At 39.4% G+C, this 72089-nt stretch overlaps 2 protein-coding genes and 1 long non-coding RNA gene across 3 annotated transcripts; 1 reads left to right on the forward strand and 2 right to left on the reverse strand.

The window, feature by feature from the left end:
- The first annotated feature begins 17855 nt into the window (after window positions 1–17855).
- LOC141604280 (peptidyl-prolyl cis-trans isomerase CYP22) lies at window positions 17856–21695 on the forward strand. The gene is made up of 7 exons (XM_074422957.1): window positions 17856–18111; window positions 18526–18549; window positions 18692–18779; window positions 19136–19228; window positions 20649–20681; window positions 20888–20944; window positions 21223–21695. The coding sequence occupies exons 1-7, from the start codon at window positions 17948–17950 to the stop codon at window positions 21331–21333; spliced, it is 570 nt and encodes a 189-aa protein (XP_074279058.1). The 5' UTR covers window positions 17856–17947; the 3' UTR covers window positions 21334–21695.
- A 2033-nt stretch (window positions 21696–23728) lies between these two features.
- On the reverse strand, window positions 23729–24385 carry LOC141644689 (uncharacterized). The gene has a single exon (XM_074453964.1). The coding sequence runs from the start codon at window positions 24383–24385 to the stop codon at window positions 23729–23731; it is 657 nt and encodes a 218-aa protein (XP_074310065.1).
- Window positions 24386–46048: 21663 nt separating this feature from the next.
- Window positions 46049–48832, reverse strand: LOC141604296 (uncharacterized). Its single transcript, XR_012526008.1, has 3 exons — window positions 48559–48832; window positions 47612–47721; window positions 46049–46081 (listed from the first exon to the last, which is right to left on the reverse strand). It is a non-coding gene; the product is annotated as an uncharacterized LOC141604296 (long non-coding RNA).
- Window positions 48833–72089: the final 23257 nt, after the last annotated feature.

Consider the following 72089-nt stretch of genomic DNA (forward strand, 5'->3'; position numbering starts at 1 on the left):
AAAAAAGTCGATTTCAAAACTCAAAACTAATCGAAAACGTAATGAAGACCTTACTTTTTCTCTTTAATCCTTTACCTAAAAATAATTTTTCATAAAATTAACCCCTTCTTCATTTCCTCCAACCAATCCTAATTAACCACCCTCTTCATTTCCCCATCTAATTCAATTTTCCTCCACCATAGACTACTTCACAAGAAAAAAAAAATACTTTGTAACTAACAAGTACAATACCCATAATATCTAGGGGTTTAAGAAGAGAGAAGTAATGGAGTTTCAAAAGGATGTAAGATAAAGATAAATGATATGGAGAAGATGATTAGAGTTGAAAGTAAGAAGGTGAAGATGAGTAACAAAGAAGATGATGAAGAACAACAATAGAGATTGATAATAATTATATGTATGAGTTGCAAATTGTGCTATAGTTCTTGAAGAGGAAGTAGACTAGGATTACAAGTTTTGTGGTGGTAATTGAGAGATAGATGGTGGGAAAAATAGGTGAGTAAGGAGGGTGGTTATGGGGTTGGGTAATGGGAGGGAGATTTGGAGGAGAAAGAAAGGTTGAGGAGTGAGTTAGTGAATTAACAATGGTATTATAAGATCTTAACTGTAATTATAAGTTTTAAAACAATTTTTATTTATGCTTTTTCTGTTAATTTTAGCGGAATCTTGACTATTTTTAACTAATTAAATCAATTGGTATTTGTTAACAAACAAAATATGAATTTTAGGTACCATTGGGCAAAAATAAAAGGTTAGTCGACTTTGGCTAATGGCGCTGAAATTAAATGTTAGGTCTTTCGACAAAAAAAACCCTAATTTTTATGGGTAGAATAGAAGACAGAATTTATAGTTTGCAAACGTATGGAATTTGGCGCGTTAGAGTCGACTTTCCTTAAAAAACTTTCCTTAAAACTTTTTAACCGACATATGTTTGAAGGAAGTACCTCACCAATGTCCCAATAGGAATAAGAGTAATGATGGGCTAAGTATAATAAAATCTGGGTTTTTAGCCGGCACATGTTTTGTGTTTGGGCATGATTCAATGAATGGAACTAGGACAATTATGGCCCAAATCGAAATGGGTTTTTCAATAACCCAGTATCCGATCCATTATTTAAAAACCCATATACAAATTCATTATTGGAAAACCTGAACCAAATTCAAATTCAGTTCATTCATACCCGAACCCAATCCAATCAATCAATCAATCAATCATTAATACATATATATAAAGCAGAAATTTTTCGAGCGATATTAGAGAGTCCAACTTTTTCAGAATTCCTAACAAGAGTAGATTTCAAACAAATTTAATAAAATTCTCCTAATAAAAAGTAGATTTCTTAATATTTTAATAAAGTTATCCTAATATAAGTAGATTAAATTTATTTTAATAAGATTATTCTAATATAAATAGGTGATGCTCAAAATACATAATGTAACTAATTATATGGTATATTAATTATAATATAAACATTATTCATATTCTATATCGAGTTAATTAGATTTTACTCCCTTTTAAAATTCACATTTTTAAAATTACTCCCTCTTGAATTTTTTTGCTAAAATTACTCCCACGTTGCATTTTTTGCTAAAATTATTTCAAAACTCCAATTTAAGTGACCTATTTCGTCTGTTTTTGAACTTATAATATAAAGCAGAAACTTTTCAAGCGATATTAGAGAGTCCACTTTTTTTAGAATTCCTAACAAGAGTAGATTTCAAACAAATTTAATAAAATTCTCCTAATAAAAGTAGAATTCTTAATATTTTAATAAAGTTATCCTAATATGTAGATTAAATTTATTTTAATAAGATTATTCTAATATAAGTAGGTGATGCTCAAAATACACAATGTAACTTAATATATGGTATATTAATTATAATATAAACATTATTCATATTCTATATCGAGTTAATTAGATTTTACTCCCTTTTGAAATTCACATTTTTAAAATTACTCCCTCTTGAATTTTTTTGCTAAAATTACTCCCACGTTGCATTTTTTCCTAAAATTATTTCAAAACTCCAATTTAAGTGACCTATTTCGTCTGTTTTTGACCTTATTCCGTTTGTGCGTTAGCCAATTTATACTTTGAAAGGTATAACTATGTAGACAAATGGAGGGAGAGAACAAAGAAAATAAGTCACTGAAATTGAAATTTTGAAGCAATTTTAGGAAAAAAATGTAACTTAAGGGAGTAATTTTAGCAAAAGATTTCAAAAGGGAGTAATTTTTAAAATTTGGATTTTAAAAGGGAGTAAAATATAATTAACTCTACTAATCTTAAATTCCATTTGTCATACTAACTGAAAAGTTCACTGAAACCTAAAAATGTAGCTTAAAAGGTAACTGAAAATTAAGAGATGATAATTTAATTGATTAAGCCAGAAATGTTTGGCAAACTAACCGAAAGGTAGCTGTTTTTTTGGTAAAAGGACGTAATAAGTTCTCTATATTTAATATTATAAGTTGAATGAATAAAAAAACAGGTAACTTATTTCTCACATGCTACTCTTATTTTGGTAAATAATTTATCTATCAAATATTTACAAAAATATTAAGATAAATGAAATTTTGCTCAAATGCTAATTTCTTTGAAATAAAGCCTAAATATGAGATTTTTCATGATCTACCGACCTTCCTCATATCTAATTAATTACTCCTTTATATTTTTTTTTTGCCAATGTTTACTTATTTTTGCCCCTATTGTTAGTAGTTGATCACAAGTTCCATTTTTAATTTTATAACCTCCATTATAGCTATTGGTTCAAAATAAATATTAGCAACTAGGCATTGTACCACAAGGTACATATATACTCCAAAATCATGAGAAACATAATAAATAAGTAATTGGTTCAAAATAAATGTTAGCTTTCTACATAAGAATGAAAATTATTATTAGCTCTACAATAAGATAAAAAAGCAAATTAATTTAATCAAAAGGAAAAATTTATCACAGTGTCCAACTATATCGCATTTGTCTTGGATGTAGCGAATATAAATAAAATTTTAGACTCAAACTGAATTTTAAATCGTGCCAACCATGGGTGTTATATATGGGTAAAATAATATCAGAATTATTTGAGAAAGTTATAGAATAGACGAGTATATGACATTTAAATGGAACGAAACTATTTTAAGATCTCCCAAAGTTGAAGCGGTTATGGTTTTGAAAATTTACTTGCGACAAGTAGGGGCATGTAATTTTTCTATTAAATACGGGTATGAGAAGGCCTACACTCGTCATGTGTTATCCGCCATTTGGCATTCTTACTTTTAGGCATCGCTTTTATTTTCATTATGCGAGATTTGGTCGGGTATTTTAGTTGGTGTGGACTTTGGGAGTAAGATTCATTATCTTTTAGGAATTTCACACTAAATGTATTTCATCCTCTTCGCAATGATCTTCTGTATTGCTTCTACACAATTGTTATTGCGGACGTTTGATCATGATTTTTGACATATTAATAGTCAGTTATAAAAGTTTGACCTCTAAGGAGCAAGGTGGAAGAGTTTAAGAAGGGGAAAGAGTATACATCATGATGAATTTTGTTAATATAACTCATAATAGTATGCTCTACCAAGTGTGGTATGCCCTTTTTACGTTGTAGAGGAACATTATTAGGCCGTATTAGGCCCGTCTTATTAGATGAGTCCATTTGTATTAGGGTTTTCTCTAATCCCGCTTATGATTTGTATTTAACGTGATTCATTCACTGCTTAATAATAACAATACATTTTCCCTATTCTCTATAGCTTAACATGGTATCAGGTTCTTGGTTCGATTCGAAACCCTAAAAAAAAAAAAAACAGAACACACACGCTTCCGCCTCTCCTCGTCTTCTCCAAATCGCCTCCTTCAAATGGCGCAACCAGAAGGCGGGAAGTCCACCTCCATTGATATCATGTCTCCTTTTTATCTTGGCAGTCATGATATCCCTAGCCTCGTACTTACGGATATTAAACTCGGACCCGATAATTACGAGGAATGGAGTCGTTCCATGAAGATGTCTCTCAAGTCACGCCGGAAATTCGGTTTCTGCGATGGCTCTGTTGATAAGCCGACAGATACCACCCTCCTAGCCAGTGGGAAGTTATACATTGCACCGTTGTCCAGTGGATTATGCGCACCATCGATCCCTCGATCAAGCACGGTATTTCCTATTTCGAAGATGCTCAGTCTCTCTGGGACGATTTAGCTGAGCGGTTCTCCACTGTCGACGGCTCCAAAATTCATGCTCTAAAATCCGAACTCCATGACTATAAGCAAGCGAAAGGTATGTCCGTGACCACCTATTTTGGTAATTTAAAGGTTTTATGGGATGCCCTAGCAAATCACGAACCCTCTTTCGCTTGTAAATGTGGACGATGTACTTGTGGTATTGCCAAAGATGTTCTTGCACGACAAGACACCGAGCGACTTCACAAGTTTCTGATGGGTCTTGACCGTTCTGTTTATAGCAATCTTCGTTCTCAATTGCTGTCTCTTGAAACCCTTCCCACTCTCAATCGCGCTTTTCAATTGACTCTCCAAGAAGAGCGATTGCAAGGTGGGACTGCCACTCTTGATGAACCTTCTGATTTGGCTGCATTCGCTGTTCGTTCTCCTTCGACGGCTGCTCCAAACGATTGGCGAGCTCTTCGTGATCTTGAGCGACAAGAACGTCGCAAACTCACTTGTAGTTTTTGTACCGGACCTGGGCACGATGCTACAAGTTGTTTTATTAAGACACAGAAATTTCCCGACTGGTGGGGAGACCGTCCTCGGACTGTGGAACAGGTGCGTGCTCGTGCCCGTAGTACCACGGGGTCCTCTGCATCGACCTCGGCTCGCGTAAATGCTGCTATCGCGAGCCCTTCGTCGTCTTTACAGGATCGTCTTTCTGGTACGTTTTCTTCCACCTGGATAATTGATTCGGGTGCCTCTCACCACGTTACAGGCGATATTACATGGCTCACTGACACTTTCGCTATTTCGGCCTGTCCTATCACTCTTCCAAATGGTAGTCAGGTCTCGGCCACAATTGCAGGAACCGTGTATTTTTCGGCATCGTTAATTCTAACTAATGTTTATTATGTTCCTAGCCTTACATGCAATCTTTTATCTGTCTCCCAATTAGTTGCCGCTACGAATTATGTATTAAATTTCACTCATAGTTCATGCTATATTCAGGACCCTTCATTGAGGACGAGGATTGGAGCCGGTGAATTGCGAGACGGATTGTATTTTTTGCGTGTGGTGGGTCGGCCAGCTGCTGTTCATGCCGTTACTGCTGCAGATTCTTTTGCGCTATGGCACAAGCGTTTGGGTCATCCCTCAAATAAAGTGGTGCATTTACTTCCTCAAGTTAGCCATTTTCCCGTTGTTGATTTTCCGTGTGATGTTTGTCATGAAGCCAAACAAAGTCGTCATCAATTTCATTTAAGTGATAATAAAGCATCGGACATTTTTACATTAATTCATTGTGATTTATGGGGTCCTTATAGAACTCCGTCCTCTTGTGGGGCAAAGTATTTTTTGACTATCGTTGATGATTACTCCCGAGCTGTATGGGTTTATCTTTTGTTTGGTAAGACGGAAGTCACTACTATTTTTCAGAATTTTTTGGCTATGGTCACTACATAGTTCTCTAAAACCGTCAAGATGGTACGTTCTGATAATGGCACCGAATTCAACGCCATGGCTTATTATTTTCGAAAACACGGCATTCTGTTTCAGACCTCTTGTGTAGGTACCCCTCAACAAAATGGGCGTGTGGAGCGGAAACATCGTCACATTTTAAATGTCGCTCGCGCACTCCTATTTCAGGCTCATTTGCCCATCTCCTTTTGGGGTGAGTGTATTTTGGCTGCTGCTTATTTAATCAATCGCACACCCTCACCACTCCTCCACAATAAAACTCCGTATGAGCATTTGTTTACTAAGCCTCCGTCTTATGAGAATATCCGAATTTTTGGTTGCCACTGCTTCGTCCACAATCAGAACACTAAAGGCGACAAATTCGCTAAACGTAGCCGGAAGTGTATTTTTGTTGGCTACCCTTATAATAAGAAGGGTTGGAAGGTTTTTGACCTTGAAACGGGAAAGATTTCGGTGTCTCGTGATGTTTATTTCTATGAGAATACCTTTCCTTATGCCGTTGAAGAAGTTCCTGCATTAGTCACTAGCGACCCATCTATTAATATCCCAATTTGTGATGACGATCCCACACTCGCCCCTATCTCATCTCCCACGGACACGGGTACTGTTGGGACTGAACTTCCAAGTGATACACTTGAAGCCGCGACATCAAATGCCACTACTGAGACCGAAATATCAGCCACCACGGTCACTAATGAATTGGATCCTACTGTTTCTTCATCAACAACGGATACTGATACTAATGCGCTGGGCCGTGGACATCGCATTAAAATTCCTTCGACACGGCTTCGTGGTTTTCTCACGGGCACCGCAGCTGACCCCACCACACCACCGTCTTCGCCTGACAATTCATCGTCCTCTCCGTCCTCCTCCTCAGGTAGGCCTTATGCCTTATCTAATTACATTAATTGTGCTAAATTTTCCGCTCCACATCGACATTTCCTTGCAGCAATAACGGAAGGTATTGAACCTCCTTCTTTCCGTATTGCTATTTCTGACCCAAAATGGTGTCAAGCAATGCAAGAAGAGATCAGTGCTCTCGAGAAAAATGAAACATGGGAGCTCGTTGATTTACCAGCGGATAAAAAAGCACTTGGTTGTAGATGGGTATACAAAATAAAATATAAGTCGGATGGCTCTCTTGAACGTTATAAAGCACGTCTTGTCATTTTTGGGAATCATCAAAAAGAGGGGATTGATTATGGTGAAACGTTTGCCCCTGTGGTAAAGATGGTCACAGTACGAACTCTTCTTGCTGTTGCAGCTGTTCGCAAATGGGAACTACATCAGATGGATGTCCATAATGCTTTTTTACATGGCGATCTGTCCGAGGAGGTTTATATGCGCCTCCCACCTGGTTTTAGCAACGGTCACGAAGGCAAGGTCTGTAAATTGCGTAAATCGCTATACGGGTTACGTCAGGCACCACGATGTTGGTTCGCTAAGCTCGGTCAGGCCCTTCGTGACTATGGTTTCATTCAATCCTATTCAGATTATTCTCTTTTTAGTTTGGCTAAAGACCAGGTTTGCATCCATGTTTTGGTTTATGTTGATGATTTGGTGATTGCGAGTAATGACTCGGCTGCCATCCTTGCTTTTAAAGATTATCTCCATCACTGTTTTCATATGAAAGATTTGGGTAAGCTTAAATATTTTTTGGGACTCGAAGTGGCTCGTAATTCTGAAGGCATTTTTCTTACCCAGCGTAAGTATACTCTCGATATTATTACCGAAACTGGGTTACTTGGTGCTAAACCGGTTGCTACTCCTCTCGAACAACATCATCGATTGGGTCTCGATACTAGTGACCCCCTTTCTGACCCCGAGCCGTATCGTAGACTGGTCGGTCGCCTTGTGTATTTAGCAGTTACGCGGCCTGATCTTGCTTATGTGGTTCACACCCTTTCTCAATTTCTTCAGTCACCTCGTGCAAACCATATGGTTGCTGCCCTTCGGGTTGTCCGCTACTTAAAAGGCAACCCGGGTCAAGGGATTCTGTTACGAGTCGATACTGATTTCACGGTCACTGGATGGTGTGATTCCGACTACGCTAGTTGTCCTCTCACACGTCGATCAGTCTCGGGATGGATTGTTTTCTTTGGTGGCTCACCTGTTTCGTGGAAGACAAAGAAGCAACATACCGTTTCTCTTTCGTCTTCTGAAGCCGAGTATCGCTCAATGGCTAACATAATTTGCGAATTGAAATGGCTTGTTAGCCTTCTGTCTCATCTTGGTGTTACGGTGCCACTTCCCACTCGGCTGTTTTGCGATAATCAATCTGCCCTTCACATCGCTCATAACCCCGTCTATCACGAGCGTACGAAGCATATCGAGGTTGATTGCCACTATATTCGGGATGCTATTACAGATGGTCTTATCATCGCTTCTCATGTGGACACTCACTCTCAGTTAGCGGATATTTTTACTAAAGCCCTTGGTTCGGCGCAATTTACATATCTTCTCGGCAAACTGGGTGTTCTTAATCCCCACGCTCCAGTTTGAGGGAGGGTATTAGGCCGTATTAGGCCCGTCTTATTAGATGAGTCCATTTGTATTAGGGTTTTCTCTAATCCCGCTTATGATTTGTATTTAACGTGATTCATTCACTGCTTAATAATAACAATACATTTTCCCTATTCTCTATAGCTTAACAAACATTAACTATGTAAGAGAATTATCTAACAGGACCTGTCTTATTATCAATCGCCCTGGAAAATTCATAGTAGAAAGGAAGATACTTACGGGTTCCAAAGTCGGCAAAAGGTACTGAACCCGAGAATAGTAATAACTTCCTTAGATACAAAGATTCGTTTCGTTCTTAAGCAGAGACAATATATGTTGAGTCCATGCTACGTAGACGTGACAAACAAGTCAAATCGTGTCGGGTTCAGGTGTCACATTTAAACGGGTCACGAACTCTTCAACCCAAACCCGGCCCAATTAAATCTCGTGTCGTGTTCGTGTCGATTCGGTTACATTAATAGGTCATCAAACCTCAACCCTAATCCGTTAATTTCGTATCGTGTTTTCGTGTCATGTAATATTTGGAAAGTGTAAGTATATTTATGTGAGGATCAAGAAAATTTGGGATTAATTTAGTAAATATGTTATTCGTGTCGGGTTCGTGTGTAGAGTGCTCAACCCAAACCTAGCCCAATTAAATCTGTGTCGTGTTCGTGTCAACCCACTTACATAATATAAATGGGTCGTTAAATGTCAACCAAAACCCTTTAACCTCGTTTACCATTTATTTGCCGTCATTTTTCGAACAAATATAAAATAGTGAAATCCAAATTCGCTATTTTCACAAATTGACTTAAATTAAGATATTTTCATGTTAAGGCAAACCTAAAAATTGTTTGATTAAAAAAATACAAAATCTGAATGAAATTTAATCAAATAGAAGGCTCACTTTCTTATCATATGATTATTACTATGTGCAAGCCACTAACCCGTTTAGAAAACAAAACGGATGTCGTAAAATTGTTTAAATAAAAACGATTAAAAGTTATGAAACGACAGTTTAAAGAATAAAAGCAGTTATTTGAATCATTAAATCAACAAGAGTTATGGACAGTCATTAAATCATGTTGAAATTTACCTGCCGAAACCAATTTTTAGTAATGGCCAACTTTATGTAGTTTCAAGAACAACGTCATCCGAGAGATAAAGGTTCTACATCGATGATAGAGACCAAATGTATCAAGGCCACAAGAAGGACATTGTTTACAAAAAAGTTTTCATAATTTACCAAATTAAGATGTCGTATTATATATTTTGCATGAAGTTTTTAAGGATAAGTAGTTAAAGACTATTTCGGTAAAAAATAGATAGTGCTAAGACAATAAGAATTGTAACTCTATAATATAGTTAAATATCAAATGCCACAGCGCTTTCGTTGCTTTTTTGTTATAGGAACTAATGATTAATATGTCCTCATCTATATCAACCCCCGGATTTTATTTGCTTCCATTTATAGCATCATTTGACTTTTTGTTAAATCTAATAGTTTTCTATTACCAGACCATGGTGACGTAAAATAACGTTTTCAGAGGTGCCATAAAATATATACTACTAACTGAGATTATTATACTAACTTGGTAACCCAACTATTTTAAAAAATGAAATAAACTACTAATTGATGTTGTCACAGATAATACTACTAGGTGCTTGTGCATTCTATTTAATAGAATCAGTGATACTACGAGATGTCTATAAAGAGCAAATACTTTTAAGTGTAAATAGTCAAGAAAAAATTATGTTGTAAGAGATCTAACATTTTCTCTCAACGCACTAAATATATATAATTATGATACCAATTGTTTTTTGTAACATCGTTCAGTTTTACGTAGTTATAAAATAATTTGCAAAACTCATAAAGATAGGTCTCCGTTATTAAGGGTTGATATTGGTGAGCTCCACCATGTTTATAGAGAAAGCGTTTTGTATTTAATTAAAAACCTATTGTCCCCAGTAAAATGAAAAAGCTAGCGACATACTATAACTATGTCAATTGATGTTATACTAATCGATGACAAAACTTTTATGCTAAAAGCACTAATAATTCATCGGTTATCATTTATATCAATCGATCACGTTTTTTTGTTTTCAGCAATGACAACATAGTAGGACTTTTTTATCAACTTAAGAATATATTTTTTACAGATAATCCTAATGGGAGCTCCGTGCATCGCACGGGCTTCCAAACTAGTATCTATCTATATTATTAAAGGAAGCTTTTTTCGAGCGATTACAGAAAGTCCAACTTTTATGAACTATACCTAAAATATTTTTTAATGAAAATATATCTAGATTTTAGAGATAATAACCAAATTCTGAACTTGATAAACAATCAGTTGAGAAAAAACGTGAGACATTCAATCCGGATTTGTTTTCTCTTATAATCTCTTGCATGATGAAACTCCTTTTGTAGCAAATAAAATAATTAAAATTGTTTTCAGATATAGTTTTTTAGGAATGTCCTAGATGATGAATCCTACTAAAAGAAAACTACATTGACTATATATATACACAATTTATACACACATAATGGAGACGTACCATATTTATTCGAGTCCCCTCTTATGTTATTCTTTTATTTTATTTCTTATTTTTATTTATTAGCAATAATTTTAAATTTTATTAGGTTTTGAGATTTGATTTTGTATTCATGTTGTTTTCTTTTAGTATAATTTAAATCTATATATAGTATTAACTTTTGTATTGGGTTGTGTTTTTTCCAGGAATGAAGATAGTTTGATTACTATCTAGAAGTATTTCATGTGAACACCATCACATGATATCAGTATCAATATTCACTATGGTAATCATGTAATATGATGTATTCAATATTAATCTGTTTTTCATTGCTTCCAATCCAATGTTAACTTATAATTAATATAGATGTTATGTACATGTACTTTCTAGATAGAAATTCAAACCTCAGCCGAATCCGAAGTGGTATACTTGGTGAAGAGTGATTACGGTGACCATGGATGCTATGTTGAATATGATATAGTATGATGTAATGTTTACGTAGTTAATAATGATAGTGTGAAGCATGCTATGAAGATTTTGGTAATAGAGCAAGAGGTGGGGTGTGATTTTAATCTTTGATCTTGAAATTTTATCAACTACATATAATCCTTTCAGTGTCTGAATTTAATGGCACTTTAATCATACCTACACAACTTTAGGAAAGCCAGGTCGACTCGAACTCGGTTTGGGGAAGTCATGGATTTAAAAGCGAGAACCTGAGCCGATTTGAAAACCGGTTCAGGTACTCTACTGCTCAGCCCTATATACACGTAGCCGGCAGCCCCATGTTGGATATTCGGCAATCTTATAGAGACCTATCTTTATAGAAAGTCTGAAGTGGATCCAAAATAATGAGCCAACAGTAAATAATTGAAGTTAATATTAGCCACCTCCTCCTAGCCGTTGGTGATGAGCTCCATAGAGCCGTTGTCAATCCCACAAATATGGAGGAAATAATAGTGTAATTATCTCCTTGCCATATGTAATTATTCCCTTCTTAGTTTAGCCTTATTCCTTTTGTATAAATAGCACTAACCTCTTGTAATTATCAATTAACAATTAATGAATAATACTATAATCTTTCCCATTGCTAATTTATAATAGTTAATCATGACGATAATGAAATTCATTCACCCTAATACTGTATTGATTACTTCCCCCCGTCTCAAATAATCATATTTATATTTACCTTATTTTGTAACGGAAAGTTAAGAAAAAAATGTGGGAAGAAAGTGTAGTTGACAATAATGAAAACTCACTAATAAATTATTTTATACTATGGTACACATACAAGTATACTATGGAGTACGGCGTGTGTTTTCAAAAAAAAAAAAAAAAAAAAAAAAGGTATACTACAGAAAAATTAATATAAAGTTTACCTTTTACTTGAATTGTTATACCTAACTATGCAATTATATGTTTTTGTAGAGTGTTTATATATACATTTATGATTATTACTAAAATTGGTTTCCTTAATTAGCTACACCCGACTATGGGAGCATTTGGTTTTAACTTGATATTCGTAAGTAAATCCTCTATACATACGAAATTCATTTGCAATTAGATAATGCTAAACCTTACGTTAATGTTGGAATATAAATTCACATGTGAGTATATCACATTGTTGGAGAAAGAGAGATTATAATTTGAAGACTTTCAAGCGATATATAAATAAATAAACTGAAACAAAACTACAAGATAAAGTTTATTAGCAAAATAAACGTGATAATGGTCAATGATAATCATTAGTTGCTTAAAGAGGTCTAATATGACTAAATATCTATTTTATACTCCGTAGATTACACCAATTATTCAACCTCCAATGTTATGCTATATATATACTTCATCAATGCCTTAACCTTACTCCCAATTTAAATAGCGTTTTCTTTTCAAATTTTGCATCATTGTGAACTTATCATGTTGCTTGTGATTGTTTATTTTCAGGTTGTTGAGATGATTGTTCGTTTTAATCAATTTAATTATTATAATATAGATTATTACAGACGATCTTATAAAATGACACTTTGCACGAATAACTCATTCTCAAAGATTAGATAAACATTAACATTTAAACATAACTAAAATCATTACAACAGAATCTAACCAGTGGCCCGTGCATTGCACGGGCATTAAATCTAGTATATATATAAAAGAGGCTTTTTTCAGGCAATTCTAGAGACTCCAACTTTATAAAACTACCTAATTAATTTTTATTTAAAATAATATTATGTATAATTATCCCAATATTTATCTATAGTTAGTTATCCCCAATATTTGTGCAAATTCTATCTAATATTTGTGCAAATTCTATCTAATAGAGTTTTATAAGTTATGTACCAGTGGAAAATCATAAACTTATATGGCTATATATACCATCAAAAGATGTGTATCCGATTTCTTTAAAGCTATTAAAGTCTATTTTCATTTGAACCCCTTGTTCAATTCTTGTGTACATTTCCCTTTTGTAATTCCCACAATTTAAGAATTAAGCCACAAACAAAATTCATCATTATTTAGCTTCTCGCCATCATTAATTACTACTCCCTCCATTCAACTCCACACTACCATTATCTATTTTGTACACTATTCATAGTTAAACATTCAATTTCAATTTTCTCCCAATACATAAGTGAAAATATATTCATGTGGAATCTTGTTTTATTCGTCTTTACGAGTACATTAAAAATATCTAACTTTTATATTTTTCGCAAATACGTAGCTAACGATATTTAGCGCGTAAAAGACGCGTTGGCAAACGTGAAAAAATAAAGTGGTAGTGTGGAGTTGAATGGAGGGAGTATTACTCATCAAATAGCATTCTTAATATAAACCAAACGATTTATCTAGAATTAAACTTCCGAGAGGCGTAATAGCACAAATTAAATTAATAATTTCAATGACGAAGATGATGATTGATGAATGATAAGAGAATTACCTGTGAAAGTAGTAATTCAAGGAGTGGTGAACGACCGACGCCGGTGGTGGTGACTGGTGAACTGCAGGAGCAACGACGGCAAGAAAAGTGTTCGGGCCGGTGGTGAACTTGGTGCGATGGTGGTGGGATGGTGAAACTAACATTTTTCGTTTTTGTTCTCTGTTTGTTTTTGTTATTGAGGTTTTGGGTATTTGACTATTTACTTTCTAGACTCGTGTAGTTGTGCGTAGAGGTGTGCAAAATTTGGTCCCGACCGGAATTAAAAATTCCGCATGAGCCTTCGGTCCAACATTTTTTACGATTTTGGTTTTTGGTCCGGGACTGAATTTTTCTGGTTCACAACGATTTGAATCGGAATTATTGTAATATAATTTTTTTTTATAGAGGCTTTTTTCAAGGCACGTGGTAGTCTCCAACTTTCTTAAAACACTAGAAAAACTGGGTAAAGACACTAATGACAATAAAACCCGGAAAGACCATTTATACACCGGCCGGAAAGGCTTTTTTCAATGGTACGGTGTGGTACGGTGTGGGTAAAGGCACGTGGTAGTCGTCGTTCATTAAATTATTGTTGATGTTGATGTTTATGTTACATTAATACTGTAATTAATGATTAAGTTTATCACAATTAACAAAATAACTTGCTCTGTTATATATAGTAGATGGAGCCTATATATATAATAAAATAATGTTATAGTGTTTGGGTTGGTTTCAATTATACATTATTTATATTTATTTTGAGTTTTTTACCCATTAAAACTCATACGAAGTATTTGCATTTTTTTTTAAACCTAGAGGGTAAAATCATTAATATTAACCAACAAGACAATCAACTATCTCGGGCAACAACTACTATCGGTAAAATATTATATGGATGTTAATTAATATTTATAATTGTGAACACCGCTTAAAATGGTAAAAAAGTTCCACAACAATTAAAGGAGAATCAAATTTGAAACCCGTGCAACGCACGGGCACAAAATCTAGTATTTTTAAAAATTTAGGCTTTTAGTAAACTGGAAATTTCAATTTTGTCATATAAAATGAATATGGATTTGAATTGAGTATGGATTTGGAAAAAAATATAATAAATCATGTATGGATTTTAATTTAAATTTTGGATATGAATAAGTGATTCATTAAGTAAGTAAATTGGATTTGGATTTTGAAAAATCCGATCCAACCCGATCCATTGTCATTTCTGAATGGAGCATGCTCAGTCATGTTAGACTATGTTTATTCTCACTTTGCTTACCCATTATTAAGCGTAAAGAGTTATGATAATAGCGTTGTTTACTCTGAACTATTAGTGTGCTGCTCAAAATACTCCAAACTCTATTTTAACTACCAATATAACCAACTAATGCCCTCTTCCGCTTTTATTATAATATGTGACCGGCTACCTACTAAGCAAGTGAATAATTTTCTAACTCTCCTTTTAACCCCTCTTTCTCTTTTTATTTCTCTGTTAATGTCTTCACCCAATCCCACCATTAAAGCTCCCTCTCTTTTCTCCAATACACAACGACTCCATTATTAATGTAACTCCATCTTGCACCACTTTCTAACACCCTAACCCCACCCATATTCACAACCACCAATCGTTCATCTCACCGAAAACCGACTCATCAATCATATGTAAACTTCTCGCACAACCTCTCTCCACCCTGTACGGTTGTACCACTTCAAGTCGACCTCGCCACAACCGTCTATGCCCCCACGCACTCATCTGCGCAAATATTGTATTTTTTGGGTAAATTTTGGGTTCAAAATTTTGCCCAGATTCTACATATAAAAATGCAAAAATTGGGTTTCAAATTGATGCGACAGTGAGAGTGGCACTATTTTTGCATCAAATTGACGAGTTATGTTGATTGTAACATAAAAAGATGTAAGATTGATACTTGTTTTCTTAAGATGGTTAAAAGATCAACAAAGTTTCTCCATATTTCGTTTATCTGAGTTTTTCTACTAAACTCTTGATTTTAATTTTTCTTAAATTATTTCATAGATCTTGGGTTTTTATATGAAGCAAAACCCAGAATTTTTTTGTAGGTTTGTTCAAACCCAGATATTGATGGGAGTATTAATCAAATATGTGTTCAATTTAATGGAAATTGGAAAGTTGAGTTCTTTAGATTGTGAATATGATGTTAAATATTTGTTGAAACCCTTATATTATTGTGTTTCTTATTTTATGATTATTGCTTAAATCAATTATTAAAATGGAAGAGGGAGATATAACTGTAAAGGAAGAAGATGAACAATGGAGAAGGAAGAAAGGCGGGTTAAAGGAAGAAGATGGAGATAATAAGGAAGAAGATGAAGATTTATAAAGGAGAAAAAAAATGGAGACAATAAGGAAGAAGAAGATGTAGAAGATGACCTGCTACATTAAGTTAACAAAACAACCAATTCTATTCAAAGCGAAAGAGAGCATTAGTTGGTTATATTGGTAGTTAAAATAAAGTTCGGAGTATTTTGAGCAACATACATATAGTTTAGAGTATTTTTATCAATTAATCCTAAAATTAAACATGGTTAAGTTTTCCATGAAATCATATTTAAGGTTTTGGATGATTTATAAACCACATTTATAATTAGTAGATTCAAAACTAGAGACCTGAAATATACAATACCTTTATGGTGTGTTTGGGAACCTAGAATTGGATTTGAATTCCGGAATTGAGACAATTCAAGCGTTTGGGAGCCCCTAGAATTTGGAATTGGAATTGGACTCAATTCCCTATCAATTCCATCTTAGTTAAAATTTGGCACTCTCAAATTCCTACCATATACTAGTCATTTCAATTCCATCACTACTTGATTACGGTTTTATGTGATGCAAGTTTCATCGCAATTTTTTTTATTTATGATTTTTTTTATCGCAAATATTTTCCGTCACAAGATTTATTATTTCCTAATAAAAAACTCAAAAAAAAAAAAAATTGGTGACTTCGACCCATATGTGACCCGCCCAATTCCAGTTCCAATTCCATGAGTTCCCAAACGCCAATGAGAAATTGAAATCCGGAATCGAATTCCATGTGATCTCCAAACGAATTTTTGGAATTGGATTTGGAATTGAATTCAAACATTTTGATTTCTACAATTGAAATCATGAAAATGAAATCAATTCCGGGTATCCAAACACTACCTTAGTGTAATGTCAAATACAAGTTGAATTATGACTTTTCCTCTCCAAAACTAAATATTGAATGAGGTGCAAATGTGCAATATAAACATACGGTTAGAGGTGTTTTCGGGCTGGTCAGAGGCCGGCCCGGACTCTTCAGGTCAGGCCCTGATCAGACTCGTGAGTGAGGCGGGGTGGGCCAGGCAGGGCCGAGCAGTGGGAGATATAACCCGAGCCAAGCCCGTGTTCTTTTTAGGCGGGTCGGGCTGGCGAGCCTTACCATTTTTTTTTGCTAAATCGCGGGCTGGGCTGGAAATTTAGGACCCGGGCCAGGCCCGAGCCAAATTGCCTAAAATAACGGGCCAAGGCGGGTTGGGCCGGGCCGGGTCAACCGGTGCTGATGGCCAGCTCTACATACGGTATGGTAATTGAGAGGTTGAATAAAAACCGCGAAATTCATTGTGACGGGTCAAATACCACTCACACGGTAGATAAGACAAAAATCAAAGTGACTAGAGAGTAACAAATGACTTGTGTTCATCTAAGAGGGTGTTTGGTTCACGCGTGGGTATGAGTTTGGAATCGGGAATCATACCTGAGTGGTATCGGGTTGGAACTTGATACCTCATACCTTGTGTTTGGTTCAATTTTGGGGGTATGGGGTTAGAAATTAATCAAAGCTAAAAACTCTTCAAAATACAATATTTTTAATAATAATTTTTATACTATTAAATCATGTAGAGAAAATTTAATCAAATAAATATATAAAATGATCTTTTTACAATTGTTTTTATCACTTTTTAATATTTGTAATTTGATACCATGGGTATCAATCTCATACCCACCCCCTTCCCTGGGTATGAGAAACCCATACCTCATGGGTTTGAGGTATGAGTATCAAACTTTCATTTTTGTCAACCAAACCCATGGTATGGGTTTGGTTCATTCCAAACCCATACCTCATACCTATATTGGGTGAACCAAACACCTCCTAAGTATTTGAATTTTATTTAACCCGTCACAAACTTGTTACGGATATATCCGTCACAAATGAGAAATTGTGAATTCATTATTAAATGGAATAAGTTGACCGTGATTTTAGAGGTTTATAAATAAATAGTTGCGAAACTTGTTGGTCCCTAAAAGTAAGGGAGGAGCATCTGAGGAGTCGAAGAGCACTAGAGCCAGAAAGGAAGAATGGCAGCGAACAACAGCAGCACAGTGGTGGAATGGCATCAGAGACCCCCAAACCCTAAAAATCCAGTAGTCTTCTTCGACATCACCATGGGTTCTATCCCTGCTGGTCGTATCAAGATGGAGCTTTTCGCCGACATTGCTCCTAAAACCGCCGAAAATTTTAGGTTACCAATTATTCTCGTCTTTTCATTCTAATATAATACCTTAGTTTAGGAACTTGTTTGAAGCATTACTTTATGCAACTAACTACATTCGGAGTCGTTATGTTTCATGTTGCTGAATGTCAAATTCCTAAACCTAGGGATTTATTCGCCAATTAACGGCTTAGTAATCTCGATATTAGTAACCCATATTTATTTATTTGGAAGGAACTCTATAAACTAGAATTATTCACATACTTGGCACCAATCCATTATAACAAATTCTCATTTAAGACGGGCATGTCCGTCCCCTTTAATGTAGGTGAGGTGTTCTTTGAACCCGTTTTATTATAACCGTCTTAAGGAAGACCTACTGATTGATTATTTGGTTTTTGCAATCCAGTTGATGTTTTATATTGTTTTCTTGTTCATTTTCAGGCAGTTCTGCACTGGGGAACACAGGTATGCAATTTCAGAAAAAAAAAAAAATACTTAAAAATACTGATATGCTTCTCAATCTTTGTGTGATTTAAATTAGCTGCTCTATTGTTGTCCAAATGACTGCAATGATTCGATTCTTTTTCCACTGATTACGACTCAATAGGAAAAATGGATTGCCTGTTGGTTACAAGGGGTGTCAGTTTCATAGGGTGATCAAGGATTTTATGATTCAAGCTGGTGACTTCCTTAAGGTTGGTCCCACTTTCTATGCTCTCTATATTTGATAAACAAATTCACACCTCCTTCACAACAATAACAACATTACACCCGTGCTTTGAACATTGGTCTTACCGTAATCATGAATTGATAAGCTTCCCAAATTTGTATGTCAACTTCCTTTGCAAACGAACACATTTCATTTCCCTACTTGTAGAGTTCTAGAAAGGTTTGTTGGAATGTCGTCCACTTATCTTTGTTGATGACTGATGACATATATCCTTCAAGGATGAAGTGCCATTTGAATCACCTGTCCTTACTAGATAACTTTATAGCCTTGTTTATCTTTTTCTTTTCATTTGTATTCTGATTTTACCTATCTGATTTCCAGGGTGATGGCAGTGGATGTGTTTCCATTTATGGGACGAAGTTTGACGATGAAAATTTTGTTGCCAAGCACACTGGTCCTGGTTTGTTGTCCATGGTAACTTTCAGCGATCCTGCTTTTGTGCTTTCATTGCTTTTTGCCTTTCTGATTCATTTGTAGTGACATTTGACTCTTGATTCTTGTGATTGCATATTTTCTTGTGTGCTGATTGATAGTCTTCTAGTTATTGACTATTTTCGTTGCTGCTGGTACCGCTCTTGATTTGTTAATAATGGTACTATGTGAGTATGTGTCAGTTATGTTGGAACTCTTCTGGCATTTGTGAGTTTTGGTTTTCTCCAATCTCTTTTCTCCATCTTTACATCAATTATATGTTTTGTGTTCAATAATTGATATGTTGAAAGGATTAATTGTTGTATGTTCTTATTGGTTGAGGAATCTAGGCTGGGACCCCATTTACTGCGTTCTTAAAAAAAATAAGGATTGTGGAGGTGGGTTATACCAACATCTTTCGTGCTAAAAGTGCACTCGGCATCCAATCTTTATCTTATAACTGATATAACCTATCAGTGACTTGCACTATTGAAACCCGATGAGATATATGTCTAAGGTCCAGCTCTTATACCATATCGCCTTCATCTATGTTTTCCCTCTAGGGTATAGGTTCATTTGCACTCTCTTAGTTTTATATTTCTATGGAGTGATCACTTTGTATGTTACTCCCTTGATTCCTTTAGCGCTGTCTTAGTTGGAAAGACCTGCATATTGAGGTGCACATTAAGGTCCCTACTCTTTCACTCTGTCTTTTTTCATCAGTTATACTCCTATATGGATGCTTTACCCTTTCCTGATACTCAGAGGTGGTCAGATGATGGAATCTAAGTAACTAGTGTCAAAAATTTTAAACATAGACCAGGACCTTCTTGAGCAATCTAACATCACAGCGTTCTTTATAAGAGTTTGTATTACATGTACTCCCTCCGTCCCGGTCAATTGTTGTCCTTTGGTTTTGGCACAAAGACCAAGAAAAGAGGAGGGGGCCAATTATAAGATGACAAGTGAAAAATTGAGTGTGAAAGATTAAATTGCTCATCAAATGCAATCCTAAAATAGAAAGGACAACAATTGACTAAGATACTCCAAAATGGAATAGGAGTTATAGGACAACAAATGACCGGGACGGAGGGAGTAACATATTCTAGTATCAGATTGGATTTGGGTTTGGAATTCCTTGCCGTCCTTTCATTTGGTAAGGACCTAAGGGATTATGGTGTTATACTTGAAATTTATTTCGATCTGCCACCGCCCACCGTATCATATCTTCATGTGTTTATAAGCTTCAGCGTGAGTAGTTTTTTGTCGCCTTTTCTGGATTTTACGTGGCTTGATTTCCTTTTTTTTTGTTTTTTTTTTTGTCTACTATGTTAACTCCTATCTCTGTAAATGCAGCTTATAATTTGTTCATTTGCCTAAGACATTGATCTGCCTTAATATTTTTCTAATGCTTTGCTTGCAGGCAAATAGTGGACCAAACAGTAATGGCTGTCAGGTAATCTCTTTTACCTGTTTCTATTTGGCTGTATTCCTGATATTGCTATTTTGCCTGCAACACTAATTCAAGAAACTCAGAATTGGTTCTAGTTTTTTTCACTGATTCTTGTTTCTAAGTTTGAATGAAAAAGAAATCAGAAAGTAATTAAATATTGATCTCTGGTGCGAAGTTTAACTGACTCAGAACTCTTTCATCTATTGCAGTTCTTCATTACCTGTGCGAAATGTGATTGGCTCGACAATAAGCATGTAGTTTTCGGGGTAAGTTCTTTTTTTTCCTGAACAGGAAATGTTAGTGAAATTTACATTACCATATTTCCTTGACAGCCCTTTCGGAACTCTCATATATCATATAGGAGACCAGTTCAAATACTTCCTCCATTTTCATATGATCTACCCATTTTATTAAAATACTACACTCATATATTCACCAAACGGGTAGATCATATAAAAACGGAGGAAGTACGTGTGTATTGTGACTATTGTCTATTTAATTATATGGTTAATTAGTCCTTGATATTTAGAATGTGTCCTTTCAGAGAGTGCTTGGAGACGGGCTTTTGGTTGTGAGGAAAATCGAGAATGTAGCAACTGGACCTGATAATCGGCCAAAACTTGCATGTGCCATTGCAGAGTGCGGGGAAATGTAGACGCTGGAGTTGCTCTTTGCTGACCCTAATGAAAAAAAAAAGCTCAACCAGAATTTCCAAACGATGATGTTGAGTATAGATGCTTCATGAAGGCATTAGTTATTATATAGACTTCGGATTTTGGCACTGACCAACAAAATATGGTTTGAGTAACTAATGTCCATCCTAAAAACGAAATAGGACATACGGCGGCGTGGTTTCATAAACAATTCTCATTGCCAGAGTTCTTGGTTATGGCTTTACATGTTCTCTCTCTCTCTGTTTTCTTTTCCATTGAAATTGACAGTGGTGTAGTGGGTAGTAAACTGAGGCAAAGTGCTGGAGGTTTGATGTTCAATTCTCAAGTCTAACACTTTTTTCCTTTTTGTGGGCTGCACTATAATGGTAATTTAATTTAATTAATATTCGGGCTTATATTAAATCTTTCTTTTTATTTGTTTGTTATATTGGTATGGTAAATTTAATCATTATTTAAACTTGGTTTTTTTGTCAAACACAACCTTTAAAAAAAAATTCTTCCAAACACCATCTTTAAAAAAAAAGGTTTGTAAAACACAACCTGTAATAAATTTTTTGTTGTCAAACACGACTTTTTGGCCGAAAGACTTTTAACATTTTGTAATGAGGTAACTTTCAGGCGATGTTTGAGATAGCAAACGATATCGGTTTCAGGCGTTTTTGGACTCGTTGGAAAGGTGGAAATACAAGCTTTCCAGGGGTTATCAATACGATGGTCAAAGGCGGCCTTATGTGGGGTCTATTGTTGTGTAAAGTAAGGCTGGTCGGAGAGATTAGCGAGTGGTCGGAGATTTTTAGTGGGCCTTTTAAAGAGGTTATGATGCTTTGTTTGTTTGGTCTGAAAATTGGTATGTAGGTAGCGGGGAGTGTAAGGTAGGCCGTAGTTGTGTTGTTTTTTGTGGTTGTTTGTTGTAAGTGCTGGTTTGAGGTGAGTGAATTGACCCACAAAAAAAGAAATCCTACTTTGACATTCTTTTGAATGTTTTTTACCTTCAAATTAACTCCTCTCGAACCACCACTTGTAACCAACAACCACAAAAAACAACACAACTACGGCCTACCTTACACTCCCCGCTACCTACATACCAATTTTCAGACCAAACAAAGCATCATAACCTCTTTAAAAGACCCACTAAAAATCTCCGACCACTCGCTAATCTCTCCGACCAGCCTTACTTTACACAACAATAGACCCCACATAAGGCCACTTTTGACCATCGTGTTGATAACCCGTGGAAAGCTTGTATTTCCACCTTTCCAACGAGTCCAATAACACCTCAAACCGACATCGTTTGCTATCCTAAACATCGATGAAAAGTTGCCCCATTGCAAAATGTTAAGTCCTTCAGCCAAAAAGCCGTGTTTGGCTACAAAAAATTTATTAAAGGTTGTGTTTTACAAACTTTTTTCTTAAAGGTGGTGTTTGAAAAAAAAAATTTTTAAAGGTTGTGTTTGACAAAAAAGCCTTTAAACTTAACTGTAAATACTATTTCTATTTAAACTTTTTAACTTTGTCGTAGTCATTTTCATATAAACGATTAATTTACCATGAAAAATGTTTTTTCAAAAAATAAAGACACCTGTTACTAACATTTGACTATCTAAAATTCAGTTGTTGATTTTCGCAGTACACATTTTACTCATCGCAGTACAATATTGACAATTATACCCCTCACATTTCCCCTCCCATTTTCCCTCACTAACTTCTCTCTAAACTATTCTCTCTAATTTCACTTACCCATAATCCTCTAATTTTACCCACCATAATTAATCATGTACTTCTACTACGTTGATAAATTATATACTTCTTTCATAAATTATCTTTACAAACATGTGGTATACACAAAAACATTCTACAAACATATGTATTATATTCATAAACTTCTACGTGCTACATTGGAAAAACGACATTGAGTAAAAAAAATAGAAAAATCAATGGCATTTAGTGCATTACTACACACAAACACCGTACCACTCCACACAAACACCATTACCACCGTACCATGCTCCAACTGTGACTCTCACGTCGTCGACGGACTGCCGTCGAAGCACACCAGCCATGCCTGGCCATAAATTACCACAAACAAGCCCACCATATCGTAGTAATTATCCCTTAACTAACTTAGATATAAACCCTAATTAAAGAGGGATTTTTAATTAAAAGGAATAAAATTGTAAGAAATAGTCAATTAAATTATTAATATGAGATTAACGAATTAAATACATGCTATTCATTTGAATTATCGTTCATAATTGAAGAATTTTAAGGAGGTTGACGAAGTTAAAAGTTTTAACAACGGAGAGAAGGTGGAGAGAATTAGAGATTTTTTTTTTTTTTTTTTTTTTTTTTTTGTTGAAACCCACCAGGGTACTTTCATTAACTCGAATCAATAAGACGATCAACAACCTCGGGAAGTTTGTCGACCCAAACATCTCTACCAGTTCCTACCGGCAACACATGTGCCAACGTGTGAGCCACTACATTGTTACGCCTACTAGTAAAAGACCAAACAACAGAAGAAAAGGAATTACAAAGCCGTAGAATATCATCTAAAACAAGCGAAAACAAACTCAGTCCCATCTTGCGCTGCTTCAACGCTTCAATAACTTGCGAGCAATCACTCTCCACCACCACATGTTTGTGACCTTTGTCCACCGCTTGCTCGAGATTTTCAAGGATTGCCACCGCTTCCGCTACATGGACCTCCCAAACCTCCCTCCTGTTATGCGCCATGCCCCATAAAACCTTCCCCGAGCTGTCTCGACATACCACCCCAACACCCACACCTACACCGTCCTTCACCCCCGCATCTACATTAAGCTTCACCCACCCCGGATTTGGAGCTCGCCAGTCCTCAACACGCACTCCCCCGGCCCTCTGTTGCCCCACACCATCTCTATCCCGCACCACCAACTCACCCTCAATCTCCTCCACCACCCTCTGCACCCGCCTCACAATGTCTTCCACCACAACCCCTCCTCCATCGAAAATGACCCAGTTTCTTGCCTCCCATATCGCCCAGCAAACAACCATCATCAATCCATACTCCCTCTTCCCCAACTCACGCCAACAAACCTCCACCCAGTCACGGACAGCTCCTACCCTGGCACCCTCCTCTCCCAGCAGCCCAACCTCCTCCCACTGTGACACCCTTAAATAACCCGATAATTAAATGACACGTCTGTCGCGTACCTGTCAAAAATAAAACCTAACGGTCTCAACTAAAAATGTAGTAGAGGCAGTCGAGTATCGAATCCACAGGGAGGAATGCAACTACAGCTATCTATTTCTAATCCTATGGTAACAATTGGGTTTGATTGAATTTTTGGTTCTAAACTACGGAGTAAAAGGGAGAGAAATAAAGCAGAGAACAGTAAAGGCAATAAAACGATTTAAAACTATCAATAAGAGAGGGACATGTCGGGAATTCGGTTCACTACGGTAGTTCAACAACTTAGCGAAAAATGACTCGGACGAACTAATGCGAGACGGATATTAGAAGGTCCTTTCGGTCCACTTCCCACCCTAAAATACCACTAACTTAACTTTCGTCCTCATTAGGGTAGTCTACTGTTTATAGCAGGCCTATTTAGTCCAATCTTTCGATCCAGGATTAATTGTAGCCAGATTAATGGGTGACATAGAAGCGTGCACTCAACTAGGTCGGTAATTACGCTTATATTGCTATAGTGACAGTCTCTTTAATCAATTCGTCTAATTCATTCACTACGTCGTCATTATTCTACCGCAGATCCCCTAATCCCAACATGAAAGGAGATTAGCTACTCATGTCTATTGTTAAACTAACAGCATGTAAATTCCCAGCAGATAACATAATGAAACAAATAATAAAATGCAATGATAGAAATTAGGGCAGAAAAGAACAATAACATAAACAAGAATTAAAACAACAAAAAGGTTAATTATTATTAAGAGAGAAAGAGAATTACAATCCGAGCAATTCCGGCGTAAAGAACGAAATCCCAAAAAAATGATCCAACGTCGAAAGTAACAAAGTATTCTAATGTGAAGGAAAGTAAAGAGGATATTCAAAAAGAATAAGTAAAAGTGATGCCTAATTAACCTAGTAAACATAGGTTAAATAGGAAACAAACAATGTTTAGCGAAAATTAAACACACGGACTGAAGCAAAGCCCATGCCCGTGAAAAACCCCTCGATCGAGTGGATTAAACCACTCGATCGACCATCACCAAAGAGAAACTCCTCGATCGACCTTCGAGGTACTCGATCGAGGCTTGTCAAATGCGGCTTACTCGATCGAGTAAGGAATAGCTCGATCGAGCCTTGGGAAGCTTAGGAATCACTCGATAGACCACCAACCAGCTCGATAGACCACCTGGGTCTTCAATTCAGCTCACGCCTTCACCAAAATGCCTCGTAAAGCGTGCAACGACACTTCTAAGTGCAACATCTCACTCTGGGATAATCCCGTCTCCTCTAAATGCATGCAAAAAGGACAAAAAGAGGTATGGTTCCGCTACTTCCGCGATCATTCCTACAAAAAGGACAAAATACACCAAAGTAGCCAATTCGGGGCAAAATACTATAAAAACAGTATACAATTGCATAGAAATACGTCTTTGAAATAGGCTAAAAAGACTATACATTAGGCACGTATCAAATCTCCCCAAACCAAACCTTTACTCGCCCTCGAGTAAACTCAAAACTAAACTAATGGAACGGAAATGATAACTCAGAGCTAACTTAACTTGTCTACTTGAACCACTTTAATGCAACAGAAATCAACAGTTAAAGCTAGGCGGTCAATACGCAAACGAATTATAAGTCGTTCGAATTAAAGCCGACCTATCGACCTTGCAAGACCAACAAAACCGGACTCTCACGTGGTCACTCTTCTCTCATGAAGCAAAGGGCAAATGTTATATGTAAAAGAGGGAAGAAAAGACAGTCACTCGCCTAACTGCGACCTACATAGCATGCATGCAACAAAAATGAAAGACAACTCAAGTACTAATGCACACACTCCAACCAATAATGTCCGTCACAATCACAGAGGGTTTGCAAATAATATGGGAATAGTGAGGTTCGGGTGAGAAAAGGCAAAACAAGTTATGGAAATGTGGAGGTAAAAGCGTCAAGCTAGTTCCTAACAGGACCATAATAAACCATCCGGATCTCAAACTGACTGAAAGACTAACACAGGTGCCCTTCACTTGGCACAAAACTCACTAGACTGAAAGCACAATCTCCTCAAAAAAATATAGAATAAGAGTGGAGGAGCTAGACGGTCACAAAGTTCCCTTTTTTAAACACCGTCTGAGACAACTAACTGAAACAACCAACCCTCTTGTCGATTGTACGTCTTCAAACATCTTCTCAACTCTGACAAGAGGGTCCAACTTTTTTCACAACTTTTTTTTTCTTTATTGTACGTGAATTTCATCATGTTTTTTTTTCATTTTCTTTTTTTTTTTTTTTTTTTTTTTTTTTCTTTCTTCTTCTTTCACGTTTTTCCTGTTTTTTTCTTTTTCAAATACTTTTTTTTTTCTTCCTCCTTTCTTATCACAAACACCAACTCCAAACAGGAATTACGGACCAAACTGCAATGGAAAACGTACCACAAAAGGACAGACTAACTAGCTTGACTAGGCAAGCTTGTTTGGAATGTAGCTAATGGGTCAAAAGGGCAAGTTTTGGTCAATGTGGAGCTAAATGGGTGTAAGATGTAAAGAAAGGGGGAATTTGCAAGACCCTCCCTGCATGTGACACCAACCGCAAACCCGAATATGTGCATTTAACGAGAAATTGAATGTCATAAATGTGCAAATGAGACGAACATGCTATGCAAGGAGTACTACTCTCAAAATTCCTAATGAACTGGTCATGAATGGCACCAGTTATGGCCCTAAAAACTCAGAATTTTTAAGTAGTTTGCCAGTTTATCAGGTCAAGTCTAAACAGTCAGCTATTATTTGAACAGAAATTCGTAGACTATGCGTATGACAAAGCCAAAAACCATCAATAAAGTGCAAGGCTCAAGTGAATCGACAAGTTAAGTGCAATTTCATCACGGGAATCTACCGTGCCGACTCGACCTAAATGCAAAAATAAACGTGAAATTTTTTTTTGAATTTTACATTTTCTAATTTTTTTTGGATTTTTGAAATTTTTAAATTTTTATCAGATTTTTGATTTTTATGAAAATAAACAACAATGCATACTGAAATTAAACGTGAATGCAAAACAAATGCAGATGCAGACTCAAAAGGATGCAATACCCTCCCCAAACCAAAACGGACAACGCCCTCGTTGTCCTCCAGCATACACCAGCAGAAAAATGGGGGATGGGGGTATACAACCAATAAAATAAAAATAAAGGAGACGAAATAGAAAGAGTGAGAGAACGTACAAAACACGAACTTCCCAAACCAAATTAAAACGGGGAAGTGAGTAGACCAAAGCATTTACTACTCGTCGTCGGCACCGCCGTCTCTCAGGTACTCCGACTCAACAAAACGGTCTCCCCAAACCAGCAACAAACAAGGGGGAGACTCAGTCGTCATCTCCAGCCTGCTCCTCCGGGTTGGGTACGAACGGAGGGTCCCTCGCCTCCTCTCTGGCGGCTCTCGCTGCTGCCTGCTCTGCCCGTAACCGCACCTCTCGTGCTACCGCTGTCTCCTCCGGCTCCTCCTCTGAGTCAGAGGAAAACGGAGGGTACCCGTCCGCTGGGTATCGGTAGAAGGAAGGATGCGGCCACCCCTCTGGAATCGGTCGCCGGGCTCGGATGTGGAACTCGTAGAGCGGAAACACAGCTAAAGCCATATCCCGTCTCATCTCAGTAATGTACCTGCACATATCCGAAAGCACGGCATCACGACGCCCTTGGTCCATGACCTCGGGCGCCTCTAAGACAGGAGGGCAGACAAAATTGGCCGGAAAAACCGAACCAGAAGGAGGGTCAAGTGGAGGTGGAGTATGTGTCTGAGTGTGTGAGGGTGTAGGCTGAGGCGTGGGGGTCGGTCCAGCCTGAGCCTGGGCCTGAGTCTGAGCCTGAGAGCTAGAGGATGCTCCGGCCTCCCGCTTCCTCTTCTTAGAAGAAGAAGAGGGAGGGGTGAAGGTAAGGTGGTAGGTAGGTGGAGGTGGCCTCGCTCCCTCAGCAGCAGTAGGGAGCGGTGAAAGTGGCGGAAGGGTAGAGCACGGCAAGGTAACAGACGTGGAGCCACAGATCTTCCACGTCCTCGCACTCCCCTTCGCCTTTGGGAACCAGGTCAAGACAGCCATGGCATCCAGGTCAAGGAGAGCCACCTCATCAGGTGCAGTGAGTGAAGGGTCAGTGGGGTAAAGGTGGCGGGCAATCCTAGTAACTAGCCCGCCACAGACAACAACGGTCTTGACCCGAGTCCCAATACCGTTCCAATGCTGAGCTACCAGATAGGCAATGTTTAGAACAAACGAGGTACCGGAGTCAATATTGAGGTACCCCGCGAGAATCGCTAGCTCAGTGTTGGTCAAATTATTGGGCTCAAGGCGCCCAAAAATGGTCTCTCCTAACAGACGCAAGTAATAACGGGGCGCAGGTAAGTGAACGTGAGCTCCCTTCCGTGTCTGGAATGGAGTGTGAGAAAGAGCAGCCCAAAGTGGCTGAAGGAGCTCTCGAGGTGGGGCAGTGGGACCGTCACTAACTAGTCCCAAAACCTGCCCAAACTTGGCCAAGGTCCAGTGATGCGACTCGTTGCGGAGTCGAAAGTGAATGCAGGAACTGGAGTGGTCGGCAGTGTAAGAGTCGGTGTCAAAGAAATAGGAGCTAAAGAACTCGTACGCAAGAGTACGAATGGTGGCCTCCTGCATGGCAATCAAACCCGACATACCCGTCCCGTTCAACAAACTACAGACCTCCTCGTAAATGCCTAAGGTCTCTAAGTCAGTCCGCGCGAGGAAACGGGTGGAGGAGAGGGGGCAACGAAGTAAGGCGGCTAACCGTTTCCGGTGAGCCTCTGAAGTAAAACGTACCGTGGGCATCTTCGGTAGAGGTGTGAGAGCGCCCTCTCTCGTAACAACAGCCTCAGAAGGGCTGGAAGTGATGGCTAACTGGCTAGCCTGCTGGTGCGGTCTCGGTGGCAGCATACCAGGCTGCTGGAAACGGGGAATGCGTCCGCAGTCCAGCAAGGAGAAGGGCCCGGTGGGAGTGGTGGCTGGTGAAGCCTGAACCGAGCTCCCGGCTGAGCTAGGTGCGCCGTACACTGTCCCTGCAGCTGAGACAAGTAAAACTGGTGCTGCAGTGGTGACCAAGGCGGAGCTAGTGGTAACAGCAGGGACCACTGACTCGCTCACAGACGAGCTGGAGGACGTACTAGTAGAAGACAGAGAACTCGCGTCCATCCTGCAAATTATCAAAGGGCACGATAAGAAAGAAAGGCTGCTAACCGTGGCTAAAATGAAGCGTTAACCATGCATGATGTGACAATTTAAAGGCCCTATTAGTCGAGAAAACCGACTTCCAGCATACAAAACCAACAATTCCTCAATAATTTCGAAAGGTAGCATGTGAATGGTGATTAAATGACAAAGCAGTGACTGTAAAAGGAGTAGACATAGCATGAAAGCCACACGAGGGAGCACGTAAGACTCCTAGCAGTCGAAAATAACCACTCACAGCGCGAGATTCCTAACAATTCACAGCATATAAAGGCGATAGGGGACGGTAAAACAGATAACAGCAGCAACGAATAGTCAAGAACTGCAGTTGGACATAGCATGACAGCATAGAGACCGTCTAGCAGTCGAAAAATTCGACTTACAGGAACCCTAATCGCGGAATTTGCGCAAAATTCGAATTAAACATGTAGACATAGCGAGGTATTGCGAAGAGATCATCAACAAGCAAATTAAGGGCATATAAACACCATCAAATCGAAACAATTCGACTAAACATGGAATTTTCGAGCCCTAATTCAAAATCACCTCAAAAAGTCGAATTAAATCAAGAGAAATTGCAAAGAGTGTGATAGAAACACTTACTTGATGATGATTATCCTAAAACAAGCAATTAAACTTCAAAAACAAGCGAGCAAGGCGGATTTTTAATCGAAAACCCGCGGAACCCTAATCCCTCTTAAAAACCGTGAAAACGAACACAAAATGAGGGGAAAATAAGGGGCTATTGAAGAATTAAGTACTAGTGATAGAATGTAGGTGGTGGATTTGATGATTTTGGGCAAAAAATGGGGATTTGGGGGAAATGGGAATCGCAATTAAGGAGGGTTTAGGGGAAATTAGGAATAAAACAAATAGACATGAATAACTGAAATAAGGAGTTAAGTATAGAAAAACTCCCGTCCACTATTCATTTCACTCGATCGAGTGATTTTAAGTCACTCGATCGAGGACTTTTTGATGTCCCCTTGCTCGATCGAGTAATCAACCTCTCGATCGACCTGTTCTTTTTGGCCTTCCTCGATCGAGTAACCAGCGAGCTCGATCGAACCAACGTCCACTCGATCGAGTACAAAAGGATCGAGGACTTCCTCGTGTAGGCTTCTTTGAATTTCCGTCTTTTCTCCTTGAATTGCGTGCATCTTCCCCGGCAACGGCGCCAAAATTTGACACGTCTGTCGCGTACCTGTCAAAAATAAAACCTAACGGTCTCAACTAAAAATGTAGTAGAGGCAGTCGAGTATCGAATCCACAGGGAGGAATGCAACTACAGCTATCTATTTCTAATCCTATGGTAACAATTGGGTTTGATTGAATTTTTGGTTCTAAACTACGGAGTAAAAGGGAGAGAAATAAAGCGAGAGAACAAGAAAAAAGGCAATAAAACGATTTAAAACTATCAATAAGAGAGGGACATGTCGGGAATTCGGTTCACTACGGTAGTTCAACAACTTAGCAAAGAAATGACTCGGGCGAACTAATGCGAGACGGATATTAGAAGGTCCTTTCGGTCCACTTCCCACCCTAAAATACCACTAACTTAACTTTCGTCCTCATTAGGGTAGTCTACTGTTTATAGCAGGCCTATTTAATCCAATCTTTCGATCCAGGATTAATTGTAGCCAGATTAATGGGTGACATAGAAGCGTGCACTCAACTAGGTCGGTAATTACAGTTATATTGCTATAGTGACAGAGTCTCTTTAATCAATTCGTCTAATTCATTCACTACGTCGTCATTATTCTACCGCAGATCCCCTAATCCCAACATGAAAGGAGATTAGCTACTCATGTCTATTGTTAAACTAACAGCATGTAAATTCCCAGCAGATAACATAATGAAACAAATAATAAAATGCAATGATAGAAATTAGGGCAGAAAAGAACAATAACATAAACAAGAATTAAAACAACAAGAAGGTTAATTATTATTAAGAGAGAAAGAGAATTACAATCCGAGCAATTCCGGCGTAAAGAACGAAATCCCAGTGAAAAAATGATCCAACGTCGAAAGTAACAGTGTATTCTAATGTGAAGGAAAGTAAAGAGGATATTCAAAAAGAATAAGTAAAAGTGATGCCTAATTAACCTAGTAAACATAGGTTAAATAGGAAACAAACAATGTTTAGCGAAAATTAAACACACGGACTGAAGCAAAGCCCATGCCCGTGAAAAACCCCTCGATCGAGTGGATTAAACCACTCGATCGACCATCAGCTCAGCAGAAACTCCTCGATCGACCTTCAGGGTACTCGATCGAGGCTTGGTCAAATGCAGCTTACTCGATCGAGTAAGGAATAGCTCGATCGAGCCTTGGGAAGCTTAGGAATCACTCGATAGACCACCAACCAGCTCGATAGACCACCTGGGTCTTCAATTCAGCTCACGCCTTCACCAAAATGCCTCGTAAAGCGTGCAACGACACTTCTAAGTGCAACATCTCACTCTGGGATAATCCCGTCTCCTCTAAATGCATGCAAAAAGGACAAAAAGAGGTATGGTTCCGCTACTTCCGCGATCATTCCTACAAAAAGGACAAAATACACCAAAGTAGCCAATTCGGGGCAAAATACTATAAAAACAGTATACAATTGCATAGAAATACGTGCTGAAATAGGCTAAAAAGACTATACATTAGGCACGTATCATTAAACACGTAAATTTTACAGAAAAACTGACAGGATATGTTTGTAATTGGTTCAACTAGACAAAACCTGTAATTTTTAAAACTTTCCTAAACCAATCACAAACATTTCCAACATTCCCAAGAGGAGGGTGCCAAAACCTGCAATGCTAACGAACTAATTTACATGCCATAGCTAACGATAAGAAAATATAAAGATACAACCCAAAGAAAAAGAGGGAGACATATGTCCCTTCAAAATATATACAAAACCAAAAGTCTAAAGGTTTACTATAAAAATAGCCAAAACTAGGTCCAAGGTTCCTATTGCTCACTAGCTCGTCTGTGTACCCCAACTAAGCACCATCAACCTGTCAATCGCATTTTATACAAACACGAAAGCCACAATTCAGTGGGAAGTAACTTCGAGTCCTCCCAGCCACGAAACGTCATATTAAATGTAACATGTAATGAAACATGTAAACAACATGATAAACAATTTAATTATCAAGTATTCTAACCTATGACCCCCTAACTGACCAAAATAAACTATCATGTGAAACATATAACAAACAGTAATCCAAACTTTATCAATTGTAACCGGCTTACATCTCACCTATTACAATTCATAAAATCACCATACAAGAAAGGGCAATATATCAAAGACAGGCATAAGTTCTTAGCACGGTCAATAGTCACTCTGTAACTCGAGTCTATACCACGAGGTAGGGAAGGTAATCGAACCGGTATCTTGGCTCAGCGGTTAATATTAATAAAACATGGCCAAGGCACAACACAACCCTAGCCTAAAATCTGCGCAGACCTAGACATGCGGATACACACCACCGCACCCAAGACCCACAATTTTTCTAAAACAAAGTGAGTACCCTAAGGAGTCCACCAAAGGGTTGGCTAGTACTTAAGCTGACCACTTACTATCAAAATAAGTAACGAGGTCATGCCCCAACTTGGATATAAATCCACTAGTCAGGAACACAAAGGCTATTAAGCAGTGAACATATACTCGTCAGAGACTATAAAGACCTATCTATGACAAACACAACAACCTGCAAGAAAGTATTTAATACCAATACCATTTCTAGCAATATTAACAATATTAAAGGTTTTAGGGAATCTAGGGCCGTTTCTACAATATAAGAAGCTACTTAAACCAACTAACTACATATGTGAAATAAAAATATAATAAATGGCCTAGAACAAGAAAAAGGCCAATTATCTAATTCATTCAAAATTTTCATCCAACCGAATTTTTACCCGCAACCCCAGCCCTGCGACAGGTACGGGTTAAATTGCGGCTGACCAATCACACAATTGACTGACATCGAATCAGTCAAAGGGACCAAGGCTCAGTTTTCGGCACAATCATCAAAACATTACAATTATCGCTATAAAATTCATTTCGAGCCTATTAATTACAATTTCATTTTATAAACTATCCTAACATGTGATAACTATCAATATAAGCATAATTCATCATCAAAATTATTTTACTACTAACTTTATTTGTTTCCTAAGACTACCCACATGTTACTTTTACTAAACATATCATTAATAACCCGAAACTACAAGTGATGCATGAAAATCCGCGAAACAAGCAACGGACTGATCCGGGCCAGCCGTGGGCCAGCCGTGGGCCTGCCGGGCCTGCTGCCGCCACCCCCACTCCTCCATTTCTCCATTTTTGTTTAGTTTAACACCGTCTGAACATTAATTAATCGTTCCCAATACTAACATGTTAACTTAAACTATCAAAAGACATGTATTAGACATGCATGCAACCCATTTTAACATGTGAAAATTTACTACTCAAACAAAAATCACAAAAACATACAAAAATCAAAGAATGTGACGATTATTCGTCGAGTAGCTCGAAATATGTTACCTTAAGCTAGAAAATGAGCAATTAGCACCTTAAAAACCAAACCCTAACAAGCAACTAGCCGCTATCTTCGACAATATACGAGTCCCCAAACTCGTCCTCCAATTCTTCACCTAAATAAACAATAAAAACACAATAAATAAGTATAAATACCGAAATTATGCCAAAAATCGTCTTAAAACAACTTCAAGAAAACTGAAATTAAAATATACCAGGAGGTAGATCTCGAAAAGAGGATTCCGGAAATATAAATTATGTGAAAATCCGTCAAGAAACGAGAAAGTTATGGTGAAAATAGCTTGATTTGCTTAGTTTTATGGTGTTTTGATTTGGGAATTTTTAGAATGTAAGAGGAGATGGAGTTAGACAAGAAAATCAGAAAAAAGAGAAAGGGGAAGGGGGTGTCCGCGGGAAAGGGAGAAAGGAAAGGAGGGAGACGGGTTTTAGTCGGGATTTTACGAGTCGGTTTTGGCTCGTTTCGATAATAATTAGAACCGTTGGTCAAATGCAAATTCCGACAAGACCAAAGTTCTTAAACACGAGATTACAAGAAAATTGAATACTCATACGACCCATTTCCAAAATCGTTTGCCCACTTTTCAATAGAATTGTCATTTTTCCCCGAAATGCCCTTATTTCGAAATAAAAAGTTTTTACACGGTTTAAACTATTTTTAAACATCTCGAAACTATCAAAATAAATACTTTACCTCAAAATATAATAAAATTATATATTTCTTTGAATTATTTTTACTTTAAATACATTAATATCAAATTTTATTTGATTACTAAATTATTTTCGAAATATATTAACGGTCCGAAATTACGGGGCGTTACAATCACCCCTCCTTTTAAAAAGTTTCGTCCTCGAAACTCAGAAGGAGAAATCATAGTATACAACATCTTAATAATATAGTTATAAGAAAATACAGGTATCTTTTCAATGAAACGGTGATACTCTCGTTGATCAGACAAGAACATCCACATTCATATCAAGATATAAAAATATTTCTACACCAATAAATGAGAAAACCCATTATTGGGACGTCTCCAACAACGAGATTTAACACTCATTAATGTTAAAACCATTAAAAATCATAAAAGCATTTTCAAAATTTTAGTTTAAAGTTCTATAATAAGAATAATAATCAAAAGAGCTGTATGAATTTCATGAGGTAAGAATTGAAGTCGAACCTAAATGGGTGTCAAAGATGGAGTTTCATAAGTTACCAACATCAAACTTATGAGAGGAGTATGATGAAGTAAGGAAAGAGGTATGAGCAAAGAACGCTCATGATCAAGGAAGAAGGAAAATCAGACAACAAGGAAATGTCAGACACTTTTATCACAAACTACAACAACACCCAAAACGGTTCCAAAAACTTCCTAACAACAAAACTCATAACCACATCACTCCCAAGGGTTTCCTCAATTGCTTATGTTACCTCATCCTAATATATTTCCTGAAACAAGGTATTCCACTATAAGCGTGATCTCATCGTTCCAAATCCTCAAACATCCAGAAACAACTTCCACAAGCCTAAGGTCAAAGCTTCCAACAAAGCTATAAACTCCAAGAGAAAGTTCCTCAAATATTCCACAAGATTCTCATTTCAAAACAAGGTAGTAACATACCAACCCCAAACTCTGAAAAATCAATAGGATCTCAAGTTTTCTATCCTTTTGCTTATTAAGGATTGCCAAAAGCGGATCTACACTCAGCTACAACATCATCCCATCATCTCAAGTACTCAATGCGACCTCAAGGTCTATAAATCTATAGGGTTAACAAATTCTTCTCAACACTAAGTCTCTCTCAACTCAAGAACTCTCAAGAGTCAACTAAAATACCAAATCACATCACCAAACCATTATGGTCATTAACATCTCAAGGAATATTCTTTCAAATTTGACATCCTAAAACTTACTTACCATCAAATTCTCAAGGAATAAGGTCTTAATTGTAACAACACTTTATCACCTCAAAGTTCCTAAAACCATAAGTGAAACTATGTTCTTTAACCTAACAATTGGTGTCAACCAAACCATTACCCTTTCTAGTTATTAAAACAAGTGCTAAAACTTCCCAATAATGTAGCTTACTCTCACTCTTATACCATAGCTCAAGTAGTAATCAATATCACTCACTAAAATCAACTAATAATCCCACATTTAACATTTCTCACACGGTAACATATACCTTATCAAACCCTCATATCCAAAGTGATTATGGAAGCCAATCAAAAACCCGACTACTTAGTCAATCCTATATCCTCAAATCCACCATTCAGTTTCATCCATTTTAAGTCAAGTACTAGGCACTAGTATCCAAACATAAACAACAATGCCATGGTCCATAACCTTAGTAACCAAAGCAACTCACATTTGACACACAAAATCCACCAATCCAACGTACTCACTTTATCAAGGATCTATAGGTATAAGAACCATCAAGTATGTCTCATCACACTACCTAAGTCTTTCCAATATCAAATCCACTCAAAACCAGGAAAGCGTCAAACACAACAATCCCTTCAAAGGTCATGATGTCCAACCAAGGCCAACATTTCTCAAAAGGAATAGTATTATAAAAAGACGTTAAGGAAGGATAAGCAAGGAACAAATGACATGTTAGGAAATAAGGAGTCGAACTGTAAAGATAACGGTTGACAAAAATAAGAGGTATTCGAGTTAAGAAGATATCTCGGGCAAAAAAAAGATACGTAAACTTTGGCATAAGAACAGGGTTCAACGAACGTTAAAGAGAAGGAAAGGAGAACAAAAGCGGCATAATGAAAGGGTTACCGCTTACCAAACACTCATCAAAGCTTATGATCGATATGATAAGGTTACTTCACTAAGGTGCTCAACAAAGCCCCAAATGTCTACCAAATCATAGGACTAACAAGGACTCCACAATGGTAGTTATTCATCACTCAATTGGTGTAACACCCCCATACTCCAAGTGCCTTACCAGGACCACTCAGGTATAAGGATACTACCATCTCGGTTGCCCGAGGTACTGAATATCATAAGACAATAAAGAAACGTACTTTTAAAGTAATTATAGATTAAGTGATTACAGGTTCCAAAACCAAAACTAATAAAAGGAATTACAAGGTTCTCATACGGTCTACAGCTAAAACTATCAAAGCTACTAGACTTCGTCGACACAAATGAAGACTTCTAACTGCCACGTGATGACTCATCCCGGCTATCCCATATGCGTCATATCACACTCCGCTCAATAACTCGCTCACCACCCCGAATGGATCACCACATTTTAAAACATTTAAACGGGGTCGATACTAATCACACAATTCAATACATATATCAACAACAAGATAAACAGACACAATGAACTGTCACACACACACACACACACACACACACACCAACTCCCATCGTCTCAATATCGACCGTCCACTTTGGACCGGCCACAACAGGGGGGACCGCAGCCGTTCCCACCTAAGCCCCGCTCATCGTACGAGCGATAACCCTGTCCATTAATGTGCACATCCCCTCCCGTGGCGGGTTCCACGAAGGGCGAAACTAGGGCGTGAAGTCACTCCCGCAAGTGACCCCACTCAGCCGAGAACGCATCTCGAGAACCATCAACAACCAATCACAATCACAATCACAATCGCAATCACAATCATCATATCAAACAACTAACTACAAAGACATCACCAATATCCCATTATGGGACTAATACCGAGTAGGAAATCCTACCCGAAAGCACAACACGCAGACGGTATCTACAAATTGTATCAAAACGGCTCCTCTACGAATTCTCCTCCTATCATACATAACACATAAAGACTACACATCACAAACTACACACCAAAACCCCCAATTCCTAAATTAGGGTTTAACCAATCTTAACAAAACATTATAAAAACTATATTAAAAGCTTACCCTCGACGCAAGGAATCCAACGACACGAAAAACGACAAGAACCGACCGTCGAACTCCGGAATTGTCAAGAACGCGATTAGGAAGATGAAGTGGTCGCTTTCTCTCTTAAACGGGGTTTTAGGTTTTGTAAAAGTGATTTAAAACAATGACGACTATGTTTAAATACCTTAATCGCATAATTAACAAAACCCGAGAAAACTCCCCGTAAAACCTGACACTCGATCGAGTACCCAAGGTACTCGATCGAGTACCCTACTCGATCGAGTGCCCCACTACTCGATCGAGTGCCCAACAGGTCAGAAACTATTTAACTTCGCAACTTGCCCTTACTCGACAGAGTAAGGGCTACTCGATAGAGTACCCCAAGACATATAAATACGGAGTATTACAGTCTTCCCTCCTTAAAAGGAACTTCGTCCCCGAAGTTCAACCCATACATAAAAACAACCATACAGACTCGACCAAGACACAACAACTTAGCTAAGGACTCAAGAACTCGACCGAACATAGAACATGGACTCTTAACACCCACTCCACCAACTATGTTTACTTCCACAACATGACTCACTATATCGTATCTACCACATATATATCTCTCACGACACCAACTCCATACATAACCAACTACCATCCTCTAATGCTGCTAGCTCCATAATATCATCAACTATCAAATCCAATACCAAGACACTCATAGACATCAAACGGGATGTTACATTCTACCACCCTTAAAAGGAACTTCGTCCTCGAAGTTTACTCACACTCGTAACCTCATCATCCAACTGTCAACACTAGCGAAATATTCTCACACTCCTAAACATCACGCTACTACAAGCACGGTCATGACCTTTACTAAAATCACCCACAACACGAATAGATCTTTTATTCTACATCAAGACTCAACTTCCGAATGTATTACCATATGTACAAGCATCAAAATCTGTTTTATCGCATCCTACTCCTCTTAAGACAAATGTTACGTCCTCGTAACTCACTAATACCAAACCATATCTATATCTCATTACCCTCTCGTACCACCACCCGTCAACGATAACCGTCTATAACCCAAACAATCACCATTCTTATATCCAAGGCTCCCATACATAAACATTTCCCATTCCTCGGCTCATTCGGCAACAAGACCTAACCTATACCATAAACTCGTAGCAAATCACCATACCCACTCTCCATTATTATCGCCAAACAACATACCTCTCTACGTAAGGCACTTATCTCCCAGAAGCATAACTCACGATCCGCACTCATTACGTACACGCACCCTAGATCCTCAAGTTCTTTCTTTCATTACCGCAAAATTCATACACAACTTAACATGACACTAATTTCTCCAACACTCTACACTCACCTGTCTCAATCAAAAGATTATGAACTACCCGCCGCTTTCGTCATTACAACACATGTTCCACGAATCATTTTCCATTACCATGTCTACCGATGTCTCATCAGAAAACAAGATCAAAATTACCGTAACAACCTCTCACAACCGTGTCCCATCAACAGATTATTACTATCCCATGACAACAACGAAACATATACAACTCTATTTCAATCATACTCTACCTCATTCCCAACTTAACCTGGTAAAGAAAACATGAATAAGCAAGACAACTGTCTATCAAAGACAAAACGACACTCGCAGAGAGCAACATCAAACAAAACAACAATCTATGTATAATTGGTATGTACTTTCAAACTCGAATCATAATCATCCCGCCTACTCCACCACAACCGGTGACGGCATCACAACACCGCCACCAACAGCCACACCGTAGTGCGAAAATACCCGCATCACAGCACTATGTACCGTGCCCGGATCACCACCCGAGGCACCACAACCACACCGATAGACATCACAACTGCATACAATTCCCATAAATACTGACTTAGCATAACTTCTCAGACAAGAAAAACTTACTCAAATCCACTTTATTAAACCACCACGCAACATATCATATGGATAAACAGATAAGCATCTCATGTACATCATCTCTACCATTTCCCGGAATACACATGTGTTATCAATACACATAAAATTATAACTAGCCATGTCTAATCAATCAAATTATTACCTTTTTGGATATCATTCAATTAAATTACCGTGTCCAACATATATATTACCGAACATTCATAAAACAATTTTATAATTATCATACCATACCACTTCTTGTGAGGTCAGAACCTCACACAAACATTTACACATATCATAGACCCGTAATCACAACCAACTAGTCAATCCTGACCACGTAAGTTACCACTCGAAAAAGGTTACCTGCTGCCCGAGTTTAACTCATATGCCCCTCATAACATATTCCCCCATTCGCACAACCATCACTTCCTGCCAAATATAACCATACCTTCACTATTCAACCAATAGCGTCCGCCTCATCTAACCACATCTTATACCCTCTCACAATCATACACAACAATCAGGTCCCTACCAAATCAACCTCTTTAGAATTGCTACCTTTCTAATATACCATCACTCTTAACCACTAGTGATAACACCACAATGCCACCGCTGCTCGTATATCAAATCTCTTACACTTATATCAAAATAACATGGTTTTTCTACCATTTTTGGTTAACATTGCAAATAACGAACATCAAACCCATCCACAAAATTACCTCAACATTATTCCCAATGCTATCTTATTTGTATTGTCATCCAACTCTCCACCAAATATCTCGTATCGTGCCAATACTCCACCAACTTCTTACTCCCTTAATTCCTCGAAACTCATTACCAAACATGTTGCCCTGAAACTCCTATATAACCCTTAGCTAACATCCTCGTGATACCATCACATATTTCGATGATTTCTTATCTTTATATCACATAGCTCCGATGAACATTTTCCTCAGCTTACTTTTATCCTTCTTTTCTCTTTACACTCAATAATACCAATTAATAGTTCAACTCCTTATTCCTTCTAGCTAACTCTTTAGAAATCTGGTTACCCCTTCGTTGCTCCAAAACTTAATTCCATTATTTTCTACCGACATCATCTCACTCTTTCTTACCATGGATCTTCTCTTATTATGCTATCACTCATACTTGCCACTAATCTATACATAGAACCAACGTTTAATGTTCAAACAATTGCATCTCCCTTTTTACATCTCTAGAAATCAGAATTCATTTAATACCGTTAATTACCCAAGGAACTCACACAGTAGTTTCATCTTTTAATAAACCAAACCTCCCAAACTCACTCACTGTCTACAAATACATCTCGCGACATGTCTCCACAAAGTTCACTATATATTACTCTTCTCAACCCCTTTAAACGAACTTTCACTACATAAATCCATAACCCACACGACTCCTAACCATTTCCCTCCATAACTCTTTACACATCTCAAGCTGCCACTATCCACATTCTTACTTTCAATATTTTCATTCTCACGTTCATTATACTCACATCATCCCTTGCCTATATTCACTTATTTTTACATTACTCAACACACAATCATATCACTCATCCCGTCTCGCAAAACGTGCGCCATGCCTCAATAAACTATACCAATCTTCCTTTTTTTTTTTCCACCATCTATCATAATCACATATAACTCATGTCCTCCTCACCGAACTCATACTCATCATAGTGCCACTCTTTACATCATAAGATTGGGTAACTTACGCTTCAGGACCAACACATACGTAAAACAATGCATAAAGAAGTAATACAACTCCTTTGAATTAAACATAATATGCAACGAATGTCAAAAGACAAACATATGACCCGAAATACGCATATGACCTGCACAGACCCCACTCGATCGAGTACCAGAACCTACTCGATCGAGTTGAGGCTACTCGATCGAGTGCCCGACATGCTCGATCGAGTGCCCCGACTCCAGAACCCAAACAGACCTTCTGATCTCTGACTTACTCGACCGAGTAGCCCGGCTACTCGATCGAGTGACCCCATACTCGATCGAGTGCCCGCGGTACTCGATCGAGTGCCCAAAAACACGATTCTGGTCAAAATAACGACAAGTACCCACTCGATCGAATCAAACCCACTCGATCGAGTCATGCAGACTCGTGAATACTACCCGCATGTTATCTCACATACCCCAACGTACTATGCCTTCATTATTATTTCAACATTATGATTACAACTACGCATTCACATCTGCGCGACTCCTCATACAATTAACAAAATAATCTACTTCGTGTTATCAAGTGCCACGTTATAAACAACCATCATGCTTTTCATCCCATTCGTTATATAAAACACATATCATTGAACCTCTATTCTTCATGTTACTACTTACTAAAAGCCAAACATTACCATCTATCATGCTCATAACATCCAACTTCCAATCATGTATTACATACTATCATAAACAATTCATTCTGCGCGAATTAAATATTACGCAGCGGAAAAATTTCAACCAACAAATAAGACATAAACGCATTACTATATGCTATGTCTCAAATTATAACTCAACCATACTATAACTATCAACATAGTAATTACGGTGGGATTTATAAACTCATATATGACTCCCATCATCATTAACTTATAGCAAACACCTACGAGTTCACTATTCGTGTCACGACATTCGATCCCACATTTTCACGCATTTCTATCACGTAAACTTTCGTCACATATCTCATAGCCATCCTATAAGCTTGCTAATCATTCAAAGGACTTCAATAATCTCATCAACAATTACCCTACACGGCCCAAATTCTACCATCACACCCCTACTAACTTCTAACAAAGACTTAACCGGAGGTAGCTCCGGCACAGTTAACATATATATCACACATAGACACACGGACTCCACATTCCCATACCATGTGACTGGCTTAAGTATCATGGGGCCAAGATTTTGAAGTGAGGGCGCCTACTCACCCAAAACCTAGCATCAGCCGGGGCTCCCATTACACATACACCAGGTTCATTTTATTAGACTCCCTAGGTTCATTATGTTCATTTGTTACAGGTTCCAAAATCGTCGCTCTGATACCATTTGTAACACCCCCATACTCCAAGTGCCTTACCAGGACCACTCAGGTATAAGGATACTACCATCTCGGTTGCCCGAGGTACTGAATATCATAAGACAATAAAGAAACGTACTTTTAAAGTAATTATAGATTAAGTGATTACAGGTTCCAAAACCAAAACTAATAAAAGGAATTACAAGGTTCTCATACGGTCTACAGCTAAAACTATCAAAGCTACTAGACTTCGTCGACACAAATGAAGACTTCTAACGCCACGTGATGACTCATCCCAGCTATCCCATATCGTCATATCACACCTCGCTCAATAACGCTCACCACCCCGAATGGATCACCACAGCTTTTAAAACATTTAAACGGGGTCAGTACTAATCACACAATTCAATACATATATCAACAACAAGATAAACAGACAAATGAATCAATCACACACACACACACACACACACACACCAACTCCCATCGTCTCAATACGACGTCCACCGGACCACCGCCAGCCGATGGGGGACCGCACCGTTCCCACCTAAGCCCCGCTCATCGTTTGAGCGATAACCCCGTCCATTAATGTGCACATCCCCTCCCGTGGCGGGTTCCACGAAGGGCGAAACTAGGGCGTGAAGTCACTCCCGCAAGTGACCCCACTCAGCCGAGAACGCATCTCGAGAACCATCAACAACCAATCACAATCACAATCACAATCGCAATCACAATCATCATATCAAACAACTAACTACAAAGACATCACCAATATCCCATTATGGGACTAATACGAGTAGAAATCCTACCCGGAAAGCACAACACGCAGACGGTATCTACAATTTGTATCAAAACGGCTCCTCTACGAATTCTCCTCCTATCATACAGCACATAAAGACTACACATCACAAACTACACACCAAAACCCCCAATTCCTAAATTAGGGTTTAACCAATCTTAACAAAACATTATAAAAACTATATTAAAAGCTTACCCTCGACGCAAGGAATCCAACGACACGAAAAACGACAAGAACCGACCGTCTGAACTCCGGGAATTGTCAAGAACGCGATTAGGAAGATGAAGTGGCTGCTTTCTCTCTTAAACAGGGTTTTAGGTTTTGTAAAAGTGATTTAAAACAATGACGACTATGTTTAAATACCTTAATCGCATAATTAACAAAACCCGAGAAAACTCCCCGTAAAACCGGACACTCGATCGAGTACCCAAGGTACTCGATCGAGTTTTCTACTCGATCGAGTGCCCCACTACTCGATCGAGTGCCCAACAGGTCAGAAACTATTTAACTTCGCAACTTGCCCTTACTCGACAGAGTAAGGGCTACTCGATAGAGTACCCCAAGACATATAAATACGGAGTATTACAATTGGTTCTAAGAGCCAAAATCAAATCACCACACAAATTCATTTATTACCATTCATGTCCCAAAGTATCTCCTTTACAATTCTCGTCATTGAACTTCACATACTATGTCATCCCCAAATACCATGGCTTGCTTACTCCATCATCTCACCACTTAATACTTCTAGTCTCCGATACCATAAATTAGAATCACATCTTTGAACTCACAAACTACATCGATCAACGTTCCACCAAAATTCCCAAATTCAGATATGATTAATATGGTCAACCACGTGTTCTCAAATTTCGGCGACTATATATTAGATTTGGTTAACTCGAAAGGTTTAACAAACTAACTAATTCCAAAGTACGATACCAATCCATTAAGCAACGTCAACGTCCTATTGTATTCCCTTCAAGGCCTACTAGGATTAAGGCTACTTATCATTCCTTTAATTCTCCACAGGACACATCGAGACTCTCAAATGGAGTAGCTCAGGTTCTTTCCATCTTATGTGCTAAAGTAGTACCCATGCTCAATCATCTATAACAAACAAGCTCTCAATAGACATAAATACCAAGGTGTTTCTCAACTCACTAGGCTCTCATATCAAGCACAACTAACAAAACTGACCAAAGGATCCCAAGTTATATTCTCCTATACAACTCAAACCTTAAACAATCAATTTCTCAACTCGTTCACGCCCTCCAATGATACATTCTCTCAAAACCGGGTTCTCTTGAACAAGGGAACTATCCTGCGGAATAAAAGGATGGTATCCACATGGACTTTTGTTATAAGGAGAAAACGAACCAATGATGAATCAGGAGAAAGAATTGAAGAGTAGTTACCAAGGCGAGATAAGAGGAATTTGAAAGACGAATGAACAACGACATTGGAAGATTAAGGTAAGATACACTGAATACGGAAAGAAATATCGAGAAAGTGGAAGCATTCTTCATTTAGCATAACCAATCTTTAACGACACCAAAATTAATAACTAACAATCAACCAACCTAACAATTAGCAAATACAAACAGACTACCACATAAAATCCTAATTCTACCCATCCTACCCATCTCTCAAGTTTATTATTTAAAGGTCAAGTAATTTTTAAGTGGGGTGCACAAACGTGCGTCGGGAGCAACAAGCTCTGATACCAACTGTGACACCCTTAAATAACCCGATAATTAAACACGTAAATTCTACAGAAAAACTGACAGGATATGTTTGTAATTGGTTCAACAAGACAAAACCTGTAATTTTTAAAACTTTCCTAAACCAATCACAAACATTTCCAACATTCCCAAGAGGAGGGTGCCAAAACCTGCAATGCTAACGAACTAATTTACATGCCATAGCTAACGATAAGAAAATATAAAGATACAACCCAAAGAAAAAGAGGGAGACATATGTCCCTTCAAAATATATACAAAACCAAAAGTCTAAAGGTTTACTATAAAAATAGCCAAAACTAGGTCCAAGGTTCATTTTGCTCACTAACTCGTCTGTGTACCCCAACTAAGCACCATCAACCTGTCAATCACATTTTATACAAACACGAAAGCCACAATTCAGTGGGGAGTAACTTCGAGTCCTCCCAGCCACGAAACGTCATATTAAATGTAACATGTAATGAAACATGTAAACAACATGATAAACAATTTAATTATCAAGTATTCTAACCTATGACCCCCTAACTGACCAAAATAAACTATCATGTGAAACATATAACAAACAGTAATCCAAACTTTATCAATTGTAACCGGCTTACATCTCACCTATTACAATTCATAAAATCACCATACAAGAAAGGGCAATATATCAAAGACAGGCATAAGTTCTTAGCACGGTCAATAGTCACTCTGTAACTCGAGTCTATACCACGAGGTAGGGAAGGTAATCGAACCGGTATCTTGGCTCAGCGGTTAATATTAATAAAACATGGCCAAGGCACAACACAACCCTAGCCTAAAATCACAAGCAGACCTAGACATGCGGATACACACCACCGCACCCAAGACCCACAATTTTTCTAAAACAAAGTGAGTACCCTAAGGAGTCCACCAAAGGGTTGGCTAGTACTTAAGCTGACCACTTACTATCAAAATAAGTAACGAGGTCATGCCCCAACTTGGATATAAATCCACTAGTCAGGAACACAAAGGCTATTAAGCAGTGAACATATACTCGTCAGAGACTATAAAGACCTATCTATGACAAACACAACAACCTGCAAGAAAGTATTTAATACCAATACCATTTCTAGCAATATTAACAATATTAAAGGTTTCAGGGAATCTAGGGCCGTTTCTACAATATAAGAAGCTACTTAAACCAACTAACTACATATGTGAAATAAAAATATAATAAATGGTCTAAAACAAGAAAAAGGCCAATTATCTAATTCATTCAAAATTTCATCCAACCGAATTTTTACCCGCAACCCCAGCCCTGCGACAGGTACGGGTTAAATTGCGGCTGACCAATCACACAATTGACTCGACATCGAATCGACCAAAGGGACCAAGGCTCGATTTTGACAATCATCAAAACATTACAATTATCGCTATAAAATTCATTTCGAGCCTATTAATTACAATTTCATTTTATAAACTATCCTAACATGTGATAACTATCAATATAAGCATAATTCATCATCAAAATTATTTTACTACTAACTTTATTTGTTTCCTAAGACTACCCACATGTTACTTTTACTAAACATATCATTAATAACCCGAAACTACAAGTGATGCATGAAAATCCGCGAAACAAGCAACGGACTGATCCGGGCCAGCCGTGGGCCAGCCGTGGGCCTGCCGGGCCTGCTGCCGCCACCCCCACTCCTCCATTTCTCCATTTTTGTTTAGTTTAACATCGTCTGAACATTAATTAATCGTTCCCAATACTAACATGTTAACTTAAACTATCAAAAGACATGTATTAGACATGCATGCAACCCATTTTAACATGTGAAAATTTACTACTCAAACAAAAATCACAAAAACATACAAAAATCAAAGAATGTGACGATTATTCGTCGAGTAGCTCGAAATATGTTACCTTAAGCTAGAAAATGAGCAATTAGCACCTTAAAAACCAAACCCTAACAAGCAACTAGCCGCTATCTTCGACAATATACGAGTCCCCAAACTCGTCCTCCAATTCTTCACCTAAATAAATAATAAAAACACAATAAATAAGTATAAATACCGAAATTATGCCAAAAATCGTCTTAAAACAACTTCAAGAAAACTGAAATTAAAATATACCAGGAGGTAGATCTCGAAAAGAGGATTCCGGAAATATAAATTATGTGAAAATCCGTCAAGAAACGAGAAAGTTATGGTGAAAATAGCTTGATTTGCTTAGTTTTATGGTGTTTTGATTTGGGAATTTTTAGAATGTAAGAGGAGATGGAGTTAGACAAGAAAATCAGAAAAAAGAGAAAGGGGAAGGGGGTGTCCGCGGGAAAGGGAGAAAGGAAAGGAGGGAGACGGGTTTTAGTCGGGATTTTACGAGTCGGTTTTGGCTCGTTTCGATAATAATTAGAACCGTTGGTCAAATGCAAATTCCGACAAGACCAAAGTTCTTAAACACGAGATTACAAGAAAATTGAATACTCATACGACCCATTTCCAAAATCGTTTGCCCAATTTTCAATAGAATTGTCATTTTTCCCCGAAATGCCCTTATTTCGAAATAAAAAGTTTTTACACGGTTTAAACTATTTTTAAACATCTCGAAACTATCAAAATAAATACTTTACCTCAAAATATAATAAAATTATATTTCTTTGAATTATTTTTACTGTAAATACATTAATATCAAATTTTATTTGATTACTAAATTATTTTCGAAATATATTAACGGTCCGAAATTATGGGGCGTTACACCCACACCCCCTTTGCAACCCCACAATCACGAAAGAGATGAAGACTCGACTCAACTTGACACTGACACAACGGACACAAAACATCATCATGATCAACACGAGTGTATAAATTTACCTTTGTTGCTAATGCATCGTTGCACAATTGCTAAAAGAAAAGCTTGATCCGAGGCCACACTTGAACCTTCCACAAATTGTTCCATAACCATTTACTCATTTCCCAACTCGATGTCTCCACCGTCTCAACCTCCTCGCCCGCGAGCAGCTTGTATGCGGACCTCACTGAATACTCTCCATCCCGTTCTAACATCCAATACCACGAGTCATCCCGCCGTTTCCTTCCCAATCGGATATTAAAAATACGCTCCTTCTCGAAAGGCAGAAATAGATTTGATGTTTTTTAGTGAAGGGTAAATAAATGAAAAGGTTGGTGCAAAAAGTACTCTAATGAGTAAAAATTGTACTGTGAAAATAAATTACGTTTTTTTTTTCCATTTTGTCTTAATTTTTCATTGTCTCTAAAAAGGGCAGTGATTGAACTATATGGAAAAATAGAGGAATAATTTGATTCGATTATATACTAATAAATGCATTATAATGTTATAATATTTATGGGTTTTAGTTCAGCACGCTTAATTGTTTTTTAGTACTCAATACGAAGTATTTGATTATCGGAAACCAAATCGCGTCAAATACTAAACACCTTAAATATTATGTTTGCATTTATATTACTCAAGAAAATATAAGAGTTATAATAGGGTCTTCGTATTCCACCGGCCGCCCCTGATTATTATTCGTTTATATTCTTCTTGCCCTACGAGACTATGAGCAACTCTTAATTTGATGACGACTTGTGCATCAAAAACGAAAGACGTATGTTTTTTTGGTTTGTTGAGTAAAACGAAAGACGTAAGTGACAATTCTTACGAGAGTACTACTCTTGGACACATTGGAAAGTAAAGACGACGAACTTGACTTAAAGCAGACCTCATTTCACATTTCCACATATGCAGCCATAGTCTAACAACGTCGTCACATGCAAAATGGCCCCACGGTTATATCAATATTCCAAAAAAATTCTTATTTAAGATGAAATTATCTTCCCTAAACCTTAAGATAAGTCAAATACATATTAAATTACATGATAAATTGTTTAAAAAATGCCAAAATTTTCAATCTTCATTATCAATATATGTGATAGTTTGAATTCCGTCTTAAGTAGGACTTACTGATATTCCAATTTTCAATTGCCCTAGGGGCTACGGCTATATCAATATTCCAGTCTTACACGGTAACGGATTGCCTACACCCGCACATTACATACTCCTTAACAGGGGCGGATCTACAGGGGGTGATGGGGGTGAACCCTCACCCCCATTAATTTTGGAAAAAAAAATAGATAAAAAAAAAAAAAAATATTGCAAATCACACGACTGACAGACATACGGAGTAACCAATCGCCCAAATTACATGATTTATATACTAATTTCTACCATTAAGGACTCCTTGACCTTCAATCTTACCATTTCAGTTCTAGTGATGGCTTAACAGAAGCATTAAGTTCAACGATTTATGATATGTTGGTTTTGTGAGGTAAAAAATAAGGGGGTGATAGAAATCACCATAAAAGAAAATCAAGTTAGAAAAGAAGTAGAGATTTGGTAAGGGCTTCACAGAAAAATGTGTTCAATGAATTGAAAACTTAATAGAGAGAAAAAGGTTAAGAGAGAGGGGGAGAATTTAGATACGGAGTATGTTGGGCGGTTGGCTGCACTCAAGGAACAAGTTAGGGTTAGCATTGCAATACAATTTTATGAGTATAAATCTAATTTGGGCTCTAAAATTACAAGGCCCGGTACAAAATTAGGAAGTCAGACTTTTCCGGATGGGCTCTGATATCTGAAAATTTTTAAACTGCAAAATTTGGAAGTCGGATACTAAGAAATTAAGGAGTAACTAAAGCAATTATAGCCATAAGAAAATACTAAGTTTGTTGTTTGTAGCTTGACAGTAGAATTCACTCTGACATTGGCCTTTTGTGCATTAATAAGTAAGCAATTAGCCCCCATTTCATAAACTTTGGTATTTGTTTTTATGCTATAATTTTTTATTTTTTTTATTATTATTATTAATTTTTTTTTTTGATATACTTCCCGTGGCAACCGCAAATGGCAAAAGAGCTTTTTTCTGCGATGACATATGTGAAGAACAAATTAAGAAATAGTATGGGAGATCAATTATTGAATGATTGCTAAATCGCATTTATAGAGAAAGATACTTTTCGTCTTGTTGAAAATGACGATGTACTAGATAGTTTTCAACGCGAGAAAACTCGCCGCATTTTATTAACCCCACGCTCTTAGCATAAATTGTATTATAAATTACTCGGGTAATTATATTTTGATTTTTTGCATGCTATAAATTTTATTGAACACCCGTCACCCCCATTCCATAAATCCTAGATTCGCCACTGCTCCTTAATAGTCCTTATTAAGGAATCCGAATGCAAGTGCAAGACCAAAATTTGATTTCAGTCGAGGTAAAAAATCTTAATTGATACAATCCGGATAATTCGATCTGACCCGACAGTGATACGTTATGTACTAAGGACCCGAGCTTAACTCGTAATTCGAATTACCCAACTGAGTATGTCCGACCTGAATATTTGTTGTTGCACACAAACAAGCCAATATCCCTAAATAATAATAATCCCTAAATAATAATAACTTGATAATAACTAGTATAGATTCCGCGCAATAAATGCGCGGTATTTATAGAGTTTTTACTTTTTAGTTTATTACTTATTCATTCTAAATTTATATTTTAATATTTTAATATTCCAGCTCATTGTATTTTGATATGAGAAAAAATTAAACTGCAAAACTAATAAAAAATTTGAGTATATGTTATTTATCACAAAGTTAATGATTGCATTTTATAACTTTTCTTAAATTATCTTAATGAATGTTTTTCACGAAGTTAATAATATTAGTTTATTTTATTATTTTATAGTGTGTAAGTATGCATCAAGTCATTTTTTAAAGAAAAATTAGCAATTTCATATTTTATAATTTTGTACCCCTTTAATTTTATTTTGATTAAAACATTATAATTATAATTTAGAATTTAATGAAAAAATCATGTTTTAAACAAAACATAGTTTAATGGGAAAATCACATTTCTTTCCTTAATTAAATAGATGGAGTTTGGATACTATTATACAACTGGTTGTATAGTAGTATTTGGGAAACTTTTTGAGAATTTTTATTCTCTTAGTGGTAATAATAAAGGGGGATGAACCCAAAGATAACCCGAACTAGATATGATTCAAATAAACCTAACCCGTTTTGACCTAAATTCTTGCAAACACGAAATGATCGGACCTAAATCAACTCGATTTGAATCCGACATGGTTAACCTGATTGTCAGATTTACTTAATCAGTCAGTTTAAGTCTAACCCATATATAAAGCATTGTGTAAGAAAATTTCATACGTGAACCCAGGGGCGGAACTGGGCCTAGGCTACTCGGGCTATAGCCCGAGTAACTTTCTGAGTAAAACAAAATATATAGGTAAGCGTGTATATAAATATCATTAACATTGTGTGAGTCTGGTGGTGAGACTTTTACTTTTCGGTGGAAAGATGCGGGTTCAATACTCCACTTTGATTATTTTTCCCTATTGCAACTTGCAAGGAATTTTGTACTTGTTTTTCATAGTAAGTCACTACTATAACAGTTAGTCTTGCTGAAGACGGGTCGGAGCAAGTGACGGGTAATGTCACTCACAAAACGGATAGGGGGGACAAGGTGGGGGCACCCTCATGTGCTTCCCTCTCTCCTCTATTTGGGTCATTTGTGAGAGGAAATGGTATCCGTCACTCCTAAGTGACGAATACATGCCGTCTTCAATGAGATTTTGTGCTACTATAATAGTACTCTGTAGTGCCTAAGAAAGTGTGAAGTTGGGATTTATTATTTATCTATTTATGGTAAGACCTCTCATGTGATAGGACATTTATCCATCTATTTTTGTTAGTTTTTAGGGTAATTAATGATATACTTCCTCCATTCAACTCCACTCTACCACTTTTCTTTTTCACGTTTGCCAACGCGTGTCTTACGCGCTAAATATCGTTAGCTACGTATTTGCAAAAATTATAAAAGTTAGATATTTTTAATGTACTCGTAAAGACGAATCAAACAAGATCCCACATGAATATATTTCCACTTACGTATCGAGAGAAAATCGAAATTGAATACACAATTGTGAATAGTGTACAAAAGTGAAATAGGTAGAGTGGAGTTGAATGGAGGAAGTATTTCACAAGTAACTATAATGAGACGGTTTTTTAGGAGACTCACTCTTTGGAATTTAGTTTAATTTTAAATTTTACAAAGTTTTAGGTTTCTTTTTTGCCCTATTTAATACGCATCATTTTACATGAATTACATTTAACAAGTGAAATTTTGTTTTGATGAAGATGAACTGCGGAGTTTTGTTGGACAAGTTAGATTTTGTTAAAATTACATAACTCGGTATATAGGTAATACAAACAAAAATTACATAACTCGGTATACAACTAGTCTTGCTTGTGACGGGCTAATCTCGTCACAAGCTTGTGACCTCTCACAAAAAGGGAGAGGGGACAAGGTGGGGTACCCCCGGCCCATGTGCTTCCTACTCACCTCTAACTGGGTATTTTGTTAGAGGAAACGGTATCCGTCACAAGCTTGTGACGGATATCGCCCGTCTTCAATGAGATTTGTTGCTCGGTATATTGGTAATACAAACGAATTTCACAGAGATTTTGTTAAAATGACACATAAATTAAAGTTGTGTAGTACATATAGAAAAAAAATTGGGCTTGTCAACTTAGTTGTAATACAAATCTCAAAAAAAAAAAAAACGTTAATAAACTTTTAGCCCTAGATATTTACAGTTTCTGGATCCGCCCCTGCGTGAACCCTTTATATTATAATTGAGTATTTGAGGAATTAATTGAAAGAAATACAAAAACAAAAGATAAAAAAAACTTGTACTACGGAGTACTATTTAGAAGGACACAAATAGCAATAATACACATATAAAAAAAAGAACATGAGAAACAACTAGGACATGTTAATTAGAGCAAGTCCAATGGTGAGCTATAACTTTCTAGCTTGGTAATTTCACATCATTTTCTAAGCTACTACCCTTAAACCATTCTAATGGTAAGCTATAAGTTTCTAGCTTTGTTTTTTTAATAAAAAAAAAAAAGAATAAATCAAACCTAAATTTTAATTAGCTAATTTTTTATTGGTTAATTTGTGATAGTGGGCTCATTCAAGAACTAAACCATTAATTAAGTTTCTTATCTTAAGCCATTCCACATGACCATCTCCATGGTGTAGAGAAACCATTTTAAAAAATTTTAAAAAATCGCAAATTGTTCGCCTACACCATCGACTTTCGCTTCTTAAGATATAAGGAAATGACCGCAAGTCCGCAACAGATGTACTATATCCAAATCAATTTTTTTTCCACGTTACAATTATAATATGGATAAAAATGTCGAATTTATAATCTTACACTAATAACACGTTACGTAATCACGTAGAATGTACAAAGAATTTTCCACAGATTTTCCGCCCTCTATAAATTAACACCTTCAACTTTCCATTTTTCCTCACAACTCTCATTCTCACTTCCTACGCACAACATAACATATAACTTTCTTTGAAAATTCATAAGCATGGCCAACAAGGTGGTTGCCCTTACTCTGATGGCGGTAGTCGTAATGGCGACACTGATGGCAGCAACGGAGGCGGTGACATGCAACCCGGTGCTGCTAGCCCCCTGTGCACCTGCAGAATTTTCAGGGGAACAACCATCACAGGCTTGTTGCACCCAAGTGGTGGAACAAGAATCATGCCTATGTGGTTACAAAAACAATCCTTCTTTTCAGCAGTACATTAACAATCCTAATACTCTACGTGTGATTTCGGCTTGTGGAGTCACTGTTACTTGCAATTAATCACACCATACCATCTCCCGGACTCCGTTAATGTTGTCTTAATTACTCCCTACGTTTCAATCATTTGTTCGCTCACAAAGATAAACAGATAATTCGGACGCAGGGAGTACTATGTTCGTATTTATACTTTAATGCTATAAAATGTGAAATCAAGCATGAGCCGGGGATAAATTTTTATATGTAATAAAGCATCATCATTATCGTGATATTGTAAGGTGTCTGTTTTATAGTTTTATATAAAGTAATTACATATATATTGAACGTTGGTGGTCTTGTTTATGTATTTTTTGGTGGATCATTTTAGTTTAAGTAATATATCCAAATTTTTTTCCAAAATGGAATTCAATAACGAACAAATTAACGAAATGGTGTGATTACGAAAGTACCCAAAATGGGTTAACGTAAGCTCGATTTTGGTAAACCTAGGTTCCAGATTATAATTACTCAGTCGAACGACGACTTGAGGTGAAATTACTCTGCCGCGACTTGGAAATAAGTAGAAAAATATATTAAAAGAAGGGTAATGATAAATACAACCCAGTGGGTTGTATTTAAGAAACCAAAAGAGGAAATAAATTCTTAATATTTGCATTAATTGTATTGGTTAATGTGTAATTTAGTTCTCAATTCCTAAATTAATACCCAAATTAGAAGGTATTTAATGCTTAAATACAACCCAATGGGTTGTATTTAGCATTACCCTTAAAAGAATTGAATTTGAATTTGGGACAAGTTGTGCATAGTGAATTTATAGCAGCTATAAATGTTCTATAGCTTTCCCAAAAAAATAAATAATGTGTTGCTCGGGAAAATTGATCACATGATCTCATATCTTTAATTAACCGAAGCGTCTTAATTGTGACAGATACTATCCGTCACAAGCTTGTGATGGATAGTGCCTCTCTCACAACAAGGTAAGTGGGAGGGCAAGTGGTGGGAAAATGGAGCACCTCATATATAATGTCACTTGCATATTGTGAGAGAGGGACTATCCGTCTTAAATTTGTGACGGATAATACCCGTCTTCAATGAGAATTGTGTTAATTACCATGCATGCACTAACCCCCAAGCCAATTTAATGGTTATTAATTAAATCGCGAAAGTGGTAATTAAGCCCCTTAGCTTTGTTTAATTGTGAAAATAGGCCCCACAAGTTTCATTTGAAGCAATCAAGCCCCTTAAATTTCACCAAAAGTGAAATTCAGCCCCGATTTTAAAATTTTCACAATAATTTTAACTAAAAACATTTTATATTAGTATTAAATAATTTATTAAATACTAAAAATTACTAATTGCAAATTTACGAATTTCTACATAATTTATTAATCATTGAAGAAAACTTTTACATACATATTTAGTAAATTGTTTATAATTTTTATAGTGTATTCATACATATAAACTAATAAATTGTCTATATACTATAAAATTCCAAAAAAAAAAAATCTCAATATTTAATATAAATATAAAAGTTTTAAAATTATAAAACAAAATATTTTATATTTGATAAATTGTATTAAAAGTGATTGTAATTTAAGAATTTGGTGAAAATTAAGAAAATGGGGTTGAATTTCACTTTTGGTGGAACTTAAGGGGCTTAATTGATCTAAATAAAACTTATAGGGTCTAATTTCACAATTGAACAAAGTTAAGGGGCTTAATTACCATTTTTGCGTAAATTAAACACGCAATTTTAGTCAGATAACAAACTAATCAGGTAGCGAGTCTTAAGTGCTTCTTATAATTTAAGTCCTAATCTTATACTCCCTATGTTTTGTATATTTGACGTTTTTGTTTTTTCGAGGTGATCCTTTCACTTTAATTTTTTCAAAAATATATTCGTTCAAAAATTATAAAAATGTTTCATATTAGTATACATATTTGATGGGGCATATTCTGCACCCGCTGGCCGAGTCAACATATCGAGCAAGGTCAAAGATAAAAAAACAGCAAGTCAACATATTAACAGCCTAACCGACCAAGCCTGTCGGCCTGTCACTTGGGTCTCGGCTAGGCAACTAACCGGCCGAGAAGCATATCAGCGTACTCACATCCAATCCCCTCGGCATGGAGTCAACCAGGCATGCCGGCCTGTCATGGGTCCCTCGCCCGAGGGTAAAACAATCTTTCCACCTGCTACGCCACTTGGCCACTACGTGACAAAAGGTGAAAATTTATAAATACTCCACTTCTCTCATTGAGAAAAGGATCGGAATATCATCTTAATCTGATATAAACTCACTTATCTCTCTACAATATACTTTGCCAAGTTAACACACAACTTATCTCTTTAAGTTTACTGACTTGAGCGTCGGAGTGAGTACGCTCGGTACCAAGCCGAGCCCTCAGTTTGTTCATCTTTACAGGAGAGAGTGAAAGGAAGAGACAACCAAACGACATCATTCAACAAGCTTAAGTGGTCATAATCCTGCTCTGGAATTACACCCGGAACAATTGGCGCCGTCTGTGGGGATAGATACTAAAAGCTAGTCACCTACCTTACAAAAAAAAACAAAACAAAACCATTCAAAGAGCTAAGAAGATGTCAAAGCAACAAGAAACTGTGATTGAAGGAACTGCATTTTTCCAGGATGACACGTTAAAGTACTTCGAGATCGGGCGATCCCCACCGGCTGAGTCACTGAACCGGCGTACGGGATGCCAAAAGAGCCAGAAACACCGCTGCCGACCGACCAAGTCACCGTCATGGGACATGTGGTCGATGCGGCCAAATTGAAGCTATTCCTGGACCTGATGGGTAGTACGCCGATCACCCCTGTCACGACGACGGTGACGGCAGCGCACCCACAGGTGACCAGGGCCCGTAAAGTGACTCCGAACAACTTGACCGGAGCGATACAAGGAGCTGGGCATGCTAGGACGCCGGCAGAGCCCGTGGTGCCAGTGGCAGACCTAAGTCCTTCCCCCACTCGCGGGAGGACAGCGTCGCCGCGGCAACAACGAGGCCATCCCCGAAGGAATGAAAGAAGTCCGACTCACCAAAGTCGGACAACAAGAAGCCCTTCCCGCCAGAGGGAGAGAAGCCGGACTAAGGTTGCGAGGAGCCGATCGCCACGTGTCATTCGACACATGGTCAGACAGCCCCTCAGTGCCTATATCCTCGAAGTCCCTATGCCGACTAAGCTGAAGCTGCCGCCCTTATCATACAAAGGGGATAGCGACCCAACCGACCATGCCGAGGCTTTCGAGTCGTACATGTCGGTATGGGAGCAGCCTGATGAGGTGTGGTGCCGAATCTTCCCAACGACCCTGCATGGGATGGCTCAGAGTTGGTACAAGGGGCTACCTAATGGCTCGGATATCTTTGTTATGCCGACCTGAGAGACAATTTCATAGCCCAGTATGCTTGCAACAAGAGAAGGGTCGTGGAAACATCAGATCTCCTCACTATCCGACAGGGGGAGGACGAGTCCCTCCGAAGCTACGTGAAGATATTCGACGTAAAAGTTCAGCAGATCCGTGAGCTGAACACTGAACTGGCGGCCTTCGCACTGATGAAAGGCCTCCCGAAAGGCGAGTTCAAAAACGAGCTGATCAAGTGCGAGGACCTCAACCTAGACTCCGCCAGAAAGATGGCCGACCGAGCCGTAAAGGTAGAGGACTATCACAAAACCTGGGTAGGCCACAGTGAAGCTGGGCACCCAGAGAGGAAGAGCCGCCGGACAAAGATAGATGAAAGCCGCCGTGACGGGAATAGGTCACGGCCGAGAGATTTAATAGGAAATGACACTCGGCGGCGCCGGGAGTTCGGGACCGTACAACCAGAAGCGGTACAGTAGTCTCACCCCCCTGGTCGCCTCTCCGGCCGAGGTCTTCACCCTAAGCAAGAATGATGTACAGAAGTGGGCAAGGCCCCCCAAGGCGAGGGGGGCGGTGGGGGCGGTGATGCAAGCCAGTTTTGCGAGTACCACGGCCACACCGGCCACAAAACTGACAACTGTCGACATCTAAGGAACGCCATCGAAGAGCTGATCCGAAAGGGGAGCCTCAGCAAATGTGTAGCTGGAGGCCCAGGAGCAAGCGCCGATGGGGCGAATAGAAAATCAGTATTCCAACGGATGGGAGTGATCCAGGTTGTCATCGGGGGAAACGAGAACGGTGGGTCAGCTAATGGGCACAAACGGCACCTAAATGAGTTGTACCAAGCCATCAACTTTGTGCCCAAAACAGCGATCCCCGCTTCCACCATCCCCAATATAACCATTGGAAAGAAGGACTACGAGGGAGTCGTCGCCCCGCACAGCGACCCGCTTGTAGTCCACCTGGATATAGCCAACCACTTGGTCAAAAGGTGCCTGATTGACACAGGCGCCTACACGAACATCATGTTCAGGGAGTTCTTTCTTAATCTCGGTCTGAAGATTGGAGACCTGAGCCCCTGCGCTAACCCGCTATACAGCTTCTCCGGGGCCGGCCTGGTACCCCTGGGGTCAATCAGACTGCCGGTGATGTTCGGCCAAGCGGACGCGGCTAAGAATGTTTTATCTGAGTTCGTGGTTATTGACGGTTCGTCTGCCTACAATGTTCTCATAGGCCGAGTCACTTTGAGCGAGGCCGATGCAGTGATGTCCATCCGGGCCCTGACATTGATGTATGTCTCGGACCGGGGGAAGCACAAAAGCTCGTCTCAAAGGACGAGAGAGATGAAATAGTCAACATCCAAGTATCTGCTAGGGGGTGCAACATGCAATCCCTCAAAGTGGCGAAGAAGTCGGAGAAAGGGAAGAGCCCATCCTTGCAGCAGGAGGGCGACCCGATGAACACTAACGTCGGCATGGTCGAAGGAGCCGAGACCGAGAAAGTGGAAATTGACCCAGGGCGCACCGTAATCGCTTGTCGACACGGAGCCAAAATTCAGAGCTGATCTCCTAGACCTGCTGAGGAAGAACAAAGATGTCTTCGCATACTCAGCCGCTGAGATGCCAGGCGTGAGCCGGGAGGTGATCGTTCACAAGCTGAACGTACTCTCCACCGTTCGGCCTGTCAAGCAGAAGATGAGGAACTCCTCGGCCGAGAAGGATGAGGCCATCAAAGCTGAATTAGAAAAATTATTAGCGGCGGGCTTTATCATGCCTTGTACTTACCCTGAGTGGCTAGCAAATGTTGTAATGGTGAGGAAGTCGTCAGGGGCGTGGAGGATGTGTGTTGATTTTACCAATCTTAATAAAGCGTGCCCTAAAGATTGCTATCCCTTGCCTCGAATAGATAGTTTAGTTGACGCCACGGCAGGCTACACTATGCTAAGCCTGCTAGATGCCTTCTCATGGTATCATCAGGTATTTATGGCCGAAGAAGACATGCCTAAGTGCGCATTCATCACCATTCACTGCACATACATGTATAAAATGATGCCGTTCGGTTTGAAGAACGCTGGCGCAACTTACACTAGGTTGGTGGACAAAGTGTTCCAAAATCAAAAAGGGCGAAACATCGAGGCTTACGTCGACGATGCTATTGTAAAAAGCAAGTCCGACAGCGAGCACTTGGCCGATTTGAGCGAGACATTTTGTTCACTAAGGAAATATAAAATGAAGCTTAACCCAAAGAAATGCAACTTCGGTGTCCGGGCCGGCAAGTTCCTCGGCGTGCTTGTCAGCGCCAAGGGAATTGATGCCAATCCAGAGAAAATCGAAGCAATACTAGACCTACCGGAGCCGAGAAATCGAAAAGAGGTTATGGTGCTGACCGGAAGGATGGCGGCTCTCGCCCGCTTCGTCTCTCGGTCGGCCGACAAGAGCACTCCGTTCTTTAAAGTGCTGAAAGGGAATAAAAACTTTAACTGGGGGGAGGAACAGAGCACGGCTTTCAAGCAACTGAAAGCCCACCTTCTGACACTACCGACCCTGTCCAGGCCGACGCTGGGGGAGACGCTATATCTATACTTAGCGATTACCTCGCCACGGTCGATCTTGTAATCGTCGGGGAAGAAAATAAGCAGCGACCCAATCTACTTTATCGCCATACACTGCTGGCCGCCGAAAAGAAATTACCCACCGATCGAAAAAGCGACCTTAAATCGTCGTCGTTGCCGCAAGGAAGCTGAAACCCTACTTCGACGCACATCCCGTGACGGTCTTAACCGACCAGCCATTGGAGAAAGTATTGGAAAAATTCGAAAAATCCGGCAGACTTATCAAATGGGCGGTGGAGCTCTCCGGCTTTGGCATTCGATGACAAGCCGAGGCCTTCGATAAAGGGGCAAGCGCTTGCGACTTCTGGGCGAGTGCACATATCAAGAAGAATCACATCCCGGGGTGTGGGAAGTGTATACCGACGGGTCCTCCACGGCGAACAGCTCAGGAGCCGACATCCTTATCACCAGCCCTAACGGAGACGAGTTTGAGTACGCCTTGAAGTTTACCTTCTCGGCCTCAAATAACGAATCCGAATATGAGGCGGTGATAACTGGAGTCGAGTTAGCTAGAGCTGCCGGGGTGGAGCATATTGTGTTGAAAACAGACTCGCTCCTAGTGACTAATCAAATCAGAGGAGAGTATGAGACTCGAGACGATGGGATGGTAAGGTACCTGGAAAGGGTAAAAGTTGACACCTCAAAATTAAAATCTTTCCAAATACAGTGCATCCCCAGGTCTGAGAACAACCGAGCCGACGCTCTCTCAAAACTTGCCAGTTCAAGCATCAAGAATGTCGATCGAACGGTCTTGGTGGATATCGAAATGCTAAAAGCATCACCGAGACCGTCGGCATGGTGGGCGACATCGAAGCCGAGACGACGTGGATGACTCCGATAATGAAATACAAGCTGACAAAAGAGTTTCCGGAGGACCGCAGTCTGTCTTAGAAGATAAGAAGGATCGCTGCAAGGTACTTAGTGTTTGAAGGAGAATTGTACAGAAGGTCCGTAATAAGACCACTCTTGAAATGTGTCGGCCCAGCCGACGCGGAGCTCATACTGACAGAGATTCACGAAGGCATCTGCGTACATCACATGGGGGCGAGAACGCTAGCCCTCAAAGCTCTCCGAGCCGGCTACTTCTGGCCTACCATGCTGAAAGATTCCAGGGCAAAAACCCGAAGTGCAAGAATTGTCAGATGCATGCTCCGGTAATACATGCACCTTCCCGAGACCTGCAACCAGTACTTAGTCCCCTACCATTTGCACAATGGGGGATGGATTTATTAGGACCCTTTCCGACGGCCTCCGGAGGAAGGAAGTACCTGATTGTCGCCGTTGACTACTTTACCAAATGGGCCGAGGCTGTCGCGGTACCTGCCAAGACCACTGCGGCCGTAAGGAAGGTGATTTGGGAGAACGTCATAACTCGTTTTGGGTTACCCCAAGTCATTGTATTTGACCACGGCCGAGAGTTTTGGAGCGACATGGTGATGAATTGGTTGGAGGAGCTCGGTATCAAATTTGCATACTCCTCCGTCTTCCACCCTCGGAGAGCAACGGGCAAAGGAGGAGGCTAATAAAAAACAATACTGAACGGGTTGAAGAAGAAGGTTGAAGATCTAAAGGGAAGATGGGCTGATGAACTACCCGGCGTCCTGTGGTCACTTTGAACCACGGAGAAAGAAGCAACAGGGTACAGTCCATTCCACCTAGTCTATGGGTCTGAGGCCGTCCTGCCAATTGAAGCAGCTGTGCCAACATTCAGAACGCAAACCTTTGACCCATTCGAAAATGAGGAAGGCCTGAGAGCCTCCCTAGACCTGGTCGAAGAGAGTCGAGATACGGCATGGCTCAACTTGGCAGTATATCAAAACCGAATGAGAAGAGCATACAACCGTAGGGTCCACAAAAGGGACTTAAGAGTAGGAGATCTAGTCCTGAGAAAGTCGGCCGCTACAAACAAAGGAAACATCCATGGTAAAATGACGGCCAACTGGGAAGGACCCTACAGGGTGGTTGAAGAAATGAGGCCGGGGACATACCGGCTGACAGACATGGAGGGTGTGCCTCTAATGAGCCACTGGAACACGGACAATCTTAGGAAGTATTTCGTATAGCGGCGGAGGTGTCGGAGACCGTTGTAGGCACCTCAACGCGTGATTATATCTTATGAAGAGTGATCCAAGTTTTCCATCGAAATGCTTGTCCCCTCCGTAGTCGTACCAAAGTAGACGCCACGACCAAAGCCGGGCAGTCACTACAATGGCAGTTGATACTCGCGAAAGCGACCAACATGCTTAAGAACGTATAAGTACAGTTGAGAAACGCAAATCTGACTGCCTCGGCCAATCCGGAGTGGCGGAGAGGAAGCGATCAATATGTCTATAGATACGAATGCGATCGAGCCAACCCGATTGCCTCGGCCAAAGCCGGGAGTGATGGGGAAACGACCGATATGCTAATATGTTTACAACAGCAGTTGGGAAGCGCAAATCTGACCGCCTCGGCCAAAGCCGGGAGTGGAGGAGGAAGCGACCGACATGCCAACATGTTGCTAAGCAGATTGGGAAACGTGAACCTTGCTACCTCGGCCTGTTCAGGTGCAGCAAGGGACATGACCAATATGCTAAAAACGTTTAAGTACAGTTGAGATACGCAATCTAACTGCCTCGGCCAAGCCAAAGGTAAAAACGAAAAAGCGCTCAATATGTTTAAAAATGTAAGAAGACAACTGAATGAAGGATGAGATCAAAGCCTCGGCCAAGCCGAAGGCAAATAAACAAACTTTATTAAAAATGTTTACAAGTGAGGCAAAACAAAGTCGACGGCCGTCTCCATAGGGATAGCCTAAACACAACCTACCAAAGTTTAACAAAAAAGGAACAACAAAAGATTACAACATTAAGACTTGAAGCGCCAAAAGGATGGCAGGGAGGAAAGGCTCAATAGTTGGCCCCCGAACGGCTGAAGCTGTCCGAAGGGCCGGGTGAATCTGGTGACGACCGCCCGTCTCCCTATGCTTGTTGCTGCCGCCACCCACAGCAGCGAGATGCAACATCACCAACGGTGGGCGGCCCAGAAGACGGCTTGGCAGCTTCACTTGCCTTTGCCCTCTCAGCCTCCTCTCTGGCCTCCTTCACCTTATCATCCTGGGCCGCCTTGGCCGCAGCTTCCTGAGCAGCCTTCGCCGCCTTCGCTGCCTTCGCCGCCTTCGCCTCGGCCTCGGCCTTGGCCTCCGCAGCACCCGCCTTCTCATCCAGAAGCCGGTTAAAATCTTGCTACGGGAAGGTGCCTTCAGGAAGGAGCTCTTTAATTACATCCCTGGTAGCATCTTGACTTGGTCCCGTGCACGGCACACATGTCGTGATGATGACGGTTTCGATCTCAATATCCTTCTCCCTCTGAGTAAGGATAGCCTTTGTGCCCTTGTGCTCCTTCGCCTCGGCCGAATGCAGGGACTTCCATCTCTCCCTCTGCTCAACCATGGCCTTATAGCCGCCCTCAAATTTGTCTCTCTCCTCCCGCAGCTTAGCGGCATCAGCCAACGCAGCCTCAACCTTGGCTCTCTCGGCCAGGACCGCCTTCTCGGCGTCCTCCTTAAGCTTTCGCTCAGCGAGGAAGTCCTTCATGGTGGCCAGGAAGTCCCTCTTCGTCCTCTCGGCCTCCTTCTTAGCAGCGGCAAGCTCAAGCCATAGCCTTTCAAGCGTAGGGGCAGTTTGAGCCACGAGCTTCTCTTGCTCGACAAGATGAGTGCCGGCTAGTTCAGCCCACTTCACCAGCCTCTTGGCCAACCTTATGCCTTCCGCCCTGAGCTGAACGGGGGAAACCTTCTCGGATGAGGAGTCGGCGGTGACATTTTTATCGCCCGTCTGCACAGGCTGCTTCTCCAATTGCCGTTCAGTGAGAACGACAGCCGGCGACGGCTGATCTATAAAACACCCAGACAAAGCATCCATGTCAACATTCATCGACATATCAGAAAGCCTGTCATTAGGAACGCCTAAAGAACCTGCTAAATCCGAGCCATGGGTTAGATCCGTACCAGTCTTAGCCTTCTTGGACAGAGGGCCGGCTGACCCTTTCTCTTTCCCTGCCTCGGTAACAGCAGCAGCAGCAGGCGTTGCTTCCTTCCTCTTATTTGAAAGAGGTGGACCCTCCAGAACGGTGACGTCCTCGTCAACATTGACGACCACCTCATCCTTTTGGACTGCGGGGATTGGAGATTGAGTTGGGATTGACGTCGTAGCCGCCGTAGACGTTGTTTTTTGTCTCCGGCGCGGCACGTTACCGCCAATCTCCGCTTGAGTTGCCCCCACATCCATTGCCTTCATCGCCTGCTCCATGAGTTCGTGAGGGGCCGGTCTGCGATCACGCGGCGCGGCCTTAGGGTGCAGCTCAACGACTCTCCCGTCCGGGTCAAGTCCCAACTTGTTTAGAATGGAGACGGAGAGATCCCGGCCAAATCGATCTGCAAGAAACAAATTCAATAGTTAAGCAAAGGAAGTAAACCAAGGCTCAAATACAGAAGCATAAAAAGCAAAGGTGGGCCTCACACCGACCCCACTCACCCTGGCTGAGGGCCGGTATGAGGCCGACGTGGCAAAGCGGCTCGTCTTGAAGGACGATCTGCGTCGGAGGCATCCATCCCTTCGGCACGCCATCCCTCTCAGCCTCGAACAGGCTCATTGCCCGCATTTCATCGGCCTTAAGATAGACCTTCTTGGCGTCCATCTTAATCTTATTACGGGAGACATATCTTTCATGCTCCCCTTGACTCTCACACCGCAAATTGACGCGGCGCTGGAAGGACCGGGGCAGTGGATAGTCCTCCGGAACCTCGACATATACCCACCGCCCCTTCCAGTCTTTGCAAGATGTCATCTTGGAAACGGTGACATAACCCGGCTCGGTTTGCACGCTGTACCACCCCGAGCCGCCTAGGGTAGTCTGCCGAAGATGGTGAAGCCGGCAGAAAAGGTTCACCGTTGGGGCCTCCCCATTAAAAAGACAAAGCCATACGAAGCCAATAATCGTCCTAATGGCCAACGGATGCAGTTGTGCCACGACGACATTCATGGCTTTGATTATGGCGGCGACGTGTTCACTAAGAGGAAATCGGATCCCATACTCCAGATGTCTGATATACACGCCGACACAGCCTTCGGGAGGGAAACAGACCGCCTGATCACCCTCAGGGATAATGATTATATACCCCCTGCCGAAGGAGTAATGATCTTCAAAAAGTTCAGGCCCGGAGACACTTGCGAACTTGTTCGTCCAAACACGATCGGGTTTAATCGAGCAGGCTTCGCCGTGCCACAAGAAATGCGGCCTCTCTACATCGGAATGGGTCTTTTCCTCCTCATCATCATCGAAATCCTCCAAAAATTTCTCATCAATTTCAGGAGAAGGCGACAAGCGCCCCCCGAACCCTATCGGGGTGACAACCAGTGGCTCCTGTTCATCAGGATGCGGCGGTTCGCCTCCCGGAGTTGAGGTACTAGGCGGAGCATCAGCATTAGACATGGTGACAACAATTAATTAACAAGTAAAAAGTTGGGGAAGAATTTGTTGGTTTACCTTGAAAGAAAGTGTTACGCCGAGTAACGCTTCGAAAATTAGAGAAAGAAAACGCTTCGAAAAAACTAGAAAGAGGAAATTTTTTGAGAAAAAGAAGTTTGCAGGTCAAAATGAGGGGCATACTGCTCTATTTATAGAGCAAAGCCCATTCAGTGGACCAATCAGAGGAAAGCCCATGAAGCGTCCACCAATCAGCACCAAGCCACGTGTCAAGCATGCAGCCACAGAATGTCAATCGACATACAGTGATGAATCTTCTTCGACACACTCTTTGGTATCTACTTGCTAACGGCCAGCTGATCAACCAAGCTTGGCAGCACCGGCCGGGGGCAATCAAAAGCACGCGGCACTCTCAACCCTGGTCTCGGCCAGCGCCATTTCCTTTTCCACATTCGATGTCCATTACACAACCATGTGGAGGGGGGATATGGTACGGCCTGAACATGACCAAGCCGAGGAAGAAGTTCGACATACGCAGAATACGCTCAACACTCATCGAAGGTCCATACCACGGCATAGACTACGCTGGGGGCAAATTGATGGGGCATATTCTGCACCCGCTGACCGAGTCAACATATCGAGCAAGGTCAAAGATAAAAGACAGCAAGTCAACATATTAACAGCCTAACCGACCAAGCCTGTCGGCCTGTCACTTGGGTCTCGGCTAGGCAACTAGCCGGCCAAGAAGCATATCAGCGTACTCACATCCAGTCCCCTCGGCATTGAGTCAACCAGGCCTGCCGGCCTGTCATGGGTCCCTCGCCCGAGGGTAAAACAGTCTTTCCACCTGCTACGCCACTTGGCCACTACGTGACAAAAGGTGAAAGTCTATAAATACTCCACTTCTCTCATTGAGAAAAGGATCGGAATATCATCTTAATCTGGTATAAACTCACTTATCTCTCTACAATATACTTTGCCAAGTTAACACACAACTTATCTCTTTAAGTTTACTGACTTGAGCGTCGGAGTGAGTACGCTCGGTACCAAGCCGAGCCCTCAGTTTGTTCATCTTTACAGGAGAGAGTGAAAGGAAGAGACAACCAAACGACATCATTCAAAAAGCTTAAGTGGTCATAATCCTGCTCCGGAATTACACCCGGAACAATATTATAATTAGTTAGTCTTATATTTTAAGAGATACTTAAAAGATAAATGAGTATCTCGAAATGTGAAAAGTTATATATTAAAAAAAAAAGAGGAAATACATAAAATCTTACTTAATCTAGTGGTTAAAGTGCAAGCATATAATGTGTAGGTGCTAGGTTCGACTTCCCCGGCTACATTATTTATTACTCCCTTCGTGACACAAATTGAGTGTGTATGATCAAATTGTTCATCAAGTTCATTCTTAAAATAGAGAGGACAAGAATTGAATGAGACATCCCAAAATGAAAAAGGACAACAAATGACCAGGTCACTCATCTCAAACCAACTTTTTCCCAAGTCGCGCACCCGCTAAGCGACTTGATTCAAAACTGCATTAGCTCTAATATCAACTCTATTTACTGGTCGCCCAGGATATAATATGGTCGCAAAACGACTTTTTCCCAACTAACATATTAATATTTTAAAAACAATTTTTTTTGACATCTAATAGATACGAGATACACCCAAATCCAGTCCAGATCAACACATGTAGATCTGGATATGGATCTAATAATTTTAGACCCTCTGGATTTGGACCGAATCCGAATCACTATAAAACTTGTAGATCGGATCTGGATCCTATAGGATCATATCCATTCCATTGTCATCCCCAACTCCAAGTATCGTTCTCATATTTATCTCGCCCATTCAACTACTTAGATTGTTTTTACCCTTAATTGCATCTAACAAGTGTCGAGTACCGAATACGGCTATTTTGTGCAATTTTTTCAATTTTTTTGTTTAAAGAGAAGTGCCGAAGTGTCGAATAAGTAGGTGTTGGACATGCAATACAACAACTAAGTGAAGAATCTGAATAACATAATGTCTAGTGCCTAGGGTAGTCTAGCTAACAAGTGATAAGTTTGATAATGCAGGGTATGTGCCTAATGCCTATCCTAATCATCTGCCTAATCATACTAGTACTTGGACATACGACATACCGATTATGAAAATGATTTTAAACGCACCTTGTATCAGCAACCCCATATATTTTCTAGATAACAATCGTGCACGTATCAATTGAATAATACTTTCTTTATTTTTCTATTTTCACCCCATTTCCTTCTTTTGAGAATTTGTTTCTTTCATCCTATTTCTATTCTTTCCCTATTTAGACATGCAAATGACCTTTCTATCCTTGTCCCACATCTATATTTACAAACATTGCCATCCACTTATGGGTTATAATTTTATGGATTAATTAACCTAATCCAACCAAATTAGCTCAACCCAACCCACTTATACTATAGTACAGTTAGAGGCGAGGCCAGGATTTCGATTTTGGTATAGCAAAATATATACTCAAGGTAAAGTGCATAGATAATTAGTGTGAAATCAGTAAGTATCGGTGTAGCAAATCACGAAATTCTAACCGAATTTTTCGCCTTTGTTGTAGCGACGGCTACACCAAAGCCTACAGTGGCCTCGCCCCTGGCTATAGTAATAAATTATTTTATTTTTTTTCTATGATGTATTGTAACACCCCTTCTTACCTGGTCAAGGTAATGGAAAGATATTACCATCTCAGTTTTCCGAGGCGGTGAAATCGGAGTTGCAACTAAGAAACAATTAATATAAATAAAGTGTTTAGTGGATTACGTACATAACCATAAATGAAATAAATGATACAACTCATGACTATTATAGTACTATACTCTTCTAATAAAATGACACTTGGCTCCAAGTCGAACGCTCGTCCCGTCTCCCACGTGACACCAACTCAAGATGTACTCAACATGCTCCCCATATGATCGGAAATATCATATGGATCGACACAGGTACCTCGGAAATAGGTGACAATTACACAAACACACAATACGTCAGTTTCAATAATTTAATATCAGACACAACATGATAAATAGATATGCAACATGCCAATGATATGAATGAGATACAATTATACAATCACCATGTCGGTACCGGGACACGCCCAGACGTACCCATAACCACCGACCGGTGTCAGGGACACGCCCACGACACCACACCTCACCACAAAGGTACCAGGACACGCCTAGACGTACAAGATCCTCTGTCTCACCCATACGAGTCCCTCCGAACTCAAGCCATTATTGTGCACATCCCTCTTGGAGTGGGAAGCTCCAAGAGGCGATTCAAGCGTAAGACCGTCTTACGTCTCCTCAACAACAAGAATCACCACCAACAATTAATTACCATCACATATATCACTAAATGCATCAAAATATGCCAATATGCTCATTTCATAATGATTATGCATAATTCTTACCAATTTGCCTTTTTCTTATACATCATGAATGCCAATCAAACCACATAATATAATACAAATCCAACAACATAAGAGACTCACCAAGGTCCTTAAACATTACCACATGATACAAATCCGACTCATAATATGCAAATGATGCAAAAGACATATAAATATAAACACACATTATTGAAACCGTTAGGATTAACCTACCTTTTAGCATTCTTCACAAGCAACTCGAATCACATATGATTCCGTCTCGCAAGACCGTCTTATTCGTATACAAACCATGTAATACTATCACAAATACATCCTACGCTATTATACACTACAAAACTCCTTATTATTATCCACTAATTACCCATATTACACATACTAATTACTAATTAATTACCTAAGACAAAACCCCAAAATGTTAGGGTTTAAACTAATTAAAGAAGGGTAGATCTTAACTTACAAGGTAAGAGGAAGGAAGGAAAAGGATGAACAATCCCCTAGAGCAAGCTTGAGTCCCATGAAAGTGTGTTTGTGAGGGTTTTAGAGAGAAAAGAGAGGATTTGGAGCGAGAAGGAAGAAAATAGAATGAATGAGGATAAGGGTTTAAGATTTCCTTATCCAGTATTCTGACTCAGCGCTACTCGATCGAGTGCCGAGTCCACTCGATCGAGTGTCACTCACTCGATCGAGTGACCATCACTCGGTCGAGTACAACGCAGTTCACAGCAATGATCAGTTTTCGTAAAACAGTCATATCTCACTCATTTCTTGGTAAATTTGGGCATGTGACCTACCGTTGGAATCATAAAAGAACAAGCTATCACCTCCAATTGGCGACTGATGAGGATGACAGTCGCTAAATTGGCGACTGAAAAAGGCAAATAGAGTCAGATATCAGTCGCCAATTTAGCGATTGACATCAACTTCAGTCGCCAATTTGGTGACCGTTGTCTGTCGCCATTTGTTGAATATGACGACTAATAATGTCGTCGCCAAATTTGTTGAATATGGCAATTACAAATAGGCGACTTAGGCTCGCGACGGGTATTGAGCGACTATTAGCAGTCGCCGAATTGGTTTTGGCGACTTTTTTCAGTCGCCCGAATAGTTTTTTCTTGTAGTGCCTTTCACTAGGACAAGATTGTCCCCAACATGAGTGGTTTATTTGATTGATTCCTCTTAAAATAGTTGTTGGGGAGGATTAGTAAGGGTAGACTAGAGGATTTGATATGATGAATTGGTCAATTGGGGGTAATGGTTTGTGACCCTTGTCCATCAACAAAAATTGGTTAGGTCGGGAATCGGGTACCCAAAATTTAAACCTATTGCTAAGCAAGGTTGAGACCGAAAGGGAGAACCAAGGGAGGGCACCTCTAGACTAGTGTTTGAATTCGACTTTCGAAGGAAGAAGTTGGATGACCCGGAAAATGATAGGTGATGTTAGGGGTAACTTGGGAAAGTGCACGTTTCTAGGTTAGCCGGGTTTCAACCTTAGGATTCAGGTCTCCGAGACCGAAATGGATGGGGGTTGGGAGATCTAGTATCCTAATGCGAACCCGAGAGGGGGGTTTAAGCGAATTAGAGTCATCTCCTCTTTATGTATCACCCCAATAACTAGCTAAAGGAATCATGACGATAAATTACGATTTGTGGGAAATCGGGTCCTAGGCTCTTTATTCTATTGAACTACAATATTTACATTTACTTGTACTCTTTTCATATCTAGTTTTATTGCACTTTATTTTATTTAGTTTAGTTGATTAGATTAAAATCAAACTCAACGTCCATTGCCGTCTTAGTTAAACATATAGGTAGAATTGATCATTATTGCATATACGCTCCCCGTGAATTAGACCCTCAAGTAGAGTTGGCATAAAGGGCCGCGGGTCAGTGGGCAGCACGGCTAGGCACGGCCCACGGCACGACACGGCCCGGCCCGGCGAGAAAATCGAGGAAGCACGGGCACGACACGAATGGGCTTTAGACGGGTTCCGACGCGATTTTCTTCAAAAATCTGTGCCTAGGCACGACACGGCCCAGGCACGGTGGAGCCCGGCACGCACCGGGCACGACGGGCTTGGCACTGCCCGGCACGAAGAATGGCCCGTTGATCATTATTTATTAACCAAAAAGTACATTAATATTTAATAAAATATATATTTAAACCATTAATCATCATTTATTAAACAAAAAGTACATTAATATTTAATAAAATATATATTTAACCATTAATCATCATTTATTAAACAAAAAGTACTAAAAATATATAAATTATATAACGTTTTTTTTAAATAAAAAAATATTAAAGCACATGGGCCGGCCCACGGACAACGCACGGAAAGCTCATGGGCCAGGCACGGCCCGAGCACGAAAATGGTCGTGCCTTGAGCGGGCCGCGGCGTAGGTTTGGATCAGTGGGTCTGGCACGGCACGGCCCAAGGAGCCCAATATCCATGCCTGGGCTGGACCAATTTTGGGGGAAGGCACGACGGGCCGGCCCAGCACGGCCCATTGCCTACTCTACCCTCAAGTGCTACTACGATACTATTCGCTTGTGGTTATTTATTACTCATCAGTATATTAGATGTTTCTTAAAAACCGAGGGTATATGATAAAATTTGAAAAAACATGGGGGTAAACCATAAAAAATCCCATCAATTTATATTTTACTATAAAAAATAGTTTTCGTATAAGATATAATTCTCACAATACATTTATGTAAGTTTGACCCTACAAGGCTAAAAAAACTCATTTAATACATAAAATTGAGTTTGATAAGGAAATAAATTATTTTAGATCATTTACTA

This window comes from Silene latifolia, chromosome 1 (genome assembly GCF_048544455.1).
Source record: "Silene latifolia isolate original U9 population chromosome 1, ASM4854445v1, whole genome shotgun sequence".
Taxonomy (NCBI): domain Eukaryota; kingdom Viridiplantae; phylum Streptophyta; class Magnoliopsida; order Caryophyllales; family Caryophyllaceae; genus Silene; species Silene latifolia.

What these genes read in the sequence shown, in the direction of transcription:
- LOC141604280 (XM_074422957.1), top strand. Translation starts at nt 17,948, where the DNA reads ATGGCAGCGAACAACAGCAGCACAGTGGTGGAATGGCATCAGAGACCC. An exon ending in AAAACCGCCGAAAATTTTAG is followed by an intron (nt 18,112 to 18,525) that starts GTTACCAATTAT and finishes GTTCATTTTCAG; the next exon opens with GCAGTTCTGCACTGGGGAAC. An exon ending in AAGCTGGTGACTTCCTTAAG is followed by an intron (nt 18,780 to 19,135) that starts GTTGGTCCCACT and finishes TCTGATTTCCAG; the next exon opens with GGTGATGGCAGTGGATGTGT.
- LOC141644689 (XM_074453964.1), bottom strand. Translation starts at nt 24,385, where the DNA reads ATGGTTGTTTGCTGGGCGATATGGGAGGCAAGAAACTGGGTCATTTTC.